The sequence below is a fragment of the Cornus florida genome, unplaced genomic scaffold (genome assembly GCF_030987335.1).
Source record: "Cornus florida cultivar Cherokee Brave unplaced genomic scaffold, ASM3098733v1 CherokeeBrave_3.0.0_Hap2_Chr09, whole genome shotgun sequence".
Lineage (NCBI taxonomy): Eukaryota > Viridiplantae > Streptophyta > Magnoliopsida > Cornales > Cornaceae > Cornus > Cornus florida.
This window is the reverse complement of record NW_026775579.1, coordinates 28,239,277-28,311,365: the sequence shown is the minus strand read 5'-3', so window position 1 is coordinate 28,311,365 and position 72,089 is coordinate 28,239,277. Positions and strand designations below refer to the sequence as shown.

General features: G+C 35.4%; 3 protein-coding genes across 7 annotated transcripts; 2 read left to right on the top strand and 1 right to left on the bottom strand.

Annotated features, from left to right (window-relative positions):
• The first annotated feature begins 10,328 nt into the window (after positions 1 to 10,328).
• Positions 10,329 to 19,426, top strand: LOC132273630 (ACT domain-containing protein ACR3). Of its 4 annotated transcripts, none has more exons than XM_059774616.1 (10): positions 10,329 to 10,980; positions 11,164 to 11,211; positions 12,455 to 12,566; positions 13,713 to 13,838; positions 14,143 to 14,188; positions 15,324 to 15,438; positions 15,917 to 15,984; positions 16,629 to 17,246; positions 18,123 to 18,218; positions 18,923 to 19,426. In XM_059774616.1, the coding sequence occupies exons 4-10, from the start codon at positions 13,768 to 13,770 to the stop codon at positions 19,244 to 19,246; spliced, it is 1,338 nt and encodes a 445-aa protein (XP_059630599.1). In that variant the 5' UTR covers positions 10,329 to 10,980; positions 11,164 to 11,211; positions 12,455 to 12,566; positions 13,713 to 13,767; the 3' UTR covers positions 19,247 to 19,426. The 4 variants fall into 4 exon arrangements, with proteins under 4 accessions (XP_059630599.1, XP_059630598.1, XP_059630597.1 ...); XM_059774615.1 differs by having other exon boundaries at positions 10,498 to 10,980; positions 12,460 to 12,566; positions 18,123 to 18,227; XM_059774614.1 differs by having other exon boundaries at positions 10,498 to 10,980; positions 18,123 to 18,227.
• Positions 19,427 to 43,161: 23,735 nt separating this feature from the next.
• LOC132273628 (F-box protein SKP2B-like) lies at positions 43,162 to 48,280 on the top strand. 2 transcript variants are annotated; one of them, XM_059774610.1, is made up of 5 exons: positions 43,162 to 43,243; positions 43,810 to 44,082; positions 45,284 to 45,632; positions 45,721 to 45,862; positions 47,679 to 48,280. In XM_059774610.1, exons 2-5 carry the CDS (start codon positions 43,838 to 43,840, stop codon positions 48,044 to 48,046), a joined length of 1,104 nt encoding a protein of 367 aa, XP_059630593.1. In that variant the 5' UTR covers positions 43,162 to 43,243; positions 43,810 to 43,837; the 3' UTR covers positions 48,047 to 48,280. The 2 variants fall into 2 exon arrangements, with proteins under 2 accessions (XP_059630593.1, XP_059630594.1); XM_059774611.1 differs by lacking the exon at positions 43,162 to 43,243 and adding an exon at positions 43,250 to 43,412.
• A 610-nt stretch (positions 48,281 to 48,890) lies between these two features.
• LOC132273629 (chaperone protein dnaJ 10-like) lies at positions 48,891 to 57,913 on the bottom strand. Its single transcript, XM_059774612.1, has 9 exons — positions 56,985 to 57,913; positions 55,779 to 55,838; positions 55,403 to 55,485; positions 54,200 to 54,353; positions 52,012 to 52,141; positions 51,114 to 51,451; positions 50,815 to 50,895; positions 50,266 to 50,412; positions 48,891 to 49,063 (listed from the first exon to the last, which is right to left on the bottom strand). The coding sequence occupies exons 1-9, from the start codon at positions 57,069 to 57,071 to the stop codon at positions 48,983 to 48,985; spliced, it is 1,161 nt and encodes a 386-aa protein (XP_059630595.1). The 5' UTR covers positions 57,072 to 57,913; the 3' UTR covers positions 48,891 to 48,982.
• Between the last annotated feature and the right edge of the window lie 14,176 nt (positions 57,914 to 72,089).

Genomic DNA, 72,089 nt, shown 5'->3' with positions numbered 1-72,089 from the left:
TGGGGTCCACTTAAAGCGTTGAATGTGCAGTGAACGGTGGAGATTCACCCAAAAAAACAAAAGCATGATACGGAATCCATCCAACTTGGTCCGATTCCTCTTCCTTTGCATCTTCTACAGTACTATATATATTCCACCACTTCTTTCTTTGCCCTTTATTTGTTCTTGTATGGATCTTAAACGTTTGGTCCAGTTGGATCATAAATAAATATCTATGTCTATACTGTAGTATACTCCATCTGATTCACAAGGAAAATGATTTTTTTGCGGAGTACTTGACGTGAATTGTGCCTACTGGTTTTAATTAATTATTTATGCAAAAAATAAAAAAAATGGGACTATTTACTTGCTTATATTTTACATAAATAAATAATTAAAATTATTCATTTAAGTAATTTACAATAAGTTTTTGCCCGAGTATCACTACTTGACTCACAAATCATAAAAATTTTTAAAAGGACATATAATTAATGAATTTTCTCCTTTCAAAATTACAATATTATTATTTTAGGTATGAATAATATAATCAAGTTTAAAAATTTTTTGTTTAAATTTGGTAAATTGATAAGCATTTTGGAACATCTAAAAAGGAAAAAAATGGATAACTAAATTTGGACCGATAATCAAGTTTAAAATATTTTGTTTGAATTTAGGAAGCCAACAAATACTTTGGTACTTAAATCAATAAAAAGAAATCTAATTAGAAATGAAATACTAATAATAATAATAATATAGTTGTAGAAAATATTAAAATTCTATAAATAAAAATGTAATTAGATAATAAAATATATAATATTTAAAAACTTATGTAATAAGATAGTATTAGAAAATAATAAAAATAACAATAATATATTAGCAGAAAATCTAATTAGAGAAGGAAATATATATTATTTAAATATTAAATTACTAACATTCAATTAAAGGTATCTAATTAGAGAACAAAATATATAATTTCAGTACGTGTGCTTACATACATAGGCATGGTGAATTGCATACCCCCACCCCCACCCCCACCCTCACACCCAATTATTTGAAAGGGGTTCAAAGAAGAGAGATTTATTGCATTTTCCGTATAATGGATGTAAAGATACATTTAAATTATTTGAGGTAGTCTTGAGCAATAATATCGAAACCTGCGTGAAAAAAATAAATAAATAAAAATAAAAAACAATAATAAGATTTTTTTTTTTTCAAACAATCATAATAAAAAAATTTTAATTTAATTAAATTGAATTAATTGATATTTTTATTAATTACATTTACAACTGCGAGGAATTTCCATATTTTGAAAACGTTAGACGATAATTTCATTGTCTATGCTACAATATAAATTTCAAGCTAATCATGAAGTTTCATGGGTGTGTGTATATATATATATATATATATATATATGTGATAAATTTGAGTAAGACGGATTAATTTTTACTTCTCAAAAGTGAAGAAATTAATCATCACCAGAAGAGAGATGATTACTTTAATATCTTACCAAAAATATTAGTGGACTGAGGCAAGGAATATTCAGAGAAGTATTTGAATTTTTTTTTTTTTTTTGTGGCGGAGTTTTTAACAATAAAATATAAATTATAATGTAAATAAACAAATTTTCAGTGGGACTTCGGCTCTACTTTTTTTTTTTTTTTTTTTCCCCCTTCGGCCCCTACTTATAACGTTATTCAAAGCTTCTTTAAATTTTAATGAGCATTAACCAAAGTTTGAGGTGACCCATTACTTAACCATAAACTTTTGTTCAAACAGGTATATTATTATTCTTATCTTAATTCTATATGAATGAAGTTAATTACATAAGCTTCAAACTTTTTTATTACATATCAATTCACGTTTTATATTTAATTTCTTTAATAACCTCACTCTATGTTGGCCACCCTCTCCAATTCTCACCTTCTTTTACCATTAGCATTCTTCGTTTAATAGGCATGTCTCTGGGCCTCTATGTATATGTCTAAACTATTTAAGTATACAATTTTGAGTTTTATCGTCAATGACCAATGGTTGTTACACCTAATTTTCCTCACATACTTTAATTATTAACCTATCTCTTATAGTCATTCCACTAATCTATCCTAACATTCTCATTTCCACTAAAGACGTTCTTCTTATTAGTTTTTTAGGGACCAACACTCCGCTCCGTACAATATAATTGTCTAATATGGGTTCTAAAAATTTGTATTTTAACCTATATTCGTGTTATTCTTTAATCACATAAAATTCCACTAATCTACCTCCATTTTGTCCAACCCATTCCAATTCTACTATCCTTTAGTATTATCTACCCTAGACACAGAAAATGGTTGTTTTGAGCAGGCCTTTGATTTTGAAGTGCTATAATTATATTATCAATATTGAAATTTTATTAAATTTACACTCCATATAATCAATTTTTATTTGACTAATTCTCAATTCTTTCGATTCTAAAATATTTTTCCACGTTTTTATTATTATTGCTAAGTTCTCTTTATAGATATCCAAGAGTACGATATCATCCGCAACATCATGCACTGTGGAATCTCGTCTTGAAATTCTTTTGTTATTTCATCAAACATTATCGTGAATAAATATGGGCTTAGCACCAATCCTTGGTGCAATTCATTCATGAAAAACTTACTAGCGTCACCACACATTGTATAAACTTTAGTTCTAAGTCACATGGAGCTGGAGTTGGAGAGGGCAATTTCGGGATTGGAAGTGCAAAAGCGGTAAAATCTAAGTCACACGGAGAAGAAAATGGAGCGAGAACGCATGCAGAGTATAAGAGCCGAAATGCGCTCAGAGCGTGAAAACGACATCCGTTAAAGAAGAATTGTGTGATTTAGCTATAGTTCTTATATTCATATACATATTTTGGATAGTTTTTATGATTTGTAAGAGAATTTATTTTCTTCACAAGGCCCACCAAATTATATCTCTTAGAACCCTATCATATAATATATAAAAATCATTTGTTGCTTGCTTCTATATTCTTCAACTAATTGTGTAAGTGCATAGCTTTCATTGTTTGCTGATTTTGCAAATATTGTGTATTGCTCCACAAGTAGTTCTTCCCAAGTGTTTGACATGATTAACAAGGGGAAAAGGCAGAAAGCATCACAAAGTTGGTCATTAAACCTAAGCCAAAAAGTTCAAGCATATGATCCTTAAAGGCAAAACTAATTGGGGAAGTTAAATGTCCATTGATATTTAGGTTTGATTAATTACAAGAATATAATTAAGGTTGGAATTTGATTCCATTTTTGTTGGTTCAGATGAAAATGCAAAGTTTGACTTGATAGCACTTGATTTATTTTAATAATAACATAAAGTGGAATCCCAACTACTAGCCTATTGATTCATAGTTTGAAGTATAAAGTTTAGCATTAATTTATAGTGTTGCTCTTTAATTTATACTAAAATATAATGAAATGGATAAAGGTTGATGCTACCTATGCTTCATCATTATTAAATACAGGGTGATAGACTATAAGAAAAATATACACCTATCAAATGGTATCAATCTAATGATATAACCTCTTCATTTTTAAAGAAGATGAGAGAAGTTCGAGCTCGAATGTGACAAAAAAATATTTGAATTAGTGTGAGTGTATTTCTTATATATATATATATATATCTCTACGTCCAAAATATATAGACGTCCAATATATATAAAAATTGATGAATGAGTTGATAAAATATGATGAATGAGTTGATAAAATTTGAACTGATATTGTGGAGGGTAAAATAATTACCACCCAATCATAAAAATTCAACTTGTGACATATATTACTTCATGGTCAAGAATTTCTCTCTCATCATGACAAATAAAAAACATGCTCACGTTTTGTTTTTATGAACACTTGAATTATCAATCTTCTACTTTATAAAATACCATAATATTTGTAGCTTTGAGCGCTAAGCTGAATAACTTATATATAAATTAGGATTAGGGTAAATTACACCAATCTTGAGGTTTGAGTAAGTTATACACAGTAGACCATTAAGCATGTATTACTTTAACCTCCCCTGAAATTTGGCGTATATGCTTAACCATACCCCTATTATTTTCTTTCCCTAATATAAAATGCAATATAACATATTTAAATTCAAATTCAAATCAGATTATATCGACATGATCAATATCCAAAGCTTGATCCATTCAAGAATTATGCATATCTAACCCAAATTCATGAAAAATCCTTCAAAAAAAAAATCATATTCTCTACCCTCTTTTGATTTCAGATTCAAAATTAAAATTCATATTCTCTAAAATGGATTTTGGATTAGATTGAATATTTTTCTTTATTAGATAATATACTCTCTCAATGAGTTCATTCATGTAAATAGATTGAATTCAAAAAAAAAATCAGGAAAAAAAAAATTCAAAATACACACTTTAGATTTATTTATTGGTAGGAAAGTTCACACGAAATATAAAACCATATATACCAAGTGGAGAGAATAAGTGGCATAGGTGACGAAATGACATCAAAACAGATGCATGCACATTGTATTCCAAATCTATATGTTGGTGTCATGATTCAAATCGATCCGTTCAAATAGCGTCTATAAGATAATAATTATCCGGGTCAAGTAAAAAAATTCAAAATTCAGAATTCAAAATTCAAATTCAAATTCAAACTTATTAAAATTAACTTTGTTATTCTCCCAAAAAAAAAAAAAAAAAAATTTGACTTCGCCAAAAATAAAAATAAAAATAAAAATTTGACTCATCAGAGATGACCCACCAGAATTTTTTTAAAATTTGGTATGAAACATAACAAATGTTTTACTTCATTTGTACTTGGTTGTAACTTCATAACTCAATGAGGCAAAAACAACCAGAACTATACCCAACCAAAGGCTTTCAACGGACCACCGCACCATCTTTACGCGCCTTCCACTCTTGAGACTTCTAATTCAAGAATAGCAACCTACGTGAAAGTCACAAAATTTAAATAACACAAAATAAAAATGAGAGTAAAAATATATCAAAACAATTAAATTTAAGTTACACAAAAAAGCACATCAAATCGACTAAATCTAAAAATTGGTTAATTTCTTTGATATCTCTTGAGGTTTGAACAAATCTCACATGGAGATTCCTTTCGAAAATAATTATCACTTACGTTACAAAAGTTTGTTCCGTTTTTTCAGAGACACCACAAGCGTCACTTTTTTTTATGGTGTCAGAGCACTTTTTTCATCTAAAATTATGATGCGAGAGTACTTTTTCCATCTAAAATGACATTACTACTTGTTTGACTTTGTGTCTTATTATAAAAAAGTTATTTCATATATAAAATGATCAAATTACCCCTAATTAAATATTTGTGAGATGTGCTGAGAAAGTGTTTATATAATTGAATTATTGAGTACCACATTCTAATGCACCTAATTTTTATGAGAGAAGTCCTAAGAAAGGGATCCATTGAAAATTTAAATTCTCATTTCTACTTTATTTTCCCTTGGTTGTTTGGTTAATGTGAAAATTCAGGAAAAGAAGAGAAAACTAAAAGTTATATTCTAGAATTTTATTTTATAATTGTGTTGTTCAACAATTTTGAAATATTTTTTTTTGATGTTGTTCTCGTCTGGGTGAGCTTTGATTTTGATGGCCGTTTGATAAATTTAGTCTTTGAACCGATTTTTGTTTGTGTAAGAAAATCAATCAAAATCCAAAGTGATATATATATATATATATATATATATATATATATATATATATAAAAGAATATAGCTAGTGAGAGAAGGAGAGAGAGAGAGAGAGAGAGAGAGGGGCTATTTCAGAATTGTTTCTTTTTTTAAACATATTACTTGGTGAGTTTGATGGTGTGTATTAGTGTATATGTTCTTTTCTCCCCCTCTAAAATTTTCTTTTTGCTTTTTGGTTGCTTTTAGAGCAATGTTTCAAGTTCATCCTCTTTAATGACGTGGCCTTTTAAAATCTGTTTAAAATAAAAAATAATAAAAATACGAATAATGTCCATTTGTACTGGTTAAATCCATTTGCCTTTTAAAATCTGTTTAAAATAAAAAATAATAAAAATACGAATAATGTCCATTTGTACGGGTTAAATCCATTTTTCTTTTTCTTTTTTTCTTTTTTTTTTTTTTTTTTCTCTCTCTCTCTCTCAATACCTAAACTGCCCTGCAAGGGACCCATTCTAATCTTCCCATCTCTCTCTCTCACCAAGCCTCAACACCCGTCCAAACACCCCCAATTGCAAATACAACCTAACAATTTTTGCAATTTTTTTACTTCAAATCAAAACCCCCCAAATTTTATGCTCTTCAAACCCTAGGTCAAATTGTCCTCTATCTGTGCATATTAGATGATGGATTGCGATTATAGATGATTATGGGCAAGAAAAAAAAAACAAAGAACGGATGTTGAAAAAGGGGTTGGGTGAATGAATACAGAGGTGCAAATATATATATATATATATAGTATGAGGCTTCAGTATGTTTGATGGCTTGGCCGGAGCTTTCGTTGGCCGTCCCTTTCTTACTCGCCGACGAGTTGGACGAAGTGCTCGCCGCCCTGTGTGAGCTCCATGACGAGGTAGATCTTGGCTTTGGTGGCGAGGACTTCGTGAATTTTGAGGATGTTGGAGTGGTTGTTAAGGCGGCGCATGGTGGAGAGAGATATTGAGAGAGAGAGAGAAATGAGAGAGAGTGATAAGAAAAAACGGGTTTAACCCAGGTAAATGAACATTATTTATATTTTTATTATTTTTTATTATGAGCAGGTGTCAATATGGAAGAAGGCCATGTACATAGGGAGGATGAACTTGGTAGGATGCAAGTATTGTTCTTGCTTTTATATGTTTATTTGGGTGCGTTTGATATGGTCTGGATACTACCGAACTGCCGCCTCCTAAGTGCAATTGAAATTGGTCATATAATATATAGCAATTCCCCACGAAGTGCAAATCAACAAATAAAATGCAAAAGACTTCATATATAAATATACATGTATATACATTATATATATGAAATAACAAATGATATCTCCGACTTGAAAAGGTGGGTGTGGAGAACACTTTTTATATACACATAGTGTGTGTGTATATATGTATAGATTGGACTTGGAAGGTGGGTGCGGAGAAGAAGGTGGAAGTGTTGATGAAAGGGATGAGAAAGTAATTATTAGGAGTATTTTAATCATTTTAAATTTATCATATATTAGATTAAAACATATTAAATAAATGAGGATAAAAATATCTATTCACACTTTTTTAGCGGTGTGAGAGATGAAAAAGTAATTTGAGATGTGAGTGATAATAATTTTTTTCAAACTACCTCCGACCATGTGATATTTTTCCAAATTTCGTAAATGTCAATGAAATTAACCCTTAAAAAATTAATACAAATTAGCTTGTACAATTTTCAAAACAAGCCATCCTACCGGAGGGTGTTTCCACGCGACAAATAGCGGGTATAACTAAAAAGATTCTGATAATTCCAGTGGAAGTTATAAAGGGTTTTTTGGTCCCCGCATCATTACCTTAATATAACTATTAATTAAATAATTAAAATAATATCCTACATCAGTTGTGAAGATGATATTTTCTTATATTATTAGTAATTAATTGTCAATAATCAATAATTTATTGACATAAAAAATCCCCCTCATCTCACCTACTACTGTGTGAGTGGATTTTCTCCTATTTCTCACTTGTTTGTGTCAATTTTGTGCACGGTTAAATAAACAACTATATTGTCTTACTCAAAAGTAAAAAAATTAAATTTAAAATAAATGACAACATAATATATGCCAACGCAACTCATATGCAAGAACGATATAATACTTACCCATTTATATATAAAATGTAACACTCAGTTAATATGGTAGAGCAACTGAAATGGTCTAATTTGTGGGCATTGAAAGTTGTAGCCGAGAAATTATAATGGTGTGGAGCTGGCCACCACCCCCCGGCCTGGCCTGGCTCCGCTCGCTACGATTTAGTTATTTTTAAATATATACATATATATATAATTTTTATATAATATTCTCTTAAAATTTTTAATTACTAAAATTAACCATTAATTATTTTTTTTTCTTTCCTTTTCTACTTTTCGAATTCATTTGATTTCCTTAAAAAGATTAAATTTATCTTCTTAAATCAAACTCTAATTTTTTTTTCCAGTAAAGTTTTCATTTTTCTTCTCTTTTTTCATAATTAAAAATTCTTTTGCACTTACATATGATATATATGTAGTATGTAATTTTTTTAATAAAAATATTATTAAAAATGACTTTTTAGTTCTTATATTTCTTTTACTACTCATTCATTTAGCATATTGTTTTGCTTTACTTTTTTTTTTTTCTCGATTTGGAAAATTGATATTTGTAAGTTAATTGATTTTTATAATTTTTTAAAATTTGCACCCGTGATTGAAATTTTGCCTCCATTCCTGTTTGTGCCCGCACTCTATGGGCATCGGCTTAACGATATCAAACCTTTGGAGCTAGTTTGGTGTGCTGGAATGGGCTGGAATAGAATGATCATTCCAACTTCTGATTCCTTTTTTTCATGTTTGGTGTGCCATTTTAAAGATGGAACGATTATTCCAACTCATTTCCTGAGAATGCTCATTCTATCAAGAAATTAGAATGACCATTTCTCTTCTTGACCAAAGGAATGGTCATACCATTCCCAACAAAAATTAAAATAAAATACAAGTAAAACAGAAAAATACCCTTGGGGCTAGTTTGGTGTGCTGGAATGGGCTAGAATAGAATGACCATTCCAACTTCTGATTCCTTTTTTTTTATTTGATGTGCTATTTTAAAGGTGGAACGATTATTCCAACTCATTTTATGAGGATGCTCATTCCATCGAGAAGTTAGAATGACTATTTCTCTTCTTGACCAAAGGAATGGTCATTCCATTCCCAACAAAATTAAAAATAAAATGCAAGTAGAACAGAAAAACTAAAAAATAAAACCAAACGTCTAACCTAAAAACTTCTTTCACACATGACTCACCAAACCTCCGAGACAACCTGCTACCGCCTCCCTCAGCCATCTTCCTCCACCGTCTCTCTCTTTTCTAACATCCTAAAAACTTTCCTCTGCCTCCACTTCTTCCCCCACAGTTCCACACTTTCCTCTCTCTCTCTCCTCCTCTCTCACTGCCCACATACGTCTTCCTTCTCTCTCACCATTGTCGGCGGGCAGCAGCGGCGGTAGAGGGTTGTGATGCCTATGTTTTATTGAATCTCACTGTTGTTTTCACTGGCAAAGAATTGAATTCGGTTTTACTAAAGAACACATCGATTTCTAACTTTTTGAGATTTGTAGAATAATCAAGGTATGTAGTATTCACAGTTGTGCAATAGTGGAGAGGAGGTTTGGTATCTCTATCACCGGTCTCAAACACTGCCGGTTAGATAAGGTGGTAATAGATCTGTAATTTGGGGATGTAAATTCAAGTAGTAAGCACCATAGAGATAGATGCATAAATGTTCATTAGAGATATCAAACAGATTGGAAATCGAAGAGTACAGGCACAGGACACTCTCGCACCTATTAACCATCCGGTTACCCACAAGCTAGCTCGAATCTTGTTGGTTGCCTTGCTTATCTGTCTGCTTATTTGATCAGAAATCAAACCCAACAAAACTCAAAAGATATCACTGGTGTTGGTGGATTCATACTACAAATTCCTGTTAATCAATTCTTATTCTTATTTATTTTTAGGTTTTTTTTCTTTTTTTTTTTTTTTTTTTTTGAATTTTGATGACAATATTTTGAAAAAAAATATTCATTCCATTCTACTTTTGGAATGGTCCAGCACACCAAACTAGCCCCTACTATTATTTCCTAAATAAGTCAAAGGTTCAACCTAAGTGGAGGTACAAGTACCAATTAAAAAAAAATGATAGACATCACAAAGTATTTTTTATTATTTTATCACTAATAATACGTGGCATAATTAGCTTTTCTTTTGGGAGTTAGGAAGAGAAATCCTCACTCAAATTTCCTTTTGGGAGCGAATTTTCTTTTTCTTGGATCGGTCTTAAATTTCCTTTTAGTTTTAGATTTTTGCTTAAACACAATGTGTGTACGAGGTATGCATATATATATATATATATTGAAGTTATGTATAATTAATCATGGAGAAAATAGAAGGATATGTAAATAATTTTTATATGTTGGCTGGTTTGAAACTATAACTCAAAAAATTTAAAATTATGTTTGTATTTAGGACTTATAGTTATTGATGATTACTCAAACAAAAAATAAAATAAAAATAAGACACCTATAAATGAAATTAGCTGTTGGCAATGGTATGAGCCACACATGCAGAGGAAGACTACTTTGATGGACAATGTTGAGGTGTGATGATTATGGTAGAGGAAGAAAAACTAGCCTAAGAAAGGGGAGAGAGCAATGTGAGTGAAGAAATACTATATTGTATTTATTATTTGTGATACAATTTTGAATATTTTTTTTTTTGTTTTTTTGATAAAGTCCAACATTGCGCAGAAAAAGAAAAAGAAAAAGAAACCGAACCAAAAAAATTATGGAGAGCCTTGTAGAGAACGTGGTACAAATTGCCCTTACATGGTCTTCACCATTAAATAAAAAAAAATTAGCAACTTTATGTAATTATTGGACCGTCAATTGAAAGTAAATGCATTATCAATGTAAAAAAAACAAACAGAATAAAGAATCCTGATTCCCCAACCAAGACATACCTCCGTGTTTCCACGCATACGTTATACCTTTTCCATCTACCACACACCTAGAGAGAGTATTCTAGAGAGAGAATTTGAGAGAGAGAGAGAGAGGCGGAGGGAGAGCATGCTGTGTGCAAGTGCTCCTCCAACGTCGAAAGCAGAGTTACGGAGATTTCTTTATACTTAGTCTCTCTGTCTATATATATATATATATATATCCATTGCTCAATTCAAAATTCTGAAGAAGCTTTCCTGTGTTGGAGTTTCATTAAATAGAAGGAATTACATTCCAGGTATCAGGTATGTGCTTTCCTTCCTTTCCGAGGAATAATCACACCCTTCCTCCATCACTACAGAGTACCCCATCTCTCTCTATACATACACACATACACACAAGTATCAAATATATTATACTACTGATTTTCCTCTTCTTCTGTCTCGATTTCATTGAATCTTTTTGCTTGCTCTTCAAACTCTATGCAGGTTCCTTTGAGATTTCGCGGCACTGAGACGGAGAAATTCTTGAAATCGGTGAGTTAATTTCTGGAAAGGAAAATATTTTTAACCACAAATTTGTTAGTAACTTTAAATTTCAAGTTGAACTCCTTGAAATTTACGATCAATTCTGAAAAAAATTTACCCATTTTCAAATTCTTTAAGAGTGAAAAAATTTCGTTACTGTTGTTTGTTTCCCTGAAAAAAAATATATATTTTCCATACGGTGTTCGTTAAAAACACGTGTGAGGGCATTTCACGATGAGATTGATTTGTCATGCGTTAAATCAGGACCGTCCAATACTTCAATTCCTCCTAGCTAACCCTATAGATCTTTGCAGTCTTGACAGAGATAGTAATGAATCCCGTACAAGCCGTGCAGATAGTAAATGGAGGTAGTGTGAATTGTAACGGTGGTTAGAGGAGAATCAAAATCTTTACGTTACGTCCAAAAACCCAGCTTTGTTGTGTTGTTTCTGGATTCTTATTAACACGCGTCCGCTGGGCGCGTAGTCTACACTTCTTTTTTGTCAAAGCAACACATACATAAGCAGGTCACCTCTTATCAGTCATCTCAATTTTTGTATCATAACATTTCTCAATTATTGTATCTTTACATTGAATAATACAAACAAAATTAATGTACCATGACACAGTTTGTGTTACTAGCTAGAAATAAATATCCAAATGGTGCATTTTAAAGGATAATTAATGTTTTGTTGCAACTGTTTGTGTTACCCAGATGATTAGGGTTACTTCCCGGGACCTCGTATTCATATCTTGTACCCAAATAGATATTGGGTATGTTAGGTGCATGGTGCACCGGCTCATTCGAGCTGTACATACACAACACGTATAACTTGAATGAGTCTTGTGCACGGTGCACCAAACACACCCAATACCTTTGACCTTCCCCTCCGTCTCCACTCTAACCACACCTAATAATCTTGCCCTGAAAATAATAATAATAATAATAATAATAATAATAATGTTTTGTTGTAGCACTATACTTGATTTGATGGTGTAACGTGACTCACACCGCCTAACAATTGACTAGTCTTACGCTTTAGTTACATAATTTTTGTGACTATTATATGAAGAAAAAAAAGAAAGGCACATCTTGTGGAGAAATTGTTACATTGTCTGGGACTACGTGGTCCCGGACAATTAATGATGTATTAATTCTGGTGTCACATTTCTATTCTAGTAAGGGCCAAATTATATATAATGATATGCTTCATAGAGTCTAATAAATTTGATGTTTTCTTAAAATTTCTAGCACAGATATGCTGACCAAGATGTGAGATTATATGTCACGGCTACTAAAATGTGATTGAGGTGCTCTGGTAGCTGCAATCTTGAGGAGCTCTTTCACAATTTCCTCAGCCAAGGTAATGTTTTTCTCTCTCTTGTTACTAAAATGTTTTAATGGGAATGAGGTAGGCAACAGGACAGTAAGCATCTGTTCACTAAAAATATGAAGGTCATTGTGTAATACGCCGTAGTAGTATGGTAGAAGAAATAGGATGGAAGGTTGTCAAATTTTGGTATAAATTTTGCGTAAAGTGACGAATAATGCTATCAAGAGAGCTGTCTCGTGACAAAAGTTGTGAGCTCTTCTTATCTTACCATTGAATTTAGACGAATTTTTGAGATATGTGAAAAGTCAAATGAATCCTTTAATAAATCTTTCAATCCAACGCACAATAATGAGAGATCATGGAGATCATGGCTTTTCTCTTGATAGCATTACTCGTACAGTGAATAAGTTATAAGACGTGAGGGTAAGAATTTTCAGTTGAAAGATATAGGAGTTCAAAATTCTTCAAGACCTTAATGACCAGTTGAGCTGATTTGGTGGGTGAATTTTCAGTTACCCATATAGAAGACTAGCAAAGTTACAGCTTTATATATACTTCCATAAACTTTTCATTATGTGAACATTAACTCCAACTACACAATGAAATATTAATCATCCAGAATTGTGGAAGACATGGGGGAGCTGATTTGGTGGGTGAATTTTCAGTTTTTAAAGGTGTATGTTTTAAAAACTGTTGAGCTTTCATCTTATTTGGACCAAAAATCTATTGTTGACGAATGTTACTCACAGCATGTCGGAGTCCATAATAGCTGAACAGAAACTTAATTATCTTCCGATGTCGGTTGCTAGCAAAAACATTAACATTTGAACACTAGAGTCTTTGAGATATGCAAGTGACACAAATTTGAGGTAATGTAATGCATTTTTTTATTAGGTGAGTAGTGCTTTTGAATATGGGAAGCTTGCATCTAGCTGAATAAGTTCACTATCTGTTTCTTTAGTTCCAAAGTCCCGTCATCACCTAATTTTGTAACCAGTTCTAAGAATAATAAGGAACATATTCTTCACTCTTTTTTTTTCCCAATTGCTATTGATGTCTGTTGTAGAATTCTTGAACGAGGAAAATGTGATTGAAATTGCTAAGCATGTTACTGTTTGGTGACTAGCTAATTGGGGTTTCCTGTTAACCGGTTATGTGAACTCCACTGTGTTGCAGAGAGGTGAAGCAAAGAATCTGCGCCGCTTGGAGAACTCGCTGTTTTAATCAATTGATGGCTAGAGATTATTGGCCTTACTTTGATCCAGACTATGAGAATTTAAGCATAAGAATCAATCCACCAAGGTTCTTTCTCCCACCTCTTCTGAGAATTGTTTTGTCACTTGTATTAAGTTATGGTGTTAAATAACCTCAGTGTCCAGACTCTGTTAACACCCAGTATCAGCCATCATCCAATATTAAGTAACATAAGTTAGTCATAACTGTATTGCATCGTTTATTGATAATCTGTTAATATGCATTGAGAATGTGTATGGTGATGGGACCCTTGAGACTAGTCGATATAGTGGATTCTTTGACGATTTAGATGGTGCCACTTTGTTGTTCTCATTCTGATTAGTACTCTTATTTCCCTAATAATTGTTTGTAGGGTATCTGTGGACAACACTAGTTGCAGTGACTGCACTCTGATCAAGGTAATTTTTAATCAATTTTAATAAATATTTCCTATGCTGACATTTAATTTAATCATCAATGATCTTCCAATGCCATGTTGCTAGAAGCTGAAATTTATTCTACGTTTGGTAGGAGGGAAGGAATGGGGGAGGGAAGAGAGAGGGAATGGACCGGACTTCCATTGTTTGGTGGAAGGGAGAGGAAGGATGGCAAGAGGGACGAGGAATCCCTCTGAGCCCACCATTTTGGAAAAATGATAATTACACCCCTTTTGATCCTTTCCACCCAACAACACAAAAAGATCGATGGACGCCATCTCTTTCCTTTGGATGTCTCATCCATCCCTCCCCTCTCCCTTCCGTCTATTTTCCCATTACTTTCCTACCAGAATGGAGTATTAGAGCATTAATACATACATAAGGTTCATTATGTACAATGTCAGATTTCAGACACCACAATGCAATAATAAAAACTTTACCCTCAAATATCAGCTTCTGGGGATAAAAAGTAACCAAAAAGAAGCATGAAATATCAAAATATCTTGCATTTATATGATTGAATGGCTTGTTGGTGGACTTGGTCACAAGAACTTTAAAGAAATTGAAGAGTCCCATGTACCATAGATGTCAACACTAAGAAGAACTGACCAAGCTAGCTGATGCTCGCTTTTGAGTGGATAATTTTTATACAAATTCAACACGATGGAACATTCCAAAAGTTCAAATCTATATCTCTTTGAATTGTGTATGGCCTTTACAAAATTCTAAAGATAAAAATAAAAAATAAAAAAATCATAAGATCAGATGCTTTGACTTTAACTAATCAAACTGAATGTTATTACAAATAATCTGATTAAAGGAAAATTTTGAATGTTTAGATGTACATAGATTATAGAAATAAGTCTCCTATGCCTATGTAAGCCCCATGTACGGACCGAGCAATAGGGGATGGTTGGGAAGGAATTATATTGTTGACCCTCATTCCCTCCGTTGTTGCTTGAACACAAGACTTAGTATACCTCCAATAGAACTTCACAAACGAATGAGCTTGCATATTTGTTATATGGTCCACTGAGAACATAATTTTTTTATTTATTTAAAAAAAAAAAAAATTCTCCAATCTTCATAACCAGACGAAGTTTGTGGATATTATCAGGTTGACAGTGTGAACAAACCAGGAATACTGCTGGAAGTGGTGCAAATCCTATCAGATCTTGACCTTGTCATCACAAAAGCTTACATCTCCTCTGATGGCGGATGGTTCATGGATGGTATGTGCATTTATAATTAACTTGCCTTTTATGTTGAGTCTAGGAAAGAGGGCATGCTCAATCTGCTTATAAGCTCTCCCTTTAAACCGTACAGCTCTTGGTGGTTGTTGTTGTTATATGTGCCAAATCTACAGTTCGGATTCACTGGATTGCATATGCTGCTCACGACCTTAATGTAAGGTCCTAACATGGTATTATACTAGAGACAAAAGTCACACTTTTAGAGAAGATGTTGGTAGACAAATCTGAGGGCTGCCAAAAACATTTAAGCTGTACATGTAGATACATAGAGCATTTGACCTTTTATAATTTTGGTGGTGAATCTCATATGTGCTTCCCCATGGTTAGCCAAATGCACCAAGAGATTCAGATAAATGGAGAGCTTATGGCAAGGTGCCCCCTTTATTCTCGTATCAGTATTTCCCGCATTTCTCTCATATCAAGCAAATATATGAGCTTTTTAATTCTCTTTCAACAGTATTTCATGTCACTGATCAACAAGGGAATAAAATTACAGATAGCAAAATCATTGATTACATAGAGAAGGTATGCCTTATGATTCTCTTTGTGCTCTTTTTTGCTTTGTTTTTATAAACCAGAACAGGACTTCCATTCGAATTGGTGACCAAATACTCATCCGGTATCAGAGCATCCACAATAAAAATTTTACGGAACCACTGTCCAGACAAAACAGTTTTCAAGTATATCATATAGAACTACAGTAAAAATGTGCATACCAGGTCAGGCAATGCACTACTTCAACGTCATGGGTGGAGCTCATTTCTTCTTCATGAAGCACTCTACCTGGCTTTATTTTCCTGAATCCACTCATATTTGTTCTAATTTGTACCACGTTACCGGTGAGAAACTATCAAACTGTAGTAGCATAAGTGATGACATGAACAATTGGCAAACCTACTTTCCTAATATATAGCATATCCAACAGATGACTCCATAAGTGATCTTTTATATTAATTCAGGCCCATTTTACTCCAAATAAGTATGATGCGTAGTAGTATATATGGTTGTGCGCAAGGTCCACCTCTGGTTCCTATAGTTCACTAGGGCATAGTCATCTCATTGCTTATGATGAGAAGAATGCATTGGTAATCAAGTTTTCACGAGCTTAAGGCCCTTTCCTACTAGGAGTTTTTCATGAATTTCTTGGTTTCTTTCATATGTTGCTACAGGCTCTGGGACCTAAGGGCCACACTACAGAAGTGGTGAAGACTTGGCCTGGAAAGAGGGTAGGAGTTCACACCATGGGTGATCATGCAACCATTGAGCTCATAGGCAGGGACCGCCCGGGTCTCTTATCTGAGATCTCTGCTGTCCTTGCCAACCTCCACTTTAATGTAGTTGCTGCTGAACTTTGGACACACAACAGGCGTATAGCATGTGTTGTTTATGTCAATGACGATACCACATGTCGTGCAGTAGATGACCCAACCCGATTATCTACTATGGAAGAGCAGCTCAAGAACATTCTGCGTGGGTGTGAGGATGATGAGAAAGTGGCTCGCACTAGTTTTTCCATGGGATTCACCCATGTTGATCGGAGACTCCACCAGATGTTGTTTGCTGATAGGGATTACGAAGGTGGAGGGTTGGCAACTGAGGCAGATTATCCTCCCTCATTCAGACCAAAAATCTCGATTGATCGTTGGGAGGAAAAAGGGTACTCAGTAGTAAGTGTCAGGTGCAAAGATCGGTCTAAACTTATGTTTGACATTGTGTGCACACTTACAGACATGCAGTACGTTGTATTTCATGCCAGCATCTCTTCCGATGGCCCATACGCATCCCAGGTATTTGCACAATTATATACTGATAGAATTGTTTATTTTGCTAGATTTTCTTTTACATTCAGTAAATTTCAAGAAACAACTTACTTACAGAAGATTTAATGCATATGATGTATTTGTTAATAAAATACTTTTGTAATGTGAAATTTGCTTCAAACTGAATGCACTACAAGAAGGTAAAAATACATTTGCATATATCACCAACGGGCTAGTGGCCTAGCGGTATCAGCCTCTTACTTCCCAAAGGGAGGTCAAGGGTTCAAGTCTCCAAAGGGATAAGTGTGTGTGAGTACCAACTAGGAAAAATAAAATAAAAAATTTGCATATATCAAAGTACTTCATTTGATGTGCCAATTGCCACAAATGTAAGAATTACCCAAACATCATTCTTCACCAGATGATGTCTGATATGATCATTGGACCCCATTCTTTGGGGTAGTTACATTAACAATATTGGTTTAAATAACTGTCTTGATGAATTGTTCTAATTACCAGAAAAATTTTGCTACTTCTGCGTAAGCAATCAATTTATTTGCTGAGGAGGCAAGACTTTTTGATGGAAGTGGAGTCATTCCATCAATATGAAACATACCAGAACCCTCTTTGTTCTTCAAGGCACACTGTGATTATATTTCAGTTACAAACCAGATTTTTGTAGGATTTAAATAGTAGCATCAGCTTCTTAATATACTTCTGGGTGTTAATTTTAATGTTTAAAATGGCTCAATATTTTTTGGACTCATTCCTTTTTTTAAAAAAGGTTTTGTTTATTCAGATAATATAATAAATTAAATGGTATTATTTCATTCGAGTAAGATGTCCATAGGCATCCTTAATGTTTTGATCATGGTAACTAAAGCGAGTGTTCTGGACTTGTAGGAATATTACATCCGCCATATGGATGGTTGCATGCTAGATACAGAAGGAGAGAAGGAAAGGGTTGTCAAGTGTCTTGAAGCTGCTATTCAGCGAAGAGTAAGTGAGGTGAGTTGGAGAATACTGTTTTCGTATAATTTATTGCAGATAAAAAATCTTAAGTTAAGAAAGCATTCAAAACTTATCACACCATTCATGCTCATGACTACTGCAATTTCCATTTCTGTATGCATTTTAATGAACCATTTCTTGGTTAAAAGCTATGCAAAGTACAATTTTAGTAGATGATCACATGCATGACATTGCCTCTGGTGTGGTGACTCATGTTTCCTTTCGAATTAATTCCAAAGAAAGTGGAGATATTTTTAAAATTATCTATTAAGATAATAGAGAATGTTTCCTCTATTGTGGATAAAATCAAGAATTAGTCCGTTGAAGTGATTATTTCTGCAAAAACAAGTAGACAGAAAATCAAGTGTAAAAATGGAGACCAGAAAATGGGTTGTCGATTAATGTAATAGGGAGTAGTAGCAGAAACAGAGTTTTGAAATGAGGAGGTTGATTAATTCAATAGGTTCTAACCGATGATTACGAGTACTCTTCAAAAGTAGATGAAGTACCCATGTCAGAGGCACAATATTGTGGCTTGGGTATACCTGCACCCAACACACCCACGTCCCAATGGGGACTTGAATTGATCAATTATTTATGAAATTTAGTGTTTTATGGTGGTGCATAAGACACTTCTTCCTTCTTATAGGATTAGATATAATTGATGGACTGAATCATTGAATCTTATGCAGGGTCTGAGCCTAGAGGTCTGTGCAAAGGACCGAGTAGGCCTGCTGTCCGAAGCAACAAGAGTCCTTCGGGAGAATGGGCTGTCTGTTACAAGAGCGGGTGTCTCGACAGTTGGGGAAAAAGGAGTGAGTGTCTTCTACGTGAAGGATGCTTCTGGAAATCCAGTTGACATGAAGACCATTGAAGGACTTCGCAAAGAGATCGGACACACTATGATGCTTAACGTGAAGAAAGTCCCGGCAAGTGATAAAGCACAAGAGGAGGGTGGTGGATGGGCCAAGACTAGCTTCTTCTTTGGAAGCTTAGTTGAAAGGTTCTTGGCTTAATAATATCAAGTGTCCATTTCAAATGTAACATATTGTAAAGTATAATAAATGTGTGCCCAGCATAATATTTGGACAGGGCTTGTTGCTGTTTGGCCTGTTTTTTACCTTGAATTGTAAGTTATGAATATTTCAGTTGTTTCTTGACTAGAATGACTCTCTCTATATATATATTTATATATACACACACATACACAATGCGAAGAAAAGTAAACGCATGCCAGCATGAAATTTGGACAGGGCTTGTTGCTGCTTGGCCTGTTTTTACCTTGTGATGTAAGTTAGGAACATTCTAGTTTCTTAAATTGAATGCGTGTCTCTCTCTCTCTCTATATATATATAGACACACACAATGTGAAAAAAAGTAAGCGCATGCCAGCTTGAAATTTGGAGGGGCTTATTGTTGGCTGGCCAGTTTTTACCTTGAAATGTAAGTGATGACCATTCCAGCTGTTTCTTGACTTGTCTCTTTCACGATATATATATATTATATATGTACAAGCACACACACAATGTGAGAGAAAGTAGACGCATGTGCTGCAACTTAAAGACAGTGGAATAGAGTGGGTTCAATTTTGGAGTGCCATTGAGGTCAAGATTAAGGAAGCAACTGGGAAATCGGGCTATAATTTAGGTGAAATTGAGTAGATGAACCAAATTGACATGCTGGCAGCCATTACAGGAAGGCAATGTGGGGCCGGCTGCCAGATCACATGTTTGCTCAAAAAGTTTTGAGTCTTTATTAGTTTTTGTCAAATTCTAATCCTTTAGATTGATGGTCGATCACGAAGTTGATTATTGACGCAAGGACAAGTCAGTCAAAAACTAGGCCACATTCATGTGATTTAGTGACGTTCAATCAACATAATAATATATTATTCATTGATAGATGGGTTTTGTATCACGGAGTACAACTTTTTGAACGTAAAGGCAAATCCAAACATCAAATGCTATTTTTCAATATCAAATCATCTGTAATATAATATTATATATATATATATATATATATATATATATATATTGAATCATGCTATTTAGATCAACACTCTTTTACTAAGTCTACGTGGTTTGTAAAATATAATGGATCCTAATGTAAAAAACTATTTAGAAAGTAGCTTAGGTTCATAGATTAATTGTATATAGAACATTATATATCAAATTATGTATTTCTCCTATATATACAGCAGATTGCGTCTGTGGTTTGCTAAACTCTTGATATAGATATATATATATATCTCAAATTGTGTATGTTAAATACATATATATATACAATTAAGGAAAAAAAAATACAAAATACAAACACACACAAACACACACACACACATATATAAATGATTGTGTTTTTGATCATTAATTTCTATGCATCTGACACTTGTCTTGAATTTCCAAAAACAAAAACAAGGAGAAAAATTTAAAGAGAAAATTTTGCATAATATTGTAGGGTTAGGGTTTAAGAATAGATTTGCTGCGATGAGAAGAAAAGATCGAGAGGATAAATAGGGAGAGAGTTGCGAATACAAAGGAGATAGAAATTGTTGCAAAAAGAAAGAAAGAAAATCCAAGTGATCAGTCGGTGAATAAAACTATAAAAGTGGTCAATATATTATATCATTTTCTATATATATATATATATATATATATCAATAGTGCACTGCTCACATTGCAGAAAGAAATGCAGTGTAAAATTAAGCAGTGAGTCTGGTTGAAACGGTTCTTTTGAAAAATAGTGATAATAAAAAATGAATAATGCTTGTTTTAGGCCGTATAAGAAGGAACCTCCTTCTTATAATAAGGTGACCCAATAAAACACTACCATGTATTAAAGATTTTAAAAAATAAAAAATAATGATTACAGAAAAAAGAAACCCCCGTTCTCTCTGACGCAAGTATATATCACTCCTGTGTTTTATCCCTCAAATTATGGACCTCGCTGCCGATTGAGATTTTGTTCGCCACCAACTATTTTTATGGACCACCGCGGCCCGCCACCAACTATTCACACAGCGCCCAATCAATTTCGTAGCCAGAGTTCACATCATGTAAATATCATCAAAATTACCAATCAATGGTGAATATGAGACCCGAAAAAGAGTTGATTTGGTGGTCGTGGATACCCTGATGGTGGGAAGAATGATTTTAGGAGGCGGTGGTTGTCACATATACTGGCGGCCTAGAGATGGGTTGATTGGTTTGGTGATAATGGTCGCTGTTTCCCTGTGGTCATTATTATTATTTTTTTTAAAACTTCAACACATGGTAGTGTTTTATTGGGCCACCTCATCGTAAGAAGGAGGTTCCTTCTTATACGGCCTAAGGCAAGCATTGTTCATAAAAAATTGTACATTCATTTTTATCATTATTATAATTATTTTGATATAAAATTAAAAAAATAATTTTAAAAAAAAATTCAAAGGCTCACTTTACCCAGATTTTGAACTGTTACACACTAATAAGACTAATTTATATGGTTCTTGGTTAATAATTTTAGAGATAATTCTATAAAAATGGAATTTTGTAGGTTAAAGGCCAAAAAGGTAAAGTCAAACTTTCATTTTCCAAATAAATGGAGTTTTATGAAAGGTTAAGGTGGACATGGAAACTTATTGCGAAAAGACCCAACTACCGTTTCTCTCTCTTCATATCTCTTTGTGATTGCCTGCTCTTTCAGTCAAAGCTTCCTTTGCCTGTCTTTATAAATCTCTTCATACATGAAAGTTTATGATGAACTAAGTCAACAGCAACGATGATGGCGACAATAGAGTGTTCTTACTGGCGACAAGCAAGGATTACAAGCAACGATAGGGGTTGTACTATTTGTTAAGTTTGGAGATGATCATATACCATAGAAACGGCTTTTTTGTAAATGTTTGCTTTTATCAGTAAATTACAAACATAAACAGTGTTGTTACTTTCTTCTATCTATTAATTTTCCAACCCCTCACTTTTTTTGCATTTTCAACACCAGTGGTGTGTGTTTCTTGGAGATATAATGACCAAATCAAATTATGACAAATGAATTACAGAATTCAATTAAAAATCAACAAAATCAAATCCATATACTGATATATATCGCAGTCAATAAATATAGTTGGTGTGTGTTTCTTGGAGATCTGATGACCAAATCAAATTATGACATAATTTAATTAAAAATCAACAAAATCAAATCCATAATATATATGGCAGTCCATAAATATAGTTAGTACAACAACAGGATGTGTATAAATAAAAAGGTGAAACAACTAATTGAGAGAGATGATACTGTGCATTCATCTTCTCTAATCACAAAGAGATATGAAGAGAGAGAAAGGATAGTTGGGTGATTTCGCAATAAGTTTCCATGTCCACCTCAGCATTTCATAAAACTACATTTATTTAGAAAATAGAAGTTTGACTCCATCTTTTTGATCTTTGACCTACAAAACTCAATTTTTATGGAATTATCCCATAATTTTAAGTGATTCATTTTTTATTTTTCCAAACCAACTGTTGGATCTGAAATTATGTCATTGATGTACATCACACCCATGTTCAATTATATTGTTATTTTAAATGTTCAAAATTATATTATTGTTGTACATTACGCGCCTATTCAATTATATTGTTATTTTAAATGTTCGAAATTATATTATTACTGTACATCATGGGCCTGTTCAATTATAAATTGCAAAAAATCCCCCCTTACTATTATTCAGTTGTGAAAAACTTTCCTTATGAATATTTTTGGCAAATAATCCCCCTCAACTATTCCAATAGAATGTTTTTAACTGATGTTATAATATTATTGAACAAATCATTTGCATGTAAAAAGTGTTATTTTCCCTTTACTTTCTTGACATCTTAATAATAAGAATTTGAAGAAAAAAAAATTATTTTAATAATAAGAATGAGTAAACTTCCCAGAAATTACCCTTGTACTTCGTCCACATGGTATATAATTTTTGAGTAGTAGGTGGTAGAATCAAAACAATATATGATGAGATGATAAATGAATTTCTCTTAAGCTATATGACTTAAATGTCATTTATAATTAGATTCTTGTGAATTGAATAGAGGGCAACGATATCCTTTCACATTAAAAGCTTTCATATTTTTAGGTCATTCGGTCTCAAAAAGTTACTTACTTTGGAGTATTTCGTGTTCTCAAGTAAGTAAAAAAAATTTTAAAAAAATTTAGATTTGAAAAAAAAAAAAGAAAAAGAATTATGTTACTTTTTAATTGCCTATTTTAGTCCACTTACCTTGCAGTAGCATAATTCAATTAAGGAAAAGAAATTGGACAAAGGAAATATGGCAAATTATTAATTATTTTTTTTAATATAATTAACTGTTATAATGGCTGCTAAAGATCAAGTGCACTGAAGGAGTTCTTGAGCTGCTTAATTTTTTCATCTTTTATTCGATGGTGGATTTTCTCTCTCCAGTGGGCTTGTACTCAATTTTATTTTATTAATTATACATAGCTTAAATATGATTTTATTTGCTTTCCATTTTTTGTTTTTTCGGAAATTTTTCTTGGCTGCATCACATACATTGCTTGATGACGGAGATAGAGAGAAAAAAAAAAAAAAAAAAAAATTTGTCTAGAAAAATAATATGTTAAAGGGGTAATTTCGTCCAAAAAATTTTCTCAAACAATCACTTAAACGGATATTAGTTAAAAACACTCCCTTAGGATAGTTGAGGGAGATTTTTTGCCAAAAATATTCATAAGGGGAGTTTTTCGGAACTGGCTAATAGTCGAGTGTTTTTTTTTTTTTTTTTTTTTTTTTTTTAAATTCGCCCTGTTTTAAATGTTCCAAATTATGTTATTGTTGACCTTGTATGGAATTGGAATTCACAATAGTATTGGAAGAATGTGCTTCAAGATTTAGAGAGAATTCTGAGTGTACCCTGGAATTGGTTTATAGGATTCTCAACTTTTGATCCAATTTAATTAGTCCATAAATAATTTCAATTTTACTAAATAAAAATAAGGGTTAAGTACAATAAACCCTTATACTATCGATATAATGTAAAATAGTCCATGTATAGTGTAAAAAACCCCTATACTATTACTTTGGTGCAAATAGCCCCCTTGAAGACTTAAAATGACTATAATACCCTCATTTCAATAAAATAAATTAATAAGTATAAATACAGGCCATGTAAAATAACCTTTTTGTCTAATTTGTGTAAAGAAATTAATTCATGTTCTACCTTTGTCCACAACGTCCACAAAGAACATGGAGATCGCACAACGGGGATGACCATGGGGAAAATAAATCCGGTGGCAAGCAAACAGCGACTATAATAGTCGCGATTCCGTCAACGGTAGTAACAAACAGAGAGCAAGGATTCGGCAGCGATGCAAGCACTGAATTTAGTGAGGATGGGCCGGCAAGCAATGATGAACTGTGGTAAAGAAGCTTACCGGCGAGGACAAATCGCAGCATGGAGAACTCACCGGCGAGCAATGAAGAATCCACCGGCGAATAAGGAAGATGGCTTGGTCGGATTGAGGTTTAAGGCCCCTCGATCAACAATTTATTACTTGGTCGGATCGAGGTTCAAGGCTTATCGATCGACAATTTCTAATTTAGTCGGGTCGAGATTCAAGACCCATCGATCGATAATTTATGGCTTCGTCAAATCGAGGTTTAAGGCCATCGATCGACAATTTGTAACTTGGTCGGATCGAGGTCCGAGTCCCATCGATCGATAATTTGTAATTTGGTTGGATTGAAGTTCAAGGTCCATCCATCAACAATTTGTGACTTGGTCGGATCGAGATTTAAGACTTAAGACTTATCGATCAAAAGCTTGTGGGTTGGTCTCGTCGATTGGCTGCTTTTGTTGGGTTTGAATTTTCAATATCGACCAAATGTCGACTATTTTTTAAAAAAAATTGGCACTAAAATGACGTCAGCTTAGTTTGATTTGATTTTTAATGACGTGATATAACTACATCCACACTCACTGTACACTTTTTGTAACATGAGTAACTCCCGATTTTGATTGCTTGAGCATTTGATTACCCAATACATGATAAGAACGAGAGCATTATCGTCACAGTTGTCACTCACCATTTTGATTGCCTTGAGCATTTGATTACCCAATACATGATAAGAACGAGAGCATTATTAACTTCTTTACTGTGTTCAAGGATGGATTCTATTGGTCAATATACAATACAATAAAATTTACCTAGATTATTACTAATTACTAATTTCTAATTATTAGAATTAATTTTCATTACGTATCATAAAAGTAAGCGATACGCAAAAAAATTATTGACTGAAATTCGAGTTTGCAAAAGATAGAATTGGTGATTAATAATGTCAATGAAAATGTAGTCATGTGCATTCATGTATATCAAATGCTTTTTGTTCTCTTATATTATTCTTAGTCTCACTCACAATGAAAACGTTCATGATAATTTCTTACTATTAAAACATTTTTATTAGTGGCGCTTATAACTTTAGGATTAAAATGTTAGAGGATTAATTTTTTAATGCAAACTCACCAAATTTTTTATTTTTATTTTTTTCTGAACTCATGCAAATGTTGTCATTGATGCAGATGATGTATGTGGACAAGAACAAGCACAAGATTCATTATGGGTTAAGACAAGTGATTAGAAACGAACCTTTTGTTTTTGTTTTTGGCACAAAGGATGTTTGTTCCCGAAAAAGAAGATACAAGATTAGACACAAAGATACATAGAATATGACATCATTTGTCAAAGAAACAAGATAGAATGAATATACTTTAGGCTGCGTTCAGTAATGGAAAATGTTTTTCATTTTTTATTATCAATCTCTAAAGAAACAAAACAAAAATAAAAATCGCGTTTAATAAAATATTTTTATTTTTCTATAACAGAAAACGTTTTTAATTTTTGTGAAGAAAGAAAAAATATCAAATGATATTTCTTATATTTTCGGCACTGTAGCGCAGAAACATTTTCACTAATGTTACTGCACATGCACTATTCATTTCAAATAAAATTCATATTATTTGTGTTACATACTAAGTTGCATATTAAAAGTTAATACAAATATATATTTTTAGTATAAAATAAATTAAATATTTTCTATTTGATAAAAATATATTTTAATATATAATATGTTAAATAATAATGTAAATTATTTTTTGTGGCAAAATAATTTTTGCTATAGAATATAATGTTATTAAATTATCAAGCTGTAGATATTTTATATTATTATATATCATATCTATATTATATTATATGTAAATATTAAATTATAATTAATTTACAATATTATAACACAATATATATTTTATTACATATAAGATATATTATTTAATATTTTTTATTAATAATAAATTATCATATGCTAAATGTATTATATATCACATAATAAATATATACATCATGCATATACATGTATTTATATACATAATTGGTGGGAATGTTTTTGTCTTGGTATATCTAATTTTGTACTTATGATGTATTGGGTATTTTTAAGATTTATAATTTTAAATTAGATTTTCTAGATTTACGGCTTTTTGATATTAATGGAAGCAAGTGTCGTGCCTGAGTGGTTGGGTTGCTCCTTGTGTCCGAAAGTTCGTTTTCAAGTCATATACCTTCCCCCTCACCCTCCCCTCTAATGAATAACTCCTAAAATTTTTGCAATGAAAAAAATAAAAAATTTAAAGAATATTATGTACATTTTGTAACAAATATGTTGTATTACTAAAAACAATTATTGTTTTATATTTCAAATTTGTGACAACAACAAGTGTTAATAAATATCATTTTTGTTTTCTATTTTCACTCAAGAAAGCAAAATCATGTTTCTGCTTTCTTAAGAGTGCAAAAACAAAAAACAAAAACATTACTAAACGCATCCTTAAGTATCCACTAATGAAGCATGAATGTCCTTGCTCCCATGCAACCGATTTCTGACACATTAATTTTTACCAGGGGTATGGGCCTACATCTCCAATGTGTGAGAGAGGGTGTGTTTAGTCCTAAGTCTCATAAAACGGGAACGAGAGCGAAATTGAATTAAGAATTGGGAGAACAAAAGCAATAAAATTTAGGGTAAAGTACACAGACACCCCATGAGGTTTGTTAAAAGGACAATCAAATGAAAGTTCGCTTATTTTTGGACAATGATACCGCCACAAGTTTGAAAAATGGACAAAGAGACCCTGAAGATGGTGAATTGACCTTATTACCCTTTGAAATAAAATTAACATTTTAATTAACTTAAATACCCTTGGATTAAACCCAAACCCAAACCCAAATCCAAACCCAAACCCACCTGTGTGTTATGTTCTCACATACAACATCAAATGCACTCCAAAATTCCAAGCTCTGACTCATCTAATAATTCTTATGGAACACTTCATATACTCTGTTTCCTCAAATTCAAAATTTAAGAGAGAGAGAGATGAGTGGCACAGAGAGCTTGGTAGAAGCAGAGTTGTGAGTCCAGAACACGACCGATCCAATTGAGAAGGATTGACTCAGCGATGAAATGGCCAACAAATGGCTTTAAGGTCTCATCACTTAACCCTACGGCCTGTTCCAAGCTGTGACTCATCTTACAATTCTTTGTTTGCGGTTGATTTTCTTTTACTTCAAAGTTTTAGCCACTGGTACCGGGCAAGTTCTTCTCCACATGGTCGAGATCTTCAGGCCCGTAGTCGCCGATCTACTGTTAGTTCGCCGTCATCGGAGTGGGTTTGTCTTCGTCGGACTCAACCTTGCCCCAAATGACTGCAGTCAAACATTAGGGTTTCGCGGAGGTCGCGGGTGGACGTTAGGGCTTCACGACTGGAGATGGAAAGGTTAAAGAGGGTGGCGGTGGCATTTTCTTGGGAGATTAGAGAGAGAGAGAGTAGAGGGTTTTGGCGATGTAGGGTATTGCTCCCTCGTCGGCGATCAGAGATCGACTTTCCGGGTCGTGTTTGGAGATGAGACGAAGCTCGCAAAGAGTTTCGGTTCGAGTTTGTTCCAATACTGAGCTCAGCTTCGTTACCAAAGATCTCGCCGTTCAGCGTTTAACTTCCATTTGAAGCTTCCTCTCCAAAGCTTGAATTCTTCCCCTTTTCTAAATCGTGTATATATATATATATATATATATATATATATATATATATATATATATATAAATTTTGGGTTCTTCTCTTGGTGTTGTGGTATCAGTGCTAGATCATGCTGAAATATGCAGTGGTGGTTGTGGGGGTGGAGATGGTGGCGGTGGTCTAGGGGTGGGGATGGTGGTGGTTGTGGCAGCGAGTATGTGTTAGTGGTTGTGGATTTTGGTGTAGTGGCGGCGCTCTGGTTGTAGGGTTATAGGATTGATTGGGTGCGGAGGGTAATTGGGTTATTTAAGTATTTTGATATTTTGTAATTAAAATTAATAAAATAATGAAGGGTAAAATGGGATTTTCACATATTTTAAGGTTCTGTTTGGATGGAAAAATTCACAAAGGGGTGTGGTTGTCCAAAAATAGGCAAATTTTTATCTTGGTGTCCTTTTGGAAAACCTCAAGGCATGTCTATGTACTTTACCTTAAAATTTAAGTCACACATAGTGAAAACGAAAGCGAGAACACGCGGAGGTAGGGGTGGTAAAGTTTGACACGATTTGCCAACACGACACGAATTAAACGGGTTTGGATTGACCTTAAATGGGTTTGGGTCGTAAATGGGTCGACACAATTAATCCGCTTAGTTAATCGTGTCGTGTTTGGGTTGAGGGGTTCAACCTGTGTAACCCGTTTATACCCGTTTAATTATACGTGTCATAAGTAAATTTATATTTAAGTTCCAAAATAACTATCTAAACTTGTATCTTATAATTTAGGGTAAAATGCAAAAAAAAAACCCCTGAACTATGGGAAAACCTACAACTAACCCCCCGAACTACCAAAAATGCAAAATACCTCCTGAATTATGCAAAAAAGTTGCAGATCACCCCCTATAGCCAAGGTCCGATGAGAATTGGCCGTTAAATTTGGTTAATTTTTTTTAAAAGACCATACTACCCTTAAAAGCATTAAAGGACAAGAGTGCCCTTAATTTCCAACCTTTGACTTCAATATGAAAGATAGGGAAACTATGAAAGATTGATTCTGGAATTTGAGAGGGAGAAAGAGATACCTCTTTAGTTGTAATAATTGCTTTGATGTGCTGAAACATAATTAAAACAAAAACAATTTAAGCAACAAACAGAGGAATGATTAAGGCAAAAATGGAAATGGATACCAGGTGTTTTAGAAATTAACCTCCAAATTGAGAACGATTGCTCTTTCTTGGGCAAGAATTGTAGAAGGATAAGAGAGGAGGGGATCAAGAATTCAAAGATCTCTAGCATTAGTCGACACACGTTGCATTATGGCATACTTGTCCAAATCAAGAATCGTACCATGCCCACTTTGGTCTAGCAACATCCAACTCCTAGAAACAGCCGTCTGTGATTAGGTTGCAATACTTGGCGGGATGGAATGGCGGTGCTTGCGGCGGTTCTGAAATCAACTGGTATGACTGTAGAGAGAGGGAACGAGCGATCATCAGACGGCTGTAATTGCCCTTCGCCTAAGCCACACCTGCTCCGGTGGCCGTAATTGCTCCGTTTCAGTCACTTTCTCTTTATATTGTAAGGTATATATATATATATATATATATACACACACACACACACACACATATACATATAGACATAAAATCAGGGCTCACTTCTTCTGCTCTTGCACAGTCAAGTGGCAAACCAATTCATTAAGAACGCCCTTCATCTTGCCTAAAATTTCTTCGCCGAAGAAAAACAATTAATTGACGAAGATGTGATGATGCTCACCAGTCAAACTTTGAAAAGAATGGAATCCCAAATGGGGATATATATACTCCTTAGCCACCTCAAAATTAAGAATCCGGAACGGGTTCTCAAAACCCACTGCGCAGGATAGCGCTCCGACAACCTCCAGTAGAACAAGAAGAGTTGAAACCGAATAAGTCACCCATTCCACTATCATCTTCGTCGTCATCGCCGTCATAGCCGAGGGGCCAGTTTTTGGGGACAAACAGCTGTTTCGAATCGTGAGGAAGGTTGAAGAGAGAGAGTGAATCGGATTCGCCTGAGTAAGCGAGTTAGGAGGGTACTGAATGGTGGGTGAGTTGAAAGAAACCGAGTTGAAAAGAAGCAGAGAGAAGATTGGTTAAAAGAGTTGGGTTTAGGTCGGAGAGAGAGATGAGGGGAAGAGAAGTGGTGGGTGGTAGTGGTGAGCTGCGAGTAGGGAGGGAGATTGGGTGGGAGCAATGAAGGAGTCGGGAGAGAATGTCAGCAACGGCGGCGTTCGATAAGAAGAGAAAGTTGGGTTGGATCGATGGTGTTGGCGGCGGAGCTGTGATGGTGCCGTACGAGTTAGGGCGTCAATTAGAGAAATTGATATTATCAACAAACTGCGTCGTTTTATAGGGAGGGCAGTTTTGTCTTTTTTCTTTTTCGGTGGCCTGAGGGGGCAAATTGCAACAAATTGAAAGTTCAGTGGGTTTTTTGTAGTTCCGGGGGTTAGTTGCAAAACCCCCATAGTTTAGGGGGGTTTTTGACATTTTACCCTATAATTTATTCTTTTGTAGATTAGAGATTATTTAGTAAGTTGGTTGGATTAAAACTTATATTTTTCTAGTATTTAATGTTTGATAGAGTATTATTAAAAATTTAAATAATAAAATATTTGATTTTATTAAATAGGTCATTAAGTGGGTTACACATGCCATTTAATAAGCAGATCGAGTTAGTGTTGAGGGTTCTTGACACAATTATTAAACGGGTCGTATTCGAGTTGAACTATTTAGTAAAATACCCTTAAATCAACACGACACGATTACGACCCGCAAACACGAATTACAACCCCTATGCGGAGGCGTGAAAATGATTATGTAACCTAGGTTGAGTTTAAATAAAATCAAAATAAGGTGGAAAAAATAAAGAAATAAGCTGTCCTTGAATTTTTTTTTGGGCCTCCCAAGTATTCTAAAATTTATCATTGCTCATATTGTAAAAAGGAGGTCATATTAAATTTTTCTGTTTTTAAAGTTGAAGATAAAATATTACATAAAAAGAAAATTTTGGAAAATACCAAAGATGAGAAAAATGAGTTTACGAATGCTACAATTAATTTTAAGGTTAATTATTTGTCCCAAAACTCTTAAATTTAATTTAATAAGAATTTTTCTAAACTTGTTAACATTTGAAACAAATAAAAATTTAATAAAATAAAGGCATTTTAGAGACTAAAAGAGCAAACTGAATTGATAGTAAAAGAATGCGAATTAAGAAGGAAGATTTTTCTACATATAGAATTAGCCAGTCATTTTCATGGAAAGGGATGCATATGGAATTAGCGGGATTGCTGTTAAAATGTTGAAAGTATTTTTATTTGTAGAGTTGTTATAAATTTGCTGTCAATAAAATGCAGTTAGAGCATCTCCAACCGTTGGGTATATATTTTTGTGTAAATCTGATGTGTCATAGTAGATTTACATAAAAAATTTGTACTACCTATTTTTAGCTCAAACGGTTGTTTTATACCTTTTGTGTAAAAAAAAAATCCCCCAATAATAACCAACCACATGTCATACCCAAGGCGCTACATAACTTTTATTAACTTACTTGATTCACTTTACTTTTTCGCGATTAAACCTCACGTCCCAGTCTTCCTCAATTAGGAAAAAAATTATAATTTCCCCCTATATTTCACTTTCCCATTTCGCAAATAGCAAACCTTTCATGCCGCTGGCAATAGAATTCTAACTTCTAACAAATAAAAAAATAAGATTCAAGTATATAGAAACTACGTGATTAAAATATAAATTTAATCTTTGGCTAGTACATATTTATCTCATTAGAATAGAATGTAAAAGGATAAAAATCTAAAAAAAAAACCCTAGAATCTACGACACGAAAGTGATGAATCAAACTATGTTTATTAAAAAAATAAATAAAAGATGGTCAAGAAGTTCTTACCTTGCCACCAGTTGCAGATTCTTCTCTATTGCGCTCTAGAAAAATGGGAAATAAAGAAGCGTAAAGGAATGAGAGAGAAGAAAGAGAACCGCGAGTGGGAAAGGAGGAGGAGAGAGAAAATATACGTACGTGGTTATGTAAAATACACAAATCTTTTACACATTGTTGATGTGACAGTGTATCTTAATAGACTGCTGGAGATGAAAAAAATTTACAAATCATATGTGGTAGTGTAAATTTTACACAAGAGTTTTTTAATAGACCATTAGAGATGCTCTTATATGTTTAGTGACACATTGTATAAAACACTTTTATACTTGAAACACTTTTAAATTTGTTTGGTAATAATGTTGCTTAAAATACTTTTATTACTAATTTTACTATATTACCCTTATACTAAAATTTTGTTAATTCTCTAATAGTAAAATATTATAAAATTTCATTGAGTTCAATAATTTATAAATATCAACTTCTATCTTTTTTATTTTTTTTTTATTTTTTAAATATCACATATTTTGTTTACGATATAGAATTTGTATTTAGTACTAAAATATAAATGTAAGGTGATAGTAGAGTCTTAGAATAAACTAGGATATTAGTTCATTACAAAATTTCTTAGAATAAACTAGTATATTAGTTCGTTACAGAATTTCAGAATAACTAGATATTGTTTGGTATTTATTTCTAACATGGACAAAATTGTATTTATAAAAAATATATAGGGATTACATTGTCTAAAAAAAATTGATAAAATTATAAAGGGATTATATTGTCTAAAAAAAATTGGCTACTTAAAAAGATAAACCTCTAAACGCAGTTTTAAAAGTTACAATTCCTAACTTCACTTAAACGTGCTTTTTTTACCTAACCTTTACAGGCGTTTTTTTTTTTTTGGTTACCAAACCCATTGGATCGCAATATTTTGTAATTAAATTGCTTTTGAAATGTAGAGAAACAATCCCAAACACCATTGTCGTAGACTTTTGAGAAAAATAAACAAATAAAAGAAATACTTATATATATATGTGTGTGTGTGTCCAAGTTAGTTACCTTGAAAGCGGTCAAAGTAACTGAAGAGACGAATTGTGCTTAAATACTTACATTATATGACTACTAGTATAAAATAATAAGTTAAATATATGATTGATGCTACAAACATCAATCAAAATTTTGTGCAATTTTATGCGTTACAAAAATCGGTGAGTTTATATTTTATCTATCTAAATACATAGAATTTATATATATGTATGCATAAAAAAAATAGTGTTATTGAATGTGCAAGAATTTGCTCTTTCTATTAAGAATGTAAAATTGTTACACTTAAATCAAATCCCTTTACATTTCTTGCCTTTTTCTATTTATAGAAGTCTCTACTTGCCCTAAAAACCCTTTGGTCTTATCTAAACCTTAAGGTAATATGGGCTTCATCTTTCCTAAACGGGCTGGATCTCTTCTTGGGGCTCACCCTCAGTCATAATAGGCCTTAAATGAGAGTGAATCGGTTAGGGGTCGCTGAGCTCTTCCCTTAACTAGCGGGCTAGGCTAAAGTTGGCCAGTGGGGTTTTATGCCCCTTCATCTTGCCCCTACAGCTATCCCTCATAAATGAGGGATAGCTGTATTCAATCACATCCTTGGGTCGTGTGTATGCGTGTGGCTGCGCAGTTATTCGGCGCAAAACTGTTTAAACTCTATGTTGCCATCATTACTTGATTTCTGGGCTTCTCGATCGCAGCTACCCTCTTGTTTTTATATACTTTTTCTTTTTGCTTTCGTACATTTTTTTTTCTTCTTTTTGTGTACTTTGCTTTGACTGACTTAGTTCTTTACTCATAAATTTCTGTTCCCCTTTCTCCAGCGACTCCCTTTCTACAATAAACTTTACTGGTGTGGTTTCGTCTCTTCCTTTAGCGAGGTTAGTTATGCTTTTCCCCTTTTTATCTCTTGGTTTCAGGAGAACTTTTCTACCATGTCTATCAATCTCAATGTCTTTCGTGAAGTTTGTCAGATCCCCAATAAGGTCGAGCTCAAAGTTTATCCCAATGATTTTGATTATGAGATCGACGAGGGTCTGTCCGAAGGGGAGATGATTTTCTCCTCTTTACACTTAGAAATTCATAGGTTTCCTTTGCACCCTTTGTATGCTGTTACTTTAAATAAAGCAAATCTTGCACCTTTGCAGGTCAATCCAAACTTTTTTAGGATCATTTCTGTTTTACTACCCTAAATCGCAGTCACGAATTGGACTTTTCCATTGTAGATATATTCTTCTGCTAGAAAATAGCAAGAACTATATATACGGGCGTTTGGGGAGGTTTGATTACCAAGTATCACTTCTTCCCGATCCCTGAATGATTATTTTGTATAGGTAACCCTGGTTCTCAAAAACCCTGGAGGGATTTGATGGTAATTTTGTTGGGTGGGGGTGGGGGGGTGGGGATTAGAGATGCCCTAAATCTGCCATTATTCCCACCAGATTTGAGAAGTGTGCACTTTTTACTTGCCCTAAGCACAAACATCATAAATATGAGTGTGTGTGTGAACACTGCCTTCTTCGTTTCTGTAGGCTCATTTGTCAATTTTTAGACATTCCTTATGAGCTTCTTGACTATTTAATCTGTCTGGGCAGGCTCAGATACCTTAAGCAGAATGTGTGGAATAACATTCCTTCCAGTTCATCGTTGTTAACTCCCGAACGTCTTTTAAGTATATCAGTTGCAGCCCAGAGCATGTCTCGCCTATAGCTTCCCTCGTTCGTCAGGTGCTAATCCAATGCATCCATGGAGAACTCTCAATCTTAGTAAAATGATGAAGACCAACAAACCCTTGGGGTTCAGTCCCCCCTCCAGGGCTTGCCTCAGGGGAAAAGACCTGCCTCTGACCAGGGGGACAATCCTTGCGGGAGGAGACTTCGCCTAGCGGGGTTGAGCTCTAGGGCTAGTTCGTCCATTCAAGTGGTTCAGAACAATGGTTCTGGGCATCCCTGTTTCGCGTCCCTTTATCTTCGTGCCCAAGTTCTATAAGCCGACCGAAGAGGGTGGCAACGTTCTGTTAACCCCAACTGTGATACCCCTCGATTCTAAAGCCACGGGTGATCAAATCCGAGCACAGATCGGAGGGATACCAAATAATTAATATGTAAACAAGCAAGAGTACAAAAGAATTAAAAATAAAATAATACACTGAAAAGAATTCTAGATATAAAAATCCTCCAAAATAATAGATTAATAAAATTTAATCTTTTTAATCCGTACAACTCGAGAATCCATCCAGTGGACCCCTAATAATTTCAATTGAAAAATAAATTACAGAACCAACATCCAAACTATAATATAAAAGGAAACCCTATGTAGTTGGAAGAATGACTGACTGTATCTACTTCATCACGATCATACTCTAAACCTGGTACTGACGAACACCTGAAAAATAAGAATGGGTTAGGCCCACACGCAAGTTCCATCCTACTACAATTCATACATAAACCCGATACGCTAATACATCCTAAATAGTTCGGCAATAACTAAAATAGTCCATATAGTTATAGATACACACTATAGGATGCTCACTAGCCTATAGTGTAGTTCAGCCTGCACAGAAGGAAACATGTAAATCACACTTTCCAGTGGTCATGTACATCTCCTGTTAGGGAACATCAGCAATATCCAGTTAACCATCCTTTGCGATATACGCACCCTAATTATGATCCTGAGACTCAAGCTCATATCACAGTACCATAAGTATATATATAAATCATTTCTAATACAGAAAAATAAAACAACCATTCGTTATGTCGTTCAACTGTTTTAGTTGACAGGACATGCATCCATGTAGGATTTAACTATTTTAGTTAATCCATTTCATATGTATGAACATGTATGATTTAGCGTTTTGATCTAATTTGTGCATGATATGCCACCGTCCCATACCGGTGCATATAATGCATATGATCCATAAATGATGCACACTCAAATGAACATCAAGTACATCAAAAAACCAACATAATAGAAATCAGATATAGATAAGATCCTATCATGCATCCAGTATATGATTATAATCATAGTACCTCCGTTTAAATTGCTAAAGTAATATTAAACAATTTAAACTATCCATATCCACATAATTGACAGAACAGAAATTAAAATAGTTCATCAATTAACATCTATAGCATGGTATAATGATACTCAACGGTATCAACTGAGCATATCAAACCAAAATCCCAAAGGTACTTTCGTACCAGTCCACGAAATACACTAGGCAAGACTGGTAATTTAAACCTTCCACAATCCTTAACAGCATGTAACTTATTATATAAATTTCATAATGTTCATTAAATTCCCAATTATGAATCCAAAGCATAATATATTGATACTCAAAAGTATAAACTGAGCACCTACGCTCCCATCCTGAAATACATTCCTATTAGTCCGTTTAATTTATTACAACGACCATTAGAAATAAAACTTTCATACTTCGTGACAACATGCAAACTATTATCCAATTTCACGGAGTCCACTAATACAGTATAAACCAACATTCCTGGCCTTCATTAAATTATATATATATCCTTACAGAAAAATCCAAAACATAACTTTCATACCGGTCCATTTAGTTTACTAAACAAACTAGAAATTATGTCTTCCTCCTTCCTGGACAACATGCATATTTTATGTTTATATTTCGTGATGTCCCTTAATGTTAGCACACTAGCATATACTAACTGGTTCAAGGTTTTAACAGGTTAATTTTACACATTTAAAACCCTACCTCACTTTCCAGAAACTGCTTTTAAGACCCTAGAACCAAAAACCTTCCGAAAAACCCCCGTAGGAGTGAACCAACAAGGGAGCCGGCTCCCCCATCATGGGAGCCGGCTCTCTCATCATGGGAGCCGGCTCTCTCTCCCTGAAAGCCTACTCCTCCGCCTCTGTTCTTTTTCTTCGCTTCCGGCAAAGTTTACTGTTCCTGTCCCAATATTTTTTAAACATTCCTAGGGTTCAACCTAAGTCCATTCAGTCCTAGAAACTCCTCAATTTCCATTACGAATTGACTGACAAAAGTTTAAACCATGATTAAAACAATTTATAAACAATACAGTTACAGTTTAAACAAAGACATACAACGGATTACAGTTTTATTTATCATGTACAACACATCCATTTTAAGTGTTTAATTAACTTCCTGGAGACCATTTAAAATGCACAGAACACAAGTTTACAGGAAAGAGATAGAATGAAACTTACCTTTAGGTTTCGGTTTGAAACCTTTCAACGTCGTCTCTAAATTCTCCGACGACTGCCGACTACTGGCAAACCTCTTACCGCTCAGTTTTAATCCCACAAGCCATCCATTCCTCCCTCCTTGATACGACCTTCAGTCCACGGCTGAACTCCTAACTGGTGGTTCTCACAGTTCCCTCTTAAGCTTCCTCTGTTTTTCTCTCAAAAACCATTCTGTGTGCCTCTGTTTTCCTTCTCAAGAACTATTACATGAATAGGGTTTTTTTACCCTAGCAGACGTATATTGTTCTATATATAGGCTGTTATCTTAAGTCGGTGACCATAACCTTATAAAATAAAACCCTAAACCTAAACCATAAATACGACCCTATAAATTAAACCAACCAAGTCCAACTAAGTATACAGACATAACACAAATAAATTTTACACACCATAAAATAATACACGTCATTTAAAACACCAGTTAAACAAATAAATAAATTAAATCACAATTGCACAATTAAACAATTACTATAAATAAATACACAATTACCATTAAATAATTAATTTAAATACATACAAATAGTCAATTAAGCAAATAAGCAAATAAGTTGCATAATTAAATAAAAATGCAATAAAATCTAAAAACATTAATTAAAATACCCAGACTATCATTTCTTAAAATTAGGGGTATTACACCAACTGACACCATGTTCAGACATCAGCCGATCGCCTTATCGTATTATGAGAATATATGGACTCCCAGGGATCGGCAGGTTCAGGAGAAACTAGATAGACATGAGTTGTTTACTCGCTTCCCTAATAACGCTATGAAGGTAACTTGCTCCTTTGTACTTCTACCTTCGCTGTTTAGTTCCTTCATCATTTTTTTATTTATTTTTTTATTATTTTTTTTTGTGGTTCTTAACTTCAGCTTGTTTTGGGCAGACGTTGTTTGGGATGATGGCCATGCAGAGGGCCATTGAGTCCTGGGATAAGAAGATCCACGCTCTGGAGGGTTCGGTCAAGAAGCTCTCCACTGACATGGGCAAGGCAAAGGTCATCCTTACCCATCTTAAAGGGGAAAAAGGAAGAGGTGGGGAAAACCTTGGAAGCTTAGAAGACAACCAGGCTTGAGGCTGAAAGACGAGCTGTTAACTCCGAGAGGGTTCGACTTGTGGACCTGCTAGGTTGGATTCCTGGAAAGATTGAGGCCGTGGTGGCTCGTTTCTCCCGAACAACTACTCTAAGGTACGCTAAGGGCTAAAGGGAGGGGTTCTTTGACAATCCTTTGCCTGAGGGGCCTCAAAGAGCCTTTCCTACCCCAAACACTTGCGATAGGGAGTTGTTCGTTGATCCTCATGTGTCTTATGTTGATCCAGTTGGGGACCCGACCGAGGAGATTTTCCAGGAATGCATTGCTGCATTGGCCGAACGCCTTCCACCTCCTTCCATTCTTCCAGCGACTCCGGCAAGAGAAGTTTCTGATCCTGCTTCTAAGGGCAAGGCAAAGGCTTCTGGTGGGGATATTATTGATCTAACCGTGGACCCTACCACAACTGCAATCGAGGAGGAGCCCATCAATCTTGACTCCCCCACTCCAGATGCAAAAGCAAAGGAATGGGTTGTTTAGAGTAACTTTGTAAAATCATTTATTCTCTTTTTTTTTTTTTTTTTTTTTTTTTTTTTTTTTTTTTTTTTTTTTTAATAAGTTCCCTTTGTTTAAGGGAACAATTGATGTAATGGGATTATCCTCTCTTTTTTTGTCAATATAAAGACGGTATTTTTTTTGCCCTTTCTGTCTTCTTTTTCATTTGTAAATCTTACAAGTGTTTGGTGTCCAACTCACAAATATTATTTGCAAATCTTCACCTACGAATTTTCATTAGTATACTGCGTTCAGCCTGTAGTGTCACTTGCCATTGATATAGTTACAAAATTTTATTTGAATTCCTTAAGTGTTAGGCGATCGGCTAATGGTGCCACTTGCCTTTTCACTTAGAATTTTTGTTTGAATTCCTTAAGTATTAGGCGATTGGCTAATGGTGCCACTTGCCTCGATCGGCTAATGGTGCCACTTGCCTCTCTTACTTGGGAATTTGTTTGAATTCCTTAAGTGTTAGATAATTGGCTAATGGTGCCACTTGCATCTCTCACTTAGAATTTTGGTTTGAACTCCTTAAGTATTAGGCGATCAGCTAATAATGCCACTTGCCTCTTTCACTTAGAATTTTTGTTTGAATTCTTTAAGTGTTAGACGATCGGCTAATCGTGCCACTTGCTTCTTTCACTTGGAATTTACGTTTGAATTCCTTAAGTGTTAAGTGATCGGCTAATCGTGCCACTTGCCTCTTTCACTTGGAATTTGTGTTTGAATTCCTTAAATGTTAGGCGATCAGCTAATTGTGCCACTTGCCTCTTTCACTTGGAATTTTGGTGTGCAGACGCATTCATCACAGTTGTATTTTTGAAAAAAGGGTACTTTTTTATTGAACACTCATCTCGGTAAGGTTCTTACCACAACCAACGGATTGTAATCCGGATAAAGCTTTAATGATAATACCTTTTGCAATAGGTGGTGTTCCATGGTTTGTTCACCTACTTCCCTCGCAGTGTCTTGAGCCTGTAGGATCATTTTCCAACGACTTCAGCTATTCGAGAGGGTACTTCCCAGTGGGGTTGCATTTTTGTAACTAGTCTTACCTTTCACTTTAAAACCATTTCTTTTGGGGTGAAGGTTCGATGTCTCACCTTCCAGTTATGCCCTCTCACCAAGATCTGTTGGTACGAGGCCAGTCGGATCATTGCGTCCTCTCTCTTCTCGTTTATCAGATCGAGGTTTCATTCGACCAGGTGATCATTTTTTGAGGTCCAATCAGTGCTCCTTAGCGTGGGCACTACCTGCTCGGTCAGGATCACAACCTCGGATTCGTATGTCATGGCGAATAGACTCTCTCCGGTTGGTCTCCTTGGGGTGGTTTAGTAGGCTCACAGTACCTTTGGGTGCTTCTCCAACCAATTCCCTTCTTCTTCTTCTAATCTCATTTTGATACAATCAAAGATTGTTCAGTTTGTGATCTTAGCCTGGCCATTTTCTTGTGGGTGGCTTACTGATGCTAACTTTTGGTTGATTCCGTACTCATCGAGGAGCTCCCTGACATGCTGATTGTCTAGATTTGTGCCATTGTCCATCACGATCGATCAAGGAACTCCGAATATGTAGACAAGGTTGTTCCAAATGAAGCGTTTCACCTGAGTGTGGGTTATAAAGGGGTAAGGCTTGGCCTCCACCCACTTAGTGAAGTAGTCTATTGCCAGCAGGACATACTTATTCTATGATCAGGTAGGTGGGAGTGGTCCTACCACATCCATCCCCCATTAAGTGAATGGCCATGGACTTGCCATTAAGTGTAAGTTCTCTTGGGGTTGATAGATGAGCGGGCCGTACCTTTGACACTTGTCGCATCTTCTGGAAAACTCCTCTGCATCCCTTGACATGTATGGCCAAAAGTAACCCTGCGTTAGGGCCTTATGAGCTAACGATCGGCCTTTAGTATGATTTTCACAGACGCCACTATGAATTGTTTTGAGAACTTCTTGGGCTTCAGAGGGGGTCAAGCATCACAGATAGTAGCCTGAGTATGATTTTCTGTACAGTTGACCTTGGGGCGATTGTGTACTTTGCTGTCTTTGTCCTGATCGCTCTGGCCTCACTCTTGCTATCGGGCAATGCACCGGTCTTAATATAGGTCATGATCGGATCGATCTAACTTGGCTCATATGGGATAACATAAATCCGTTCGGGCTCTTCTGTGGAAGGATGAACCAAGACGTCCATTGAAACTACTCTAGTCAAATTGTCGCCAAAACCGAATGCTGCATTTGCCACTTGATCGGCCTTCCAGTTCTGTACCCTAGGGATTTGGTCAAATTTAATTTGGTCGAACCCCTATGCCTCTCTCTCAATTTCAGATCGGTAGGCATTCATGTGCTCATCCTTGGCGGTGTAATCTCCCATTACTTGTCTCACAACCAACTGAGAATCACTAAACACATGTAGGTTTTGTATTTACAGCTCTTTTGTAAGTCGTAGGCCAGCTAATAGAGCCTCATACTCCGCCTCATTATTTGTTGTTGGAAATTCAAGTCTGATTGCCTAGGTTAAGAGTGTTCCATTTGGAGTTTTAATTACTATGCCCCGATTCGAGGAGCCATCAACGTAGAGATGCCACTGGGGCTCTGTTTGTGCATCGAGCTCATCGTTGGGCTCTTGGTCAAGTAGAAAACCTGGCACAACTTGCCCCTTGATCGCCGTGCGAGGTTCGTAGTGTATCTCGAAAGGATTCAGCTCAATTGCCCACTTGGCGATCTTCCCACAGACGGCGCCAGATGAATGTGCAAGAATTTGCTCTCTTTATTAGGAAAGTAAAATTGTTACACTTTAATCGAATCCTTTTACATTTCTTACCTTTTTCTACTTATTGAAGTCTCAACTTGCCCTAAAAATCCTTTGGTCTTATCTAAACCTTAAGGTAATATGGGTTTCATCCCTCCTAAACGGGCTGGATCTCTTCTTGAGCCTCACCCTCAGTTAGAACATGCCTTAAATGAGAGTGAATGGGTTGGGGGGTCGCTGGGCTCTTCTAACTAGCGGGCTGGGCCAAAGTTGGCCCAGTGGGGTTTTATGCCCCTTCAGTTACTGTAATCTAATGGTATGTTTGGAATATTTATTTGGAGGGCCAAAAAAGTAATTTAAAATTAAATTCGTAAAATAAAATAAAATAGCTTTAATGTATGGTTTGTAAAAGCATGTCTATAATTTTATTTTATTTATTTATTTTTTCATGTCTATAAATGATATGAGAAAAAAAATGAAGAAAAAAACATGTCTTTCTTTAAGTGCATTTTTAATGTGGGTTTCTAAAAGCATGTCTATAAATGATATGAAAAAAAACAAGAAGGTAACAATAAGAATTACAATAAGGAAAATAATTTAAAGGCCACTAATTTTGCCTATTTGTCATGATTCTTACAATAGTAATTAACACTTTTATTTTTATTTTTTATTAGATTTGAATTTTGAAGGCCGCAACAAGTAACTTCATTTACGAATTATTTTTAATAATCATAAATAGATAACCATAAATATATATTTTTAAAGATTTCTCAAATTTTCAATACAAAATTAAGCACCATAATAAATACTTTATTTTTGAATTTTAAAAAAAATTTGAAACTTGATTAAACGAATGTATGAGTTTCTCATTAAAAAAATAAATAAATTTAATTACAGTAGTTATTGAATTTCAAATGATAAAGGCAGTTACCACTTCCCACACGTTACCGATGTTCATCGCACCCCACTTATGGTGCGGCTTCGTTTCTGGACAAAATTTGTTGGAACTTTCTCGTACTTTTTTTTTTTTTTTTTTTTTCTTTCTTTATCCTCTCATTCTTCATTTTAATTTTCCATTATCCATTAATTAATTTGGTTTAATTAATTATTTATTAGGAATTTTTCATTCTTTTTCTTTTTGCTTTTTCACGGATTTCTTTTCTCGTCGCCTCTCTATTTCTCATCACATCAAATCAATCAAATCAACACTACTTTACGTGGACCCCACTTTTTTGTCCCTTACGCCGATCACTACTCTTCGACACGTGGCGCAATACACGTCGTTCATTTCTTTTCTTTCCCGTACGTTTCCTCTTTCCCCTCTCGCTCTCTCTCGAGTCTCGATTCTCTCTTTTAAAACGCCCGTTGCAAAGCTGCAGACGCCCAATAGAATTGACCCTATCAAAGGTATCGCGAAAACCCCAATTCGCTCTTAGACGACGCATAGACTTATACACACACACATATTCAATAGTACAAATGCGTTTATATATATCTGTTATATATATATATAAATATGTATATGTAGTTGTGACTGGTGTGTGCTTATCAGAGATATTCGTCTGATAATCGACTGGTTAGTGGAAAATGTTTGTTTTGACACAAATTTTTTACATTCTTTTGGTGGAAATAAAAATTTTCTGATCCTATGTAATCCTTGAAGATTCAATTTTTTGTACAGATTATAAGGTCTACTGTCGTGTCTTGTGCAGTATATATATATATATATATATATATATATATATATCTTTGTGTGTATGTGGGTTGATAAATGTATGAGAATTAAGAGCCTATTCTAGGGTTTTAATGTGATTACTGTTTCGTGTGATGTGTCTCTGCAAAATTCCTATATTGTTGACAGGTGGATGGTCTTTGTTGTACTCTGTTGTCGTTTTACCACAAATTTTTTCAAACTTCATCGTCTTGGAAACTGATACTATTTGATTCTCTAACTTGTTCTAAATTGGTGACAGAAACGAGGGCAGGGCGGTGAAGGGTTAAATGGTAGGTAAAGCTGAGGATTTGGACTTGTGCTTCGGGAAGATGATGGTGTTCGGCGGCGATGGTGTTGGCGGAGGAATGATGCGAGGTGTTGGGGTGATCACTGAGTGGAAGGATATTCCTATGGAGCTTTTGTTGCGAATTGTTTCTCTTGTCGACGATCGTACTGCAATTGTTGCTTCAGGGGTCTGTAGTGGTTGGAGAGATGCTATCTGCTTGGGGCTTACCCATCTGTCACTCTCGTGGTATATCTTCTATTAGCCCCTTTTCATATGAATCTACATGTGACTATGACTGTTGTCTAAGCATATTGTTATGGGTCCCTGGTATTAAATTCATATTCCATTTGCTGCTTGTTTTTTTTGGTTATTTTGGTATTGGTTTGTTTGTTGGTATGATGGCCGATTTTGATTTCCTCGACCAAGCTTCATTGGGAAGCATTTTCCTTGTTACAGAACAAGTAACAATCAAACATGGTATTTACAGGAAAAAAATAAATAAAAAATCAAACATGGTGGAATTTTTCCTTATGATTTCATACTATTGGCTTTTAGGAATCAATCATTTTTATAAGGATGGGTTTACATGCCATTTGATCATCTGCCTTTCTACTGTCGTGGCATTGTTTAGGCTACCTTTTACCTGTTGAATGTCTTGATCATCTGCCTTTCTACTGTTGTGGCTTTGTTTAGGCTACTTTTTCATTTAGCCAGTGGCCATAACCATTCATATCCTTTTCTGGCACCTATTTCTTTGTGGGTATCATGGAGAGATACCTAGTTCAAATATTTTATTTTTATATTTTTTTTTGCCAATGAAAAAAAAAAAAAAATTAAATTCTTTTTGGAGCTATCGCTTTATGAGAATTATGGAGACTTGAAGGCATTGAACAAATCACTTGTGAACTAATGTAGTTTGAAGTAAATCAAAGTCTGAATGATTTACACCCCTCGGGGGAGAATTTTGAGTTGTTGAATATTTGAGCGAGGGAAGTTGTAATTGTTCTTCTCCGGTTCTGTTCTTGTGCTTACCTCTATTTTTCTCTTTTTGGCTTGTGTCTCCTTTTGAGGATCTAAGACCTAGATGCATATTGGATTACTACTTTCATATCTTGAGGAGTGAGGGTGAATATTTGGAGATAAGACAGACACCTGACTTCACGAGTTGCTGGTTCAAACCTTGACTTCACGAGTTGCTGGTTCAAACCTTACAGTCATTAGTATGTTACATCCATAAATGTTACAAAAGTCAATGACTCAAGGACAATTAGTAGGCATCTTAAACAAGACATCTTTTTTTGTTGATCAAATTCAAATTTCCAGAAATATGTTATAAAATGCTCAAATTTCCTAAAAAATTACTGTTTCATGCACAGATTATATGTTTCACTGTTTGCCTTGTTATCTTGTCTTAGTTTTATGCTTTGTCCTTCTGCATGACTTTCAGGTCCAAGAACAACATGAATAACTTGGTTCTATCTCTTGCTCCCAAATTCACAAAACTACAAGTTCTAATACTGCGACAAGATAAACAACAACTAGAGGATAGTGCTGTTGAGACTATTGCAAAATGCTGTCATGACCTGCAGGACCTGGATCTGAGCAAGAGCTTTAAGCTCAGTGATCGCTCCCTATATGCTTTAGCTCGCGGTTGTCCGAATCTTATTAAACTCAACATCAGTGGTTGTTCGGCCTTCAGTGACGCTGCTCTTGGATATCTGAGTGGTTTTTGCAGAAAATTAAAAATTTTAAATCTTTGTGGATGTGTAAAAGCTGCATCTGATAGAGCATTAAAGGTATAAAAGAGTTCGCATTTTTTATTTCACATTTAACTTCTTACAAATTGCTGAGTGATCTAGTTCTATTTTTCAAATTCCCTTGCAGGCTATTGGGTATAACTGTGGCCAGTTGCAGTCTTTGAATCTGGGATGGTGTGAGAATGTTGGTGATGTAGGAGTTATGAGTTTAGCATATGGATGCCCTGATCTAAGAGCCCTCGACTTGTGTGGCTGTGTCCTTATTACAGGTATCACATATTACTTACTACAATATGTTGGAACTTGGAATTACTGTCTTTTTTAGTTCGTAATATAAATAATCATTCAATAATTAAAAAGTAAAACTGCTTTCTTTTAGATGTATTATTTGTTTGACAGTTTCTACAAATGTGTGGTTCATTTACCAAATCCTGGTCAAGTCTTGAGGGTTTATAATATTTATTGGATGTGAATAGCTACTTTGATTATAAATATTAAAGAACTATTTACATATGGAAGGATGGTTAAACAATTGGTTTTGTAGGATTCTCATATGTTGATTATATTTTTGAGTGGAATCAACACGTAAATGGCAATGTTTAACGAGTTTTGGCGATGTAAGTTAGATCCTACTGAAACTCCATGTTCCTTTTTTTTTTTATGGGTAATAAACATACACCCGTGTAACAACTAGGATTGGACCCTGCGCCTCTGCTATTGGGAGTGATAGGAGATTCAGAGCCTAACAAATTTTCTTTGAGATCTCCATAGTTAGATTTAATGTTTAAATCTCTTGGAGTCTCAAAGGAGTAAGCAATTAGATACCTTCTGCTTGATATTTGAAATATAAAATGGCATTACAGCCTACTGTCCTGTGTTGCATTGGAAGTTGGGAAGTATCTCCATAGAGAAAGAAATGCTAAAGAATTGCTTCTGGAGTATAATGAAATCGATGTTATAATTGATAGATTCGAGTGAATTTGTGTGGTTCCCTTTAATGGTGAGCACTTAATAAACATGTTTTGAAAATGCAAGTTTAGCTGCAAGGAGGTTTTTGGGATTAATGATTCACGTGACAAGAAGTTATAGGATTATGAATGACAGAATTTGTTCTGTGTGTAACACTGGGTGCAATACTAAAGAAATGGATGGGACTTGCTGCAATAATTTGTCATTGCCTCACGGACCAATATGTAGATATTAGTGATGTGGGTGCATGTGATTCAGAATGATAGCACAACTATAGTGAAGAAGTGGCCAAATAGATCTCTTGATAGTTAAGAAATTTAGTCTGCATAGAAAATTCAATACTGGACATAGAAAATTGTCTAGCCCTGGACCCGCCCTTCCTCATGTCTCCCTTCCAAACAGGGAAAAAATGAAAAAAAGAAAATAAAAGGGGGATATGGCCATATTGTTATCTTCAAGTTTCTATTCTTGGGTTGAGCTGTTTGGTGCTATGTTACTTGGACTTGGGTATGTGTTTCTGGTATGGGTATGGTAATCTTCAGGTTTCTGAGCAAGTGTGCCTGGTTTAGGAAAGGGAGGGTTCTTGGAGTGACCTTCGCTTCATGAGGCATTGTCCCGGCCACTTGTTTTGTCCCTTAATAGTTGATGTTGATCATTGTCCATATGGACTTTTGGCTGATAGGTTGATTTGTACATTCTTTGCAGAATGTTTTGGGACTTCATCAAATGCTTTTAGTCTGGATCTGCAGATCACTGTTTTTTTTCAAACTTTTTCATCATCCTGTAAATTTTATCAATAATCAAACAAAAATTATCCATATGATCTTCTGGACCATTGAAAATAACCAAAAGCCTTCTATAATGTAAATGGGTCCATCCTGATCTTATTGAACTTGAAACTTGAAGTTCATGTAAGGTTGTGAATTTCAGTGTTGGGAAGGCCTTAGTTGTTCTGTAATTCATGCAGTACACTATCTAGATTTTGATGTAAACCCACCCAACCTGAATTGATTTCTGCCCATAGCTGTGGCTCCTTGCTATATTTGTAGTTACTTCGTTGGGTGTATTTAGAATTTAGATTGTTGACTTTGTTTATCTTTTTGGACTGCATTGCAGATGAGAGTGTAATTGCTTTGGCAAATAATTGCCTTCATCTGCGATCCCTTGGCCTCTACTATTGCCAGAATATCACAGACAGAGCGATATACTCATTGGCTCACAGACGATTGAATAACAAGAACATGTGGAAGTCTGTGAAAAATAGGCACGAGGAAGAAGGGCTTATAAATCTGAATATCAGCCAGTGCACAGCCCTTACCCCTCCGGCTGTTCAGGCATTATGCGACTCATTTCCTGCACTTCACACCTGCCCAGGAAGGCATTCCCTCATTATAAGTGGCTGTTTGAACTTAACATCAGTGCATTGTGCTTGCGCTTTTCAAGCACACCGTACAGCCAGCGCATTTCCTCATCCTGCTCATTAGAGATAGTTTGAGGTAAAAATTTCATGTCTCAGTTTATTGGCCCGAGAAAGAAAAAAAAACTGAGGCCATGTACATATTGTTGTTTTGAACACAAAGGACTCTGTTTGGCTTTATGTGGTAGCCTTTTTGCTGCTGGAACCCGTATGTTTGCTATCTATTCGGATTTTGTATAATGACATATCGTGGTTGTTTTCGCCTTTCAGTATGTGGCAATAAGAAGGGGGGTGATGTGTATGACCTGTGTGTGTGTGTGTTTGGATGTGCTCCAGTGTGGTCTGCCTTGGCTGAAGTGTCAATGTTTTGACACTGCAAAAATATCATAATGTTTAAACTTATCAAAAAAATAAAGAAATATCATAATGTTTAGAACCCCAAAGGAGATGTTGCTGCTGGTACTGGGTGCAGGAACGACAAATACTTCCTGCTGTTCTTGTGTGCTTCATTCTGGGCAAAATGACGGTGTTTTCTTTCAAATTTTCTACTTTTCAATTTCATTTTAATTTACATAAAAAAATGATTTGTTGCTATTTTTATTTTTTCTTTCTTTTCTTCTTCCCCTTCCCTTCTCTTTTCACTTGATTTTTTTGTGTTAGATTATTTTATTTTGTCGAGTATAGAACATATGCCATCAATTTTACTGTGTCAAATTGCAGGTGGATTTGTGTTTTTTTTCTGAGCACCAGTTGATTTGCAGAAGTTCGTATTCGCGTGTATATTGATCCATGCTTGTCATTTTGTCGGTCAAACATATGGTGGCAATTGCAGGTTCTACCAGAAATACAGAAACACACTGCACAAATTACATGGCTTGCGCCTTTTTGATCTCTTAAAACAGTCTCAATGGTTGAACAACGTGCTTTTCGATAATATATCCAGTGTTTTATGTTGAAATATATTGCATATCTTGATCTCAAAGAAGCCAATAGTTAAACCATATCATTTGCTCTTGTACGCAATCTCTTCATCGTCTACATCAAATGCTGGATTACAGAGGCACCTGAAGAGTCTTCCAATGCCCTGTCACAAGAGAGAGTAGTAGAAAATTTGTCATGACCTGTTCATAGGGGTCAACAATGAACCCTAGGATGACTTAAAAAGGAGAGCAGCCAAATTTGAATTATGGTTGAAGATAGTAACTGCTTTTGAAAATTCATGATGGTTGAAGATAGTAACTGCTTTTGAAAATTCATGACCCAAGTTGAGTCTACTGTCCAAGTACATTGACAAGAAGATTCATGAAAAATTATTATTGCAAAAGTGGTAAAAAATGTTGGCATTGGTTCTAATTTTAATTCAAATATATATATATTAATTATAAAAAAGGAAAGGAACTTGGTTCATAACTTGAGTGAACCGTGTCCCCTCTCCCTCTCGTACACGAGAGGTCAGGTGCATAATCAGTGATGATGATTGTCACCATCAAGTGAGATTTATCATTTTTAGGTAGGATTTATAACGTGGTGTGTCACAATTAGTCAGTGTTGATTGTCACCAGTGAGTGATGGTGCCACAATCAGTCAGTGATGATTGCCACTATCAAGTGGAATCCATCACTATTAGGTGAGATTTATCACTAATCACTATTGGTTGGTGCACCGGACTCTCCGGTACAAGAGAAGATTTTAATTCAAAAAAAAGCTAAACTCAAGCTATTTTTTGTTCAGGCATGTTGAATTGTATGCATCCGTTTTGTGTGTGTGTGGGGTAAATGCACTGCCAAGATGCGTATATGTAAAGGTCACAAGAGGCAAAGCATACCTATCAACAAAAGTATCCTCGTAGGAAAAACTCTGAAATTGAAACAAGTACTAAAAACATAGGATAAGAAACAGAAACTTATATGAACCTTAAATGGAGATGTCTCACTTCTATGCTTTTGTGAGTGGGTGTTGTGTGCAGGAGGCACTTGTAGGAAGAGATATACATGAAAAAGGTTCATGCACATAATATATAAGTTCAGATAAGGGGCGAGTCGGTTGGTAACTTGGACGTCTTGAGTTTAACTCTCATAAGATACAAAAATATTCAAGTTTAAATAATACGTGTAGTTTGCAAATGATTACACATATGACATATCCTAAGTTTATTTTACAACCATAAGTCCAAAGGAGCCGTGGTTGAAAGGGTCCTGTTTCCAAAACAAATATATATATATATATATATATATATATATATATATATATATATATATAAAAGGTTAAGAGGTTTATTGGACATGCCTGTGTGATCATAGGAGTTCGATAATTAAGTGTTCTTGGTGAATCTTCTTCATCACTGCTATCAGAACTACTGCTTCCATCTGCATTTACATCGTCAGCACCAATATTTTTCCTGGACGTTCCACCACTTCGCGCAATCTTCTCTCTCTGAAAAAAGAAAGTTGTAAAAGCAGTTGCTTAGTATCACACCCTGTTCTCATTTTTGAGATAAATCACATCTTCATTTTCACTAAGAAATAAAGTAAAAAGTGTGTTAAAAAATATTCAAACAAGTGTGGCCCATTAGCTCAGTTGGTTTGAGCGTCGTGGGTTCGAAACCTGCATGGGCCAAAATATATATATTTTTGGTCCAGCTGTTACTCGGGTATCAGTAGAAATTCAATGAGTAGCAGGAGTAAAAATTTATCACTTAAAATTTGAAAATTCTCATAAATATTTATTAGAAGTAAAGACGTAATGTGTGCTACATTTCACACATAAACTACTCATGATAGTATTATTCAAACTAATATAAAATGATGCTTTGAAAATTGGCAAAATATATTGCACCTGAAATATTTTCCCCAGATTTTTTAGAGCCACGGCACGTGCTTTAAGTTCTTCCTTCTTAACATTATTTTCTTGCAGCACCTGTAATTAACAAAGGATAATTAAATTAATCTCCCTCAATCATTCTGAAAGATATTTCTTCTTTTTTCTATATTTTTGTGTAGATGAAAGAAAATGACACATTCTTAACCTAAAATGGCGATAACGCAGCAAATTGTAGACTCAAAGGAAATTGAGAACCTTTTTCTTTTTCATGAAAAGAGTTTCATTTACTGAAAAGAGAATGATAATAAACCTACCATTTGACACACATGTAAGAGGGTTATTTCAATGTCCACTACATTCAATTTCCATAATGAGTTCATCAGTGTGTCCTTGTTTAGCCTTAAATGTGATTCAACATCATTTCCAGGGCAACTACCATCCATTTTAAATTGTCGACGAACGTCTTCTTGAAGTTGCAGCAATTGGAAAGCACCTTTTGCTGCAGTAATCTGTGACTTCCAGAAATGTCCCTTATTCCGAACCCACTCGGCCAAAAAAGGCACGCCAAGGAAAATGGCTTTCTTTCCAAGCTCTTGTGCAGCTTGTCTTGTATATATGTAACCAATAGTATGCAACACATCAACTCCGAAAGCTGTAGTTGCAGAAGATGAGAAACTTTCTTTTAGCAACATCAATGCAGTTTATGCATTAGTATTCTGTCTATTGCGTTAGTGAATGTATACACGTTGTTTCCCCCTTTTCATTAACAGTACAACACTCTAAAATCTCATTATATGATAAAGCAAACAGTCTATAATCTTATTATAATATATCCATATATGGCTTGGCAATGCTTACTGTAAGCCACAACTTGGACAAAACCAGTTTCAGCTAAATGCCCTGAAATTTTAAAGCCAAAGGCCACCTTCTTTATTTCGAAATAAATAAATTTTAAGGATACCACATTTTAATAGTTAATTTTTAGAAACACGAACTTTGGAAATTAAAATTTAATAAAAATAAGAAAATATAAGGAATCCAGTAAATTTGTCAATTTCAATCATAATTTTTTTTAAGATCTATCCATCTTAGTTTTCTTGCACAAAGTCCAAGTGAAAGTGCAACATCTTTATAATCTGATCAAAATTAAGTTTCTCAAAATGGTTTATTTAAGAAAATAAAACATGCAGAGGAAATGGGCTGCAAGTTAACCTGCATGTGATAGCCGTTCTGCTTCAGATTCAGCTCGATGTAAGAATCCTTCTTTGTCACCTTGAACATACTGGTGAAGAAAAATTTTCAGTGTTCTGGAGAGTTTTTCTTCTCTTTCTTTCTGGACAGCCTTCATGTGTAGTTTTATATATACCAATGGAAATAAATTAGTGAAAATGAAATAAATTTTTTTTTTTTTTTTTTCCCTAGTTAAAAATGAAATAAATTGAATTTACAAGACATAATGATACTCAAAATAATGCAAGTCATGATACTTTTTCAAGAGGAGAATCATACCATTAATCAAAGGGTAGTCATAAGTTGAAGCTACACCTCTAAATAAAATTTTCTAAGATGTTCTCTACATGATGCATCACTGAATTCTCGGATATAAAGTATAAAATATGTAAGAAAATGAGGAAAAAAAAACCTGGAACAAATTCAGTATACATCTAATATTCTCTAACCCTCGAAAATTTTTATCAGTAAAAGAAGAAAAGCAAAAAAGAAAACAAAGGTAGTATATGTCAGTGTTTTTTAGATTTGAGCTCAGCTTCTCAGTTCTCAATAGTTTGTAAAGTAAAATTCCTTAAGCAAGTTAAGTTTTATTATGACATAATAAATGGCATCCATATCCACTAGCAAAATTCCTACCTTTCAAGTGTCACCATGTCAAATATGTATGCTTTGTGATTCAGAAACACTTATTTCCAAGAGTAATCAGGGATTGTAAGCATTCTACAATTTCACATACTACAGTAACAACCTTCATGAGCAGGATATGCGACCACTCTCGTGAAATATGTGCCCATGTCTTGTTAAATGGATTTTACGATTGTCAACTTGAAAGAAAATTTTCAAGGACCTTTTTTGTTTTTGGTAGGTAACCAACACTGGGAAGAGGAGGGGATGCCACTTGGGTCCTTGGTTTTTCTAGGATTCCATGCTATGAAAATTACAGTATGTTTTCATGTAGCTAGGCCAGGATGTAGAGGGAGGGAAGGTCATTAAAGGTTGGTTCTCACGATCGGTGGAACAAACTCTATGGAAAACAAGAATGGGGACTAATATATATATATAATATGCAAAAATAAAATAGACTCTTGCCTTCTTGCATCCAGGAAAGGCAAAAAGGATACAAAATGTGAAAAAGTTGTGTAATATAATCCTTATAAGTATCTAAAGCGTCGTTATGTCATTACAAGATGGTCAGAGCTTTCTACAGTTGGAACAAAGGTCGTTTTCTAATGATCATGATAATGGGGACAATGGTATGCTCTAAAATTGTGAACACTTGGAATTATCTTTTGAAAATCCACCATGTAGGGCATTCTCTTATTGTACCTCGGTAATTAACTCCTAAAGTTCCATGAACCCTTTCCTCCACAAAGAGGATTCTACCTGAGGCATAACTGTACCACGATGATTTACAATTGACAAGATTGAGAGCAGGATCAGGACTCAGGAGGGCCTAAGAGGTATAACTAGAATTCATGGTGCTGGTCATAGAGACACTCTAAAGAGTGTGGGCTTAGTGGTTAGAGCAAGGGGCTAGCCTCCTCGATGAAACATGGCACATGTAGCCACTTTTCTGGTATGTTAGGATGGGGGATCCTGGCCAAGCTTGCAGGTCTAGTGCCCGGTGATAGAGGCAGACAGTCTTAACAATGACATGCTTGGCTTTAAATTGTATTGTCTAGCTGGCCCTATGACTCTGGGAGCACAATATAAGGTCAAGAAGGCCATTCATTTTTAAGCCTTTGAGAGTCTTTAGAATAGAATTGACTTCCTCAGCACTCTCATTGACATCCCTCTCATCTCTACTAGATCTCTCTCTCTCTCTGGTCTACCCAACACTCATTGGAACCCAACTCTTTGGGCACTTCATATGTACCCTAGCATGTGTAAGCAACGTACCTAGATTTTCATTTAGATAGTTGTGTCAAGAGTTGTACACATTGATTGTCCAACCTTTTCTTGACATAGCAGAAAGCCATGCCCTTTTAAAGGATGTATGAGCAACCACCTAGCCTTTGCACCAAAACATTAATTAACTAGTATATTTAGTACAAATCTGAGGCAGCATGTTGACTCTTGGTTTCACGCACTGCTATCAAGAGATAAATAAACAAATTCCTACTCCAAAGAGCATGATTTAAGAATATGATGAATCTTGGAACATACTTGCCTTCAACCTATCATGTAGTCTTTCGGGGTTGTCATTTTCACCAGCTAATTCAGTGGAAGCCATTGATGCCACAGCTAGATGTCCTATGTAGTCTTCAAAAAGTTCACTTCCAAAAAGAAGAGCAAAGACGGCAGTGGGATCAATGATGGTTTCTCTGAAAAATTAAGACAATAGGTATATTATAAAGATTAACTAAACATTATCGAGGAAAAATAAACATTAGTGAAAGAAGTCATCTCAAAGGTGATCAATTGATCATATGGATAAAGCCAAAAATGTTATGTGCAACTATATGGAATTGTTCATACATTAGTGTGGAATACACGCCTGTTATTTATCTGATTTACATTATTTTGAGCCGATATGTGTTCTCTTGACAAGGGAATTCTTGTTTCAGCACAATAACTTGATAATTACAGTAATATCTTCCTGTAAATTCAGGTACAAATATGTGTGCGTACGAATAATGTACTAAGAAACATGGTGCAGAAGTTCACTAGAGTATAAGCTTCACTTATCGTCTTTTACCAACAGGCATGTGGTTTAGCGGTATTAGGCTCCTACCTCCCTTTGGGAGGTCAGGAGTTCGAACCTCAGTGGAGGCAGTGTGTGTGAGTCCCAACTAGGAAAAAAAAAAAAAAAAACTTATCGTATTTACATTGGTTGCATTAGGAACTCCAAAATTAAAACTGAATGTCCATTCTATTCAAACATTAGAGGTTTTCACTGTAAGCATTTTAGGAAGAATCAGTAGACAGTATCTGCTGACTGATCAGAACTTTACAACACAGCTTACAGAGGGATCATATTTAGATATGTTTGTATTGCATCACTCCTTTCTTCCTTCCAAAGTTTGTTAAAGTTGTTCTTCTCTGCTGGTTCACATTCATTCACCCTGTAAGGGCGTGGTGGTGGGGAATAATTCGTGCAACAACAGTAGGGTTTTAAATTCAAGCAGTTCCATGATGTCTAAAACTGTTTAAAAGTAATAAGGTGAGATGGTCTTGTAACATTTTCACAAAGAAACTACGCAAATTGCAAGCTGAAAAGTGTCTCAGAACTTTGTCCACAAGCCACATGATAACCAATTAGCCTAGTAAGAGAGCTAGGAACGAAAATTGGAATACTGTGCATGAATTGTGTTACAAAACATGGCCTAAAAAATACACATACACACACAAATAAAAAATGCTAAATGATTACCTAGATATGCAATACTTTCCATTTCGATCATAAGTTTCTCTTTGCACTGGATCACTCAAAACCTGATAAGCTTCACCTAACACCTGCATCAGTTGATAATCACAAAGGAGAATTTTATAAACCGAAGTGACCAATTTGAGACAATCAAGAGACCTCTGTCTCGCTCTCTCTCTTCCTTCCCCCTCCCTTTCTTCTTTTTGTACTAGCACAAAATAAAAAATGTATCCTCATTGTTAGTGATTTCTCTACTTTAAAAGCAAAACACTTACCTGGGAAGTATGCAGGCCAGTTGAATATATGTTGAACTGATATTTATTTTTTATTTAAAAAAAAAATGAGAAAAAAAATGAAAAAGAACAAGAAGCAATGGACTTGCCTGAAATCTTTCGGCAGCCTGAGGGTCATTCGGATTTTTATCAGGATGAACTTGTCTTGCCTGTACAAATAATTATAAAAGGACTGAAATCCAACTTAAATCATGTTTTACATTAAATTTATTGGTCTTTCATATAACAATTAGAACAATACTTGCCTCCAAATATGTAAGGAGACACCCTCTTCTCACGGTTGATATATCATAATATTATAACTTGTCCTTTATAATTTAAGATGAAAGAAAAGAAAAAGAAAGAAAGAAAGGAAAACAACAATCAATTAACTCTGTTTCTACTTGGTATATTGTTGGCACAGCAGCTGTCTTACAGGGTTTGGGGGAAATTACTTCCCTAAAAATTTGCGCGTGAGGGTAAGAGAGAATTATATATTCAGATCCAACAAGTGAAAGAGGAAGTGTAAAGGAGAGACAAGAAAACCAGAGAGGGTTAAGCTTAATGTATGACAGGCGAGGCTCCGAATGTTTAGCCGGAAGGAAGAATGCAAACACAACTATATATATGAAAGGCGCTAAGTATAACAGAAAATGGATCAGCTCTTCTACAATTACCATAAGAATACCAAAAATATAACATAAAGGTTTACAATTATCTATTTAGAAAATATGGTGTAAAAATTGCATAAGCAATAGAAAAACATAAAAAGGAAAAAAAAAAAAAAAATTAAATCCACAAGAATCCACTCAAGATCAATAAAACAACCTTAAAGAACTATGATTGCTTGTATATCATTATGACCTAGCTCAAATATAGGAAAAATCCGTTATTGGGAATTTAAACAAACACAATGTGTGTGTTGGTGGCATGGTAGCTAAAAAAAACCCATATCCTACTTTAACCAAACAAAACTTCATACCTAACTCTGATTCAAGATTGGGCAAACATTCTGCATTGAAATTTAAATAGAAATACTATTTCTAAACTATCTAGAATAAAATAAATGATTGAAATTTTTTGTAAGCTCTATTCAATTATGCTATAGATTCTTAAATAATATATTTAATCCATCAAATTCTCCACCCCTACAGGCACAAACATATAATCATTACACTGCAAGCATCAATATAAGATTTCTAAAGAAAGTAAATGTATAAGCTGATCATAATATATATATATATATATATAACCATTAAATTACAAATACCGAAGACTTGAGATAAAATTGGGGTTTTTAAGATTAAATTTGGAACCTTGAGATAGTATGCCTTGCGAATCTCCACCTCGGTAGCGGAAGGACTAACGCCAAGAGCATCATAGTACTCTGTTTCTTTCACCATATTTTTTCTGACTAATCCTTTTCCTGACCAGAAACAAAGCAAAAAGACAATCTAGAGAGAGAGAAAGAGATGGAGAACTGAGAAGGGTGAGGTCTGAAAAAGATGGTGGGGATGTTAAGTAAGAGAAGGAGCCCTCCACGAGACTCACTTGCCTTTCCAGTTCTCTAACAGCTAATAAACAAATTGTTTGTGAAAGCTTTTTCGCGGGAGAGAGAACAGTATTTTAACTGTCACTTTGTGGCGTTGATGATATGATATGACACTGTTTTGTTTGATCACTTGCCTTTTTTGTAGCTGTGGCCTTGTAGATGGGCTGGGCTTTGAGACGGGTAGGGGTTTTTCTGTGGAGTGGATTGATATATGGATTTGATTCAAAGTCGGGCTTGGTAGTGGGCTTATTCTAGCTCACTTGAATCAAAGTGTGAGAGTGGAAAATGAACCCTTCACATTTCACCCGGCAGGCGTGGCAGTACGGTGATGCACTTGCTTCTTTATAAGGTGATTCAGCGAGAAGAGTGAGGGGATGTTCCTTGTGAAAGGGGTGTAGCATCTCTGGCGGCAATCCAAAACATGATTTGCAGATGTAATGTTTGCAGTGCGTGCAACCATAGAAATCACTCCAGATTTTGTTTGTGCAACCATAGCAGGTCATTTGATCCCCCTCTTTACGTTCCTTTTGGTCGAGGGTCAAGTAATGCCTGTGGCTGAAATTTTCAAACTTCTCCATCTCTTTTCTTCTGATTCTAAAGGAATTTTGAGTAAATTACTCTGCAGCGGCAATTCAGCTCACAATTTGTGCAGCAAAAACTTGCATTGAAGACAAACGTCGTAGACTGTACCCTCTGTGGAGAGCCGACGGCAGAACAGGAAAAACTAAAGATTCAAATAATTGATATCACATGGAATCCAATAATGCAATAATTATTGCATCAAGGACCACCACCCAAGGAACATGGAATCAAATAATGCAATAATTGATATCACATATAACCTTTTGGATACGGGTTTCAAAGGGTTCCCTTATACTTGGTGTAATCAAAGGGAGCATCCTCACACGATATGGACCCGGATTGATAGAGGCCTTTGCTCTCAAGAATGGTTGAGCGCTTTTCCTTATTACTCTCTCCTTCACCTCCCAGTCTCTGGCTCTGATCATGTAGCTCTTTTGCTGGATCTAAATGTTCAAGTTCCTCATGGCTCGAGACAATTCCACTTTGACGCTCGCTGGCTGAAATTCCCTGACTGTTCCAACATTGTCAAAGATTCTTGTGATTCACCTTTCCAGGGCTCCATCCTTTTTAGAATCAAAGAGAAACTTAATGCCTAAAAAGCTAATCTCAAGAGCTGGAACAGGGGTCGTTCTAATAATTCTTATACTCGCATTCAGCAAATCCAAGGCCAGCTTGATACTTTGAAATCCAATTGCCACCTTTTTGATCGCTCAGAGATCTTTCAGCTTGAAAAGGAGTTGGCAGAGGAGTGGCGTAATGAGGAAATTTTTTGGAAGCAAAAGTCTCGCTTGGCTTGGTTAAATCTTGGGGATAAGAACACGGCTTTCTTTCACCGCAAAACTGTTATTCGCCGTCGCAAAAATGAGATTTCGGGCATTGAAGATGAGCAGGGCCTCTGGCATGACTCTAAAGAAGTGGTGCGCGGCATTGCGGAGCAGTACTTTCAGAGTCTCTTTTAGTCCACCTCTTCTAATCCAGGTGCTGATTTCTGGAACCTTGTTCCCTCTATTATTTCAAAAGAGGTACAAAGGAAGAGTTGAAGCTTGCTTTATCTTCCATGGGCCCTTTTAAGGCCCCAGGCTCTGACGGTTTCACCCCCCTCTTCTTTCAACAAAACTGGGATGTCGTTAAAGTTGATTTGCTTAATGGTTTCAATGCTTTCTTTGAATCCGGTCACATGCTCCGCAGTATTAATCATACAAACCTTGTGCTTATCCCTAAAGTCAGCATCCTACTAAAATGTCTCACTTTCGGCCAATTAGCCTATGCAATGTCATTTACAAAATTTTCTCAAAGGCTCTAGCTAACCGCCTTCGCCCTCTCATGAAGTACCTCATTTCTGATCATCAATCAGCTTTCGTGCGCAACAGAATTATTCATGAAAATATTCTTCTGGTACATGAATTTTTGTACTATCTCAAGTCCAAGTTGAGTGGCAAGCAGGGTTTCCTCGCTTTCAAACTGGACATGGAAAAAGCCTATGATCGTCTTGAATGGAGTTTCCTTGAGGGTATGCTTCAGGGTTTTGGTTTCCACCCTAAATGGTGCTCTATTATTATGTCTTGTGTTTCATCAGTTTCATTTTATGTGGTTATCAATGGCGAAGCGGGAAGATGTTTTCAACCCTCACGGGGTCTGCACCAAGGGGATCCCTTATCTCCTTTCCTCTTTCTCCTGTGTGCTGAGGGCCTAAGCTTATTGTTGAAGCATGCTGAAAGTGTTCAATCCATTCACGAGGTTCAGATTGGTCCATCAGTCCCCACAGTTAGCCATATGCTTTTTGCGGATGATGCTATCCTATTTTGTCGAGCCGAAGAAAGTGAGGTCTCCAAGCTCATGGATATTCTTGATTTTTTCTCTTCCCTTTCAAGTCAGCGAGTCAACTTCTCAAAATCTGGTGCTTTTTTCAATAAGAATACTGACCCTTCATTGCGCCTCTCTCTTTGTAGAATTATGTGCATTCAACCTTCAAATTGGGTCAACAAGTATTTGGGTCTCCCCTCTCTTATTCATCGCTCTAAAGCAGAAGCCTTTAAATTTCTGAAGGAGAGATTAGCGGCAAAGGTGCAATCTATGAAAGGACAATCGCTTTCACGGGCTGGTCGGGAAACGATGTTTAAGTCAGTTTTGGCGGCTCTCTCCACTTATGTGCCCCAGTGCTACAAAATCCCCTCTTATATTGCTGAGGAAATCACTAGTAAATTCTTAATTTTTTGGTGGTCTGGCAAAGATGAAGGTAACCCAATTAATTGGGTAAAATGGCATGCGTTATGCTGTTGTAAAAAACAAGGAGGGCTGGGTTTTAGGGACTTGGAGGATTTCAACCTTGCCCTTGGGCAAAGTTTGGTTGGCGTATGGAAATGGGCGAGAGTTTGAATTATCAATCTCTGTTCTTTACTGTGTTCAAGCAAAAGTATTTCCGTAATCAATCTTTTCTGAGCTCGTCATGTCCGACCAATGCTTCTTGGGGCTGGAGAGGGATTTCAACTACTAAAAATCTCATTAAAAAAGATCTGGCTTGGAGGGTGGGAACTGGTGCTGATATTAATATTCGGACTGATAATTGGCTTCCGGATCCCTTAAAACCTTTTATTTCTTCCCCTTTTGTGCATCCCTCTTTGCAGAAGGTCAAAGAGCTCATTGATCATAACACTAGATCTTGGAACCGTGTTTTGATCCATCAACACTTCAACTTAAGGGATTCCAATCTTATTTTTCAGATCCCTCTTGGGTTGTCAGGTGGTCCAGATCGCCGTTATTGGCTCCCATCTTCGGACGGTATTTTTTCAGTTAAGTCTGCCTATAAGTTAGCAAGGTCTCTCCACGAGGTCAATGACTTTCATCTTCCTTCTTCCAGCCATGCTCAAGAGCAGTTGTCCCTGTGGAAGACCATTTGGAAGATTCAAGCTCCCTACAAATTTATTTTCTTCCTTTGGCAATGTTGTCATGAGAGGATTCCAACCATTTCTAAGCTTCATTCTCGCAAGGTGGTGGCTGATTTTACTTGTCTTAGGTGCGGTCTTTTTACGGAATCGGTTTCCCATTTGCTTTTCACTTGCCCTTTTTCCCGTATGGTTTGGAAAGCCTCACCGCTTCGCACTGTTTTCTCAGCGTCTGAAAATGGGTCTTGGTCCCATATTTGGTTTTCTCTGGTGTCTCGTTGGAAACATAGCGATCTTTTCAATGATTTGTGTAGTCTGGGGTGCTTCATTTGCTGGCACATTTTGACGGCTCAGAATGACCTTCCATTTTAAGTGTCTAAAGCGTGATGTCTTGGAGGTGGTCAGCAAGGCCCTCTCATCTTTTCAAGAGTTTGCCGAGATTGGATCTCAACAGGCTTTGTTCTCCTCTCCTCCAGTGCCTCGTGCCCCTGTTCCTTCTCGGTGGTTTCCTCCTGTTACGGGGCGTTTAAAGCTTAATTGTGATGTTTCTTTCTCTACGGGTTTAAGGGAATGCGGTGGGGGCCTCATCCTTCGGGATTCTTCCGGTCGCCCAATAAAAGTTGCCTCCTTCTTTAAGCATGACATTGGGTCAGCTGAAATGGCTGAAGCCATTATCCTTAGGGATTATCTCTCCCTTGTGCGCATTTGGGGTCTCCAAAATATCAATGTGGAGGGTGACTGCTTGTCTGTTATGTCCCTCTCCCCTTAGTTTTCTTCCCTTTTAACTATGATTGATGATATTAGCTTCCTTTTGGGCTCCTTGGTGGATTGCTTATTGATGTAGGCTCCTCACTCTTGTAATGCAGTAGCTCATGCCATCAGCCGTCACTCCCTCAGTTCTCGCTTCTCGGACTTCTATTGGGATTTTTGGCCTAGTTGGCTTCTCTCTGTAATTGATAAGGACATTCATCCTCTTCTTGGGTGAGGTGTTTGGTCCTTTTTTGCTTTGCTCTGTTTTGGGCTTATCTTTTTCTTATACTCCTCGTTCAGAAAAAAAAAAAAGAATTATTATTCCTTCTTTTTATTATTGTGGCATTAGAGATACTAATGATGACACAAATATTTTAGAATATTAAATATATATAATATAAAAAATATATTTCATGCCTAGGAAAGTTGGTAATCAACTCACATCGTGGACCACGTGGCAACCAAATGTCACAAAGGATGGATGTTTTTTTTCCATTGTACACTTTGTGTTGTAGAAAAGAGTGGGCTGCTCCTCTGAGTTGCAGTATTTTGCACCAGAACCAAGTGCAGTCACTTGAGATATCTTAGGGAGGGCAGGTCGAGGTGGCTGACAAGGGTGCTTGCATGAGTAGAAGCAACGCCTTGGTGCCGTGTGATGACCGTGTCATCTTTTTTCTTTTTTTTTTTGGAATTTTTTTGTTTCTATTTATTTATTATTATTATTATCATTTATATTATATTATTTAATTATTTGTTTATTTCTTTTCTCGTAACCTTGGGGTTTTGAAGACCCGAGGTAGGGTTTTGTGTTCGGATTTGATTCCCGACATTCCATGCATTTACCTTGAATCATTTCATTATTGACGCATAGTTTAAAATTGTAGAAAAGCATACTAGCTTGTTTTCATTTCCGTAGGGATATGGATGCATGATTTTTTCGGGAGACTTTTTACATTTTAGGGTTATTTGTGTAATTAACTTTTTGAGATATTTTTGTCGTAGGTAACTTTTTGCAAATATTTTGTGAGATATTCAATGGAGGGACGAATTTGTAATTTTTGAAAAGGGTGACAAGTGTCACACTTTCCTTGGGCCATTTGTTGACTTCTTATTGGAGACACTTATTAGCTTAGTAATTTGACAAGTGTAGGTTTGTGATTAAACCTTGTGAGAAGGCCTAGGATGGTGACAAGTGGAGGGGTGAGATGTGTGTGTGTGTGTGAGAGGTAGTGTTAGTGTTGTATATGTGACTAGCCATCTATTTCCTTAGTGGAATTTCTAGTGATTTGCTTCATCTTCCTCACCTCTCACATGGAAGCCACCATAGATAACTTGAAACCCTAGACTTGAGAGCTTACTTGTAACGACCTGAACCCGTGAGTCCAAACCGTTAACCGGGTTTTTACCCAAACCCGAGGTCAACTAAAGGTAACATCATCCTTTCTTATGTTCATAGGTGGCACACTGGATCATTCAGTAGTCCAAGTTACTCAAAAACATAGCTTGAAATGAGAAGTCAAAGGTACAGATCAAAGAGGCATAGTCAGCCGGCTGATGGCCCTTCGTCGGCCAGCTAAAAATGGGGTTCAGTCGGCTGATGGTGATGATCAGTCAGCCAAAACGATGGTTCAAAATGCAACATGTCGGGACTTTTTCAAAGTGAACTATCGGCCGGCTGGAGATGGGGTATCGACCGACTGATGATGAGGTTTCGGTCAGCCGAAACAAAGCTTTCAATTGCTCAACTCACTGGAATGGCCTCGGAATGGTCTGTCGGTAGGCTGACATGCCTTGTCAGCTGGCTGACAAACCCTGGGATACTGCTATGTGCACCTGAAACATCAGCAAACTGGGTTCTTGTGAGCCAACTTGTACAAGTCTTGATACTCAACCAATCCCGAATTCACGGCAACAGTACGTAACATTACATAGTTAAAAAGCATCAATAATATCTCAAAGATATATCTTCATTTACTATTCAACATCAAATATCTACATAGTCTCAAATTACATCAAACTACTGTCAAGAGATCATAGTTACAACCCATGGCTATGCTTTACAAAACGAATACATCTTTCTAAAGTTTTGAGACTTCATAAAAAAATGGAATTAAGATAAAAAAAAGGTGACAAAATGAACTTCTAGTCCTCTTCTAAGCTTGTGATGGGTCAGCATCCACCACTTCCTTCCCGAGCCCTAAAAATGTTAATGATAAAGGGGTGAGCACAACGGTTCAGCACCTCTTGTGACCCCGTGAACCCAAATAAGGAGTAGGAATAAAGAAATTGGGATCATGCTATTTCCGGAAAAAATATAACCGCAACATCGACATCAACAATTCCAAGTCAAGAATGAACTATGCCGTGCAATGGGATGCAATGTCGCTCCCCATTTCTAAAATATTTCCGTCCTCTTTTCCAAAATTGTTAATGTAACTTGTCCCATGGCAACTCCATGGCAGCACGAGAGGAGGATTGGCTAACTATCCCTGACTCATGGCAACTCTATGGCGTCATTTGGGGCCAGGTAACTCAACTGCGCTAGGGCAGTCTCCCTAATCCCCTCTAGGTCGCACTAACGCCACGGACCTTAGGCAACTCCTAGGCGACCGGGCTTTCGCAAGCTTTTCATCAAAACTTTTTCCCAAAACTTTTCCTTTTCGTTTCAAATCAAATCTTCCTATTCCATGCCCAATGACATGCATGAATGCCTCATGCTTTCCTAATAATATGTCAATAAATTAAAGGATATTACAAGTCACAAATCAACAAGCTTCCATATAACAAATTCTAGTAAGTTAAACACAATAGGCATGGGATATTACCACCTAAACATGCTTTTTCATACAATTCGACTAATACACATAGTCATATGCTTTATCTACAAGAATTAGATAATTTTAAGAGAAATCAACCCAAATTAAGCATGCTAGGCAACACATAATGAAGAATTAACTCACAAAAGTCAAAGAAGTTGTGGATTAGAGATCCCTACCTCAATTTGAAGAAAAAGCCCTAAAATGTCCCAAAAATTTTGAAATCCCAAGTGTGGCCAAACGAAAATTGGCTCCGATCAAAACGAAGATCTCTACGAGCTCTCCAATAATGCCTAAAGTGGTACTAGCAATTTCTCAAAGATGAGAGAGAGATCAAAGCTTGAAGCTTTGAAAGAAAAGAAAAAAGAAAAATCAGAAAAGAGGGGGAGAGAGAGCTTTTACAGGAGAAAGAGGAAATGAGGCAACATATTGGCCTTTTGGCCATTAAAAGAAAACAATGGTGTGCCCCACCAAAAATAAAAAAACATCTCTCCTATTTACCATTTAATATATATATATATATATATATGTTAAATCACGACTACACAAATTTAAGCCACAACAAAATAATGCAAATATGCACATAGTAATTATGCATGGTATGCAATGGACCCGTGACACAGTTCACGTACACAATAACCCCGATAGCGAGTCCCACACAGGACTTCCCAGCCCGAAAAATAGAAAAATGCCGAAATAGCAACCATTGCATTTCAAAAAGTCCTGAACTCAAAGAAATGTCCCAACCAACTCTCGGAGACACCCGGCACACCCCACGGTGTCTGGTACGTAAAACAAAAAAAGACAAAAATACCCTCAAAGAATAAAAAAATTTCAGAAAATGGAAAATGGCGAAAAACAGAAATATTACATTACTTTCAAGCCTTTTCCCTTTGGCTTTTGGTCTTGCACTTAGAAGACAAAAGCTTCCTCTCACCCTTGTCTACTACACCTTTGCTTGGATTCCCATTTTGCTTCCATTTCTTTGAGGTTTCTAGAGATACAATTCTTTAGTGAGGTAGGAGATGTCTTATGTTTATACTGTTAGTGTTTTAATCAGTTATTTGAGGTTAATATACATTGTATGCATGCTATGTAAATTCTAGGGTTGCATATAGATGAATATTGTATATAACTAACCTAAGGTTTCATATTGTTAAAGGCTTGTTTATGATCTAGTACTTGTATAGAAGTTATTTCATTTTGAGGTGATTTAAATTCTAGTGATTTCTAATTATTGTAACTATGAAATTCTTGTATAAAACTTGCCAATGATTTGTTGTGAATTTAATCCTATGTTGTTGTTAAATTGAGGATTTGAAACTTTTAAAACTTACTATATAGCAGAATGAATGGATTTCATATGTTGACAAGTGTAATGTTTCTGAATTTTATCATTTTTCATTTCCTGGGATTTTTCTGATTTTTTGGGATTAATTCCATGTTGTCTCGTTTTGCATGCTGGACACCGTGGGGTGTGCCAGGTGTGTTTAAGTGTTGATTGGGACATTTCTTTGAGTTCAGGACTCTTGAAAATGTATTGATTGTAATTTCGGCATTTTTTTCATTTTTCAGACCGGAAGGTCCCAGGTGGGACCCACTACAGGGATTGTTGTGCACGGGGGTTGTGTAACGTGTCCATTATATTTCATGCATTATTCACATTTATTTGGTTAAATGATTAATATGTGGTGGTTAAGTGATTGGTGTGTGTATAATAAAGTAAGATATTTATAAAGCTAGTGGGACCCACCATTTTAATTTATTTTAAAGGTCTTAAGGCCATTAACCAGATCAGTTCTCTCTCTCACTGCGTGAATCTCTTTCTCTCCCTTTTATTTTATTTTATGTCTCATCTTTCTCCTCCATTTTTTGGCCAATCGGTCTGATTTCCGGTCTTGGTTTCTTGACAGAAAACATTCCTCTCGTCGTTCTCTATCATATAGTCAAAGGATTTAATTTTTGGAGGAGTGGTGATTATTTTACGAATTTTTGAAGTTTTTGGATCAAAGGCTTTAGAGGGGATTTTGGGCCACTTGGAATTGGATTTCGAAGCCGAGCCTTTGGAACAGTAAAATCTCCTCATCAACGGCTACGTTTCCACTGAATAGTTTTTCATTCCGCAGCCATTGACAGACGTTGACTTTTGTTGACCAGCGTTGACTTTTTTGACCGGGGATGCATTTTGGCTACTTTTGAGGTAGGGATGTCTAAATCGTCATGTTTTAACTTTATTTGAGTTCGTTATTTGATTTCTTGCTAAGCATACTTAAAATGACGAATATCGGGATTGAATTGTTGATTATATGTTTATATGTTTATGTGGCAAAATATGATCTAAATGATGTTAATTGTGTATATATATGTGCTTAGTTACTGATGAGCGCTGAAAAATGCGCATTTAAACCCCTTAAGCTTAGGTATTCTAGAACTTTTATCTATCTTATTTTCCTACTTTAGATTAATTTTGATTATTTTCATTTTCAGGTACTTATCCCCAAAATAAGCTAACTCAGCTAAATAAGAGCATAATTGAAGCAATCTTGAGATGAATCAAAGAAAGGAGCAAAGTGGGTGTAACGACCCGCTTATTTACCTCCCTTTCCTTTTTCCTGAAATTTTACGAATGAATTTTTTTCGTTTAATTTTCCTTTTTGAACTCCGTTTCTTGTCGCTTAGTGTCGTTTCGAGTGCTTGAAAATGATTTCTGAGACTCTTTTCCGTAGATTGACAACTTCCTTTGAGGACTGAGTCATTTCTGAATTTTTACTTTTTGGACACTATGCGCTATTTCGTCCTTTTCCCTATTCTGTTTTATCTCCGTTTGTCACTTGTTTGGCAAAACCTCACTTTTTGTGCTCGGAGTTAGTTTTTGACTTCACGTACCTTCATCTTCAGTGGTTTCCTCGAAATACGTATTTTTACTTTTACAAGAAAGTACTCTAGTTGCTCCCGGTGTCCATAAGGGCGTAGATGCACAATTCTTCAGAATCTTTTTCATTTCTTGGGGTATTTTTCATAAATATCTTTTGAAGATATTTTATTTCAGGGGTATCTAAGAAAATATCTTTGGGAAGATATTTTCATTCTAGGGCAGTTTCGCAGTTAACCCTTTTTGTAGGGGCCATTGTGCAATTAATGAAAGTTATTGTAAAATGTCTCGTCTGGAGCCTGGATCCTCGTATGGGATTCATTTTCACATTTCGTCGAGTTATAGACCCTTGGAATTTCTTTCTGGTCATTTTTTTTTTCAGTTTCAAAGTTTCTGGACCGGGTTGCCGCCGAACTTGTTCGGGGCATAACTTTCGGCTCGAGGCTCGGTTTATGACGTCATTTCTTCTGTTGTTCATCTTTTCTCATTTTAAATCTTTTTTGTTCACAGAGTTTTGCCGTTTGAGAGCGTTTGCTCAAAATTCACTTTTCCGGACCCGGCGGGGCCCTTTCGGGGCACTTTTTGAGACTTACTATAAATAGAAAGTCTTACAGTGAAAAATCACATTTTCACTCGTCTTCACCACCTCTTGGCCGGCAGCCATGGGAGCTCCTTGGCTGTCACCCTTTCTCCTTCTCCACTTGATTTCCTTGGTAGAAATCCTTCGGCCTTTACATTTATTGTTCCTCTCGACGTGTTCTACCATTCCCCCTTATTAGAATTCATTTCTGACCATTTCTTGAATTTGCGTTTGAAATCAAGTTGTGATTTTCAAGGGGCTTCCTTCGGATTCATGTAGATCGTGTTGTTCCCGACAAAACCCTTCGGTTTTAGCGAATTCGGAACACTTTTTTTTTAGTGGGGATTTGAGGTTTTCTTCTCAAATTGAGGTAGGGGGTGTTATAATTTAAATTCTTGCTATATTACATGCTTGTGATACTTATACAACTTGATTACATGCTTGGATGTAAAATCTAGAAATTTTATTATTTATTTTTCTTGCGAAGGATTTAATTTTCCCGGTTGTCCATAGCTTTGTTTAATCATGTGGCATGATAGAATATTACCCCTTGATATGTAGATTGACATATATTAAATCTAGATTATTTGGACAAGTAATGAAGATTTTATTTAATATTTATCTTGAATAAAATATTAAATCATGTGGCTTTATCTAGCTTTAAATCAACATGTGATAGCACATTATAATAGGTCTTAGCATGCTCTTCAACATAGATTAATTTGAGAGTAATCGGTGAAGTTTTGAAATCTAGTAATATTTAATTAATTAGATTAATTAAATTGCTCCGAGGGTACTATTCACTCAATTGGAATTCCGACTTGAAATTCTTGATGTGCATGGCATATAGTTTCACATATATTAAATCTAGAATATTTGATTAGGTTTTGACACCTTTCATTTATTATTTTTCTTGTATTAAAGTTTAATACTCAAGGCCGTAACTTGCATAAAATGTACTTGTATTGTGTTCTTAAATCAAGTTATGACATGTTGTATAACATATATTAAATTGAGGTCATTTGGAGGACTTTCAAAATCTAGAGATTTTAATTAAATAAAATAATTAAAATCCATTTAATAGTTCTATGCACTTGATTAAGTTTCTAACCTTGTATTCATGATTTCCTTGATAAGTTCCTTCACGTGTATTACATTGAGCATAATCGGATAAGTTTTGAAACTTATATTTATTCATTTCTTTTGTATGGAACTTAACTCATATGGTTGTGTCGTGTATGAAATGACCTTGAAACTTGACATTGAACTTGGCCTTGACATGATCCTTGACATAATTTGTTCGTAGAACATTTGGACTTGCCATGTAACCTTGATAATTTAATCCCTTAAGTAGGTTAAATTTCATTTTATGTCTCCCAAGTTAATCATGCCTTGATATCATGTATCTAGACTTCTTGTATCTTGGTTTCATTAATGTGCTTAATGAACATGCTCATTTGTTTCGGAACGGTTTATTCACAGGTGTTGCTTAGTATACAATTGAATCATGTATCTTATACTTATGGTATATTTGCTTCGATGGATTCCATGTGTTATTTATCTTGGTTGTGGTCTATATAAATGCACACATTGATTTCTTGACATTTCACATGCCATCATAGTTGAGAATTTAGGGCATGACTTGTGTGTTCCAAAATCTTGGTTGTGCATGATATGTGATTAATGCATTTCTTGTATTTTGATACAATCTTGACTTACATAACTTGTTGATTTTGGGACTTGGGATATCAATCAAGAATTGATATGGCTAGGACTCGGTTCTAGTATGGGGGAATGTCCCTCTACACTATAGTGCGCACTAGGGGAAAGGTACCCATAGGTTAGTAGCCCTAAAGTGATCTCAAGAGTACGGTTTTAATCCGGGCGATATCTAAGTTTCCACATTGGTTGATTTCACTCTTTAAATTTCAAGTTGCTATTCCTTGAAGATTTAAACTTGTCGTGTATGTGAAATGCACCAATCTTGTCTCATTGCATAGATTTTATGCTTCATACGTGATTTAACTCCTTAAATTTTAAGTGTTGTATTCCTTGAAGATTTAAGACTCTTTTCGTGTTATGTGGTAGATTCTACCCATGTTTAAATGCATAGATATTATGCCTTGCTCCTGACTCCATGTATCTTCCTTTTCGTGTTTTATGGAATATCACATCTTTGTTTAATTGCGTAGATGTTATGCATTATTCTTGATGTCATGTGTAACTCTTTTCGTGTTATGTGAATGGTTCCAACTTTGTCTAATAGCATAGATATTATGCCATGTTCTTAATTTCGTGTATTAACCCATTCGTGTTAATTGGAATGCTCCAATCATGTTAATTGTATTGATAATGCAATTCATGTTAATCTATGTTCTAGTATCCTTTTGTCGTGTTGTATAGAATTATTCCAAGCCTTGTTTAATTGTATTGATAATGCAATTCATGTTAATCTATATTTAAGTAACCTTCTTGTCATGTTCTTGGATTATCCCAACTTTGACTTGTTTTATATATGTATATATATCTTGATTCTTGTTACTTCTACTCCACGGTAGCTTAGGATGATCCCTGAGTCTAATCTTTGACATAGACGTTAGGTGGCATGATCTCTTTTGAACTATATAATGTTAGTCCTAAAAATCTCTAAAGAAATCGAGTAGATGCATGCTCATCCCCTACGAATAAACTTGTTAGTCTTGTTTATTCACCCCAAAGTTACTAGGAGTTTTGCAGGTAAAGAAGCTTTGTTGTGGGATACACAACACTTTTAGACATGCGTGAAGTCTTGAAGTATTTTTGATGACATTGAATATGCACATGTTAGCATATCATGTTTGCTTTTGTTTATTTTGACAAAGCTTGTATCTTTTAATTCCATGTATGTAATGTGTACCTAAGTACACTCTTTACAATGTATTTGATATGTATGAGATGAGGCCGGAGGCCATTGACATGTATATTGAATTTTATGTATGTTTTAACTTCATGAAATATTATGAAAACATTGAAAAATGCCAAGTCATTGTCTCACCATGGTTGCATCGGGTGTGGGAATTCCATTTTCATTCTTTCATAGGGTCTCATAAATCATGTTTGAAGTGTAGCCAAGGGCCAAACGGTAATTTGAAATTGTTTGTCAATTTTGGTTTTCATTTTTCCCATTTCAAGTCCATTTTTGCCTTTTTGGCCGTTGGGGGGTCGAATTTTGCATCGGCGATATTTTTAAGCCATGGACCATTGTAGCATGTCCAAATAGGTAAGTTATGTTTGTGTGCATAATTGTTTTCATGAAAAACCTCATCCTTGGTGATTTGAGTCTCTTGTGGACTCATTTTACAACTTTGTTGCATAATCTGATTTTAGGGCATCCTGGGGTCTTCTTTCAGGACATAAATTTCGGTCTTCACATGGTCGCTTAGAAAACATGATTTTAGGGGGGGGTTTCTTCTTCGTGTTTTTTCAGAAAATGTCGTCTTGGTGCCGGAAATCCATCACAAAGTTCAGCTTCCAGTTTTCATTTAGCAGCTTTTTGGACCCTCATGATCAGATTTCTTGGAGGGGCATTTTGGGCATCTTATGGTGAGTTTTTTTTATTTTATTTTATTTTATTTTATTTTCTCTCACAATTTCAGGTAGAAAACTTGATTTTAGGGGGGGTTTCTTTTTCGTGTTTTTCTAGAAAAATTCGTTTGGTTGCCCTTTTTCGCTCTCAGTTGTGGGCAGATTCTGAAAAAATTCATGTAGCAATTTTTTGGGTCCATATTGACCTATGCTGTTTAAGGGGCATTTTAGGGACTTTACATCGTGTTTTTTTTGGTTTCTTTCACGACACCGGGTAGAAAAGTGATTTTAAGGGGGGTTTCTTCTTCATGTTTTTCCAGAAAAACTCGTTTAAGGGTCCGTTCTTAGCCTCAGTTCTGGGAAAAAAATCAAATGTTGCTTGATGTAAAAAAACTATTCCTGCCCAAATTTCTTACCCGGAAAATAAGTTGATTTTTTTTATTATAAAACTTTGAGGCTTCATATCTTCATCATCCGGACTCCAAATTAAGTGATTTTTGAGTCTAAGTTTATTAATTTTTGCTTGTCTATCCAACGGTATGTACGATTACATTCAATTCTCTCTGGAAAGTCCATTTTACCCCTCGCCAAGTACCCTTGCCGCATTGATTTGAAACCCAAAAGTCTAGTTTTTTGTAACTTTGACGTTTCATATCTTCTTCATCCGGACTCCAAATCAAGGGATTCTTGAGTCTAGATTTATTAGTTTTTCCTTGTCTATCTAATGGTATTCTCAGTTGGATCTGGTTTTGTCTAAAAATACTAGTTTATCCCTTGTAAAGTACCATTGCCGCACTTGTTTTAAAAACCCAAAAGTTTGATT

Coding starts and splice junctions, on each gene's coding strand:
- LOC132273630 (XM_059774615.1), top strand. CDS start 13,768: ATGGCTAGAGATTATTGGCCTTACTTTGATCCAGACTATGAGAATTTA. Junction 13,839..14,142: donor ATAAGAATCAATCCACCAAG/GTTCTTTCTCCC, acceptor AATTGTTTGTAG/GGTATCTGTGGACAACACTA. Junction 14,189..15,323: donor GTGACTGCACTCTGATCAAG/GTAATTTTTAAT, acceptor GGATATTATCAG/GTTGACAGTGTGAACAAACC.
- LOC132273628 (XM_059774610.1), top strand. CDS start 43,838: ATGGTAGGTAAAGCTGAGGATTTGGACTTGTGCTTCGGGAAGATGATG. Junction 44,083..45,283: donor ACCCATCTGTCACTCTCGTG/GTATATCTTCTA, acceptor CATGACTTTCAG/GTCCAAGAACAACATGAATA. Junction 45,633..45,720: donor CATCTGATAGAGCATTAAAG/GTATAAAAGAGT, acceptor ATTCCCTTGCAG/GCTATTGGGTATAACTGTGG.
- LOC132273629 (XM_059774612.1), bottom strand. CDS start 57,071: ATGGTGAAAGAAACAGAGTACTATGATGCTCTTGGCGTTAGTCCTTCC. Junction 52,142..54,199: donor GACTACATGATAGGTTGAAG/GCAAGTATGTTC, acceptor CTACACATGAAG/GCTGTCCAGAAAGAAAGAGA. Junction 50,896..51,113: donor TCTTACATGTGTGTCAAATG/GTAGGTTTATTA, acceptor TGTTAATTACAG/GTGCTGCAAGAAAATAATGT.